General features: G+C 42.1%; 3 protein-coding genes across 3 annotated transcripts; 1 reads left to right on the top strand and 2 right to left on the bottom strand.

The window, feature by feature from the left end:
• Nucleotides 1–23489: 23489 nt before the first annotated feature.
• KCNRG (potassium channel regulator) lies at nt 23490–26142 on the bottom strand (the record flags this gene model as incomplete). Its single annotated transcript, XM_084226984.1, has 2 exons — nt 25547–26142; nt 23490–23742 (listed from the first exon to the last, which is right to left on the bottom strand). Exons 1-2 carry the CDS (start codon nt 26122–26124, stop codon nt 23490–23492), a joined length of 831 nt encoding a protein of 276 aa, XP_084083110.1. The 5' UTR covers nt 26125–26142.
• A 1582-nt stretch (nt 26143–27724) lies between these two features.
• On the bottom strand, nt 27725–34024 carry TRIM13 (tripartite motif containing 13; the record flags this gene model as incomplete). Its single annotated transcript, XM_084226983.1, has 2 exons — nt 33886–34024; nt 27725–28957 (listed from the first exon to the last, which is right to left on the bottom strand). The coding sequence occupies exons 1-2, from the start codon at nt 33886–33888 to the stop codon at nt 27725–27727; spliced, it is 1236 nt and encodes a 411-aa protein (XP_084083109.1). The 5' UTR covers nt 33889–34024.
• Nucleotides 34025–41442: 7418 nt separating this feature from the next.
• SPRYD7 (SPRY domain containing 7) lies at nt 41443–51446 on the top strand. The gene is made up of 5 exons (XM_084226316.1): nt 41443–41565; nt 42800–42916; nt 45837–46003; nt 47632–47734; nt 50210–51446. The coding sequence occupies exons 1-5, from the start codon at nt 41460–41462 to the stop codon at nt 50305–50307; spliced, it is 591 nt and encodes a 196-aa protein (XP_084082442.1). The 5' UTR covers nt 41443–41459; the 3' UTR covers nt 50308–51446.
• Nucleotides 51447–71621: the final 20175 nt, after the last annotated feature.

The raw sequence follows: 71621 nt of genomic DNA, 5'->3' as shown, positions 1-71621 counted from the left end.
GGCCTTGCTTTCATATTAGATCTGTGTTTTGTATTAATGAGTAAGGAACTAAAGCAATGGAATATGGTTGTGAGCAATGGTGTATAACACTATTGATGAGGAAGAGCTTCTGGCCAAGAAGTCTCAAGGGAGCGTTTTTTTTGTATGACCAAAAGGCACAACGTAAATGTTTAATTTTATATCATGTTCTTGGGTATTAGAGACAACATACAGTTTTTAATACAAAGTCCTTGGTGTCTCTTACTCCAAGTTACTGGCCTGTCAGTCAGATTGCAGGCCTAGTGGTACCTTCTGGATATAATATATTACAGAGATGTTTAAGGAGCTTATTAGTAGTTATAGTAGCATTTAAGGAGCTTATTAGTATGTATAGTAGCCAGAATTGACTTGTAGCTGGTTTTCATGGGGTCAGAAAAGATTGAGTTTGGCTTGTTGTTGTCATAAACTCTGAACTATAAACAATAAAACTGAAAACGATATTTTCTATTGGGCTTGGTCTTTGATAAATCAACCAAGAAATACTGAAATCAAGGAAAGGCTCCTTCATTGCTTGAGAACACTCTAATTGCTAAAACTGGGGTAAATACATATACACATACATTTCTCTCTTTTTTCCTTTTTTTTTTTATTAACAGTTCCAGTACATTTTTTTCAAAGAACATTCCTGACTTGTGTATGTGAGCTGCTTCTGTGGAATTTCAGTTTTGCATCTTCAGAATCCTTCTTCCTCAGCAGAGCTCTTGCTTTTAGGGACTTGGGAAATGTAATGGAGCTTCTTGCATACATGATTCCCAGCTTTTATTGAGATCTTCTTTATCAATCTGTCTCTCATCCACAGACTTAAAACACAAGGATGGAGGTAGGAGAAGCACTCATGGTAACGACTATATTGACTTTATGACCAAAGCATAATGGTACACAGTTTTGTGCAGACATTCCTGGATTTCAGTAGATTCCTGGCTCAGCTATCAGTACACTTCTTATCTGAGACTTCCTCCTTTCATTCTTTTCCTGTTCCACAAGCCCTTCTCTCACATAGACTGCCTTCAATTTTATGTGATAATTTGCTTATTCTCCTTGCAGATTAGATCTATTTTAATAGCAGTGTAAAAAAACATACAGTCACATTGTGTTGAATTTGGGTTGGTTGGTTTCTTTTGGGACGGGTGGCTTCTTTTGGGACATTTGTAGAAAAGTTAAAAAAAAGAAAAAAACCCCAACAACAAAACTCCTTCCAAAATCATTTTAAAAAAATTGGAAAACTCAAACAGTCTGGAATCCTGTGATTCATGCAAGGTTTTGTGTTCATGTTTTGTATGGGTGGGTGGAATTACCTGCAAGTTTTCTTACTAATGTCCTTTCTGTAGAAAATAGCATAGTAGTTCTGCCAAGTCTTCATTTCACAGTGTGAATAGTTTAATTTAAGGGGATTTAGTTATACAACACGAAAAAACCTCTCCATGCTTAAGCTAGAACCTGAAATCAACCAGGCAATTGAAAGAATAGTATCTGTTAAACACATGGAGTTTCAAATGAAGAATTTGGCCTGAATGTAAATATGAGAAATGCACTTCCAAAGGTATTAAATGTTGCAGCTGTCTTATTTAAGTAATTTTCTTTCAATCTTTTAAAGTAAATCTACAAGCACAAAACAATTTTTTTTTTTCTTGCTGGAGAATATTTTTCATACTCTTTTTCCAGAAAAGTTGAAGTAAATCTTTTACTGCTGGCTAGCATTTTTGCTCACATCTATCTTTATCTATGCCTTCCACATTGCACACATATATATGGTGGAGATTTTGTCTTTACTTTTTCTTCTCTTGGTTTATGCCTAGCACAATTTCTTCAGGGGGGAGACCAACTGTCAGAGCATATGTTTACAGTATAGGTTTATTTTGACTTTGCACTCCTGCTTTAATTCGCCATGGTAAGTTGGGTAAGTTGCGCCTATTTAATTTAGTTTGCCTATTTTAGCTGTCTGATTTAAAAAACAAACATAGGTAGTAAGAGGTGGGGTGGGGATAGTGTAAATAGAGCTGTGCATGTATAAAATATACTGGAAATGGCTCTTTAATGCAGTTCTTAAAGTTAGCGTTCCTATCTGGATAAACTAATAAAGAAGTGTTGCTGCTGTTACCTGTAAATTTACACTAGCAATCTCACTTTAATTGGCAAATTTGTGGCAAAGGACTCTTCCAGCAGATCCTGCCCTGCTGTATTACTGTAGGAACAAAAATAGGAAGGAAGAAAATTCCCAAACCTTTCCCCCACATGGCCTTCCAAATCTCTTTTTGTGCTTCCAGATAGCCCTGTTAATTTCCAGAAGTTATTTGTCATGACCTGACTAGAAGGCTTATTGCAATGGAGTGTCATGCTTGGGTCCATGCTGTGTAAGTAGTTTTTGTCTTAACAGTTTAATATAAAAACATTAAAGCATAATTCATGTTATTTAGGGAACCAGTAAAAGGACTGCACAGACTTAAATCTCTGGCATTCTTTAGTCTAAGAAAATTATACCTAGCAGTGCCATGAACTCCACATCTCTTGCCTACATCAAGTAAAATAGCATGGTCAGTTCTAGGCTGGAGGCAGATGAACTCCTGCCCATAATAACAGATAAGTTACTATTCTTGCTAACAATTGTTTTGGGTTTTAATTTTTTTTCCTCTGAAGTTAATTAAGGCTCTTTTGAGTCTGTCTGCCCAAAAGTTGCAGTAAGGGTAAGCTACAGAGCTAACAGATGGCTTGAAGACTGATAGAATAGTTCACAAAAGCTTATTTTGAAATTAGCTCTTATTCTCTTACATTTGAAAGTTTTTGGGTTTTCTTTTCACATCCAAGTTTCCAGATGACAAAAAGTCAGATTAGAAAATAATCCAGAATTTTTTGCTTTCTTTTGAAATAAACATCTGCATAATCTGTAGTTCCTCTAACTAGAAACACAGTTGTCCAGTTTGTGGTTCATGTCTCATTAAGGTATTATGTACTCATGACAATAAAGTCTAGAGCTTCACCATAAATAGTCAGCTTGGCAATGGACAGATGTTTTCTAAACATTTTGTAGCTCATTAGCACAACTGATGTTACTACATGAAAACTAAAGTTCAATAAGAAAATTCTGCATTCAGCTCAGAGTATGTTTCTGTTTCCTTGAAGCATGGTAGACACCTTGGCATAACGTAGCAGCACATAATGGTTTGTGGGTTTTGAAAAGGTGCAGGCCATATTGTGCTGCCTCAAAAATACAAGGATTTCATCACCCTGAAGAGACATACCACTTATGAATTAGTCAATCTTGTGATGCTGATGTCTGTCATACTTTAGCAGCACGTAAATATTGGTGTTAAGACTGTAAATATCTCCAGTATTAACTGTGCTGCTGAAGTAAGGCTAGCCACTTCTGCACGTGAGTCGTGGAACAGGACATTGCATGTATTCCCTATGCCTTTTTGTTGCTCTAAGTTTATATATTGTTTGTATATGAACACTTTCTTAGCTCTTTTTGTATTTTCATTTATTCAGAAACTATATTTAGAGCTTCATAGTGTCTGATGGTAAATAAAATAGACATATATATATATATATAATTTTGCTTTGGTTTATATGAAAACGGAACTTTTTTAAGGAGTCATCTCAAGCTACACCTGTCTAACAATGCTTTGGTAAGTGTGTTTGTTTATATATCTAAAAACTATAAAAATTAAGTTACTCTAATTCTCAACATATTTCTTTATTAAAACTTGTAAAACTGGGTTCATTTTTACAATCTTTTCTAAATTAGTGCAATTGGGAAGTATTTGGTCATGCTTTTAACAAAGAGACTTCATGAAGAAAAAATGTCTTTCAATTTTTTTAACAAAACTTATTAACCACTTCATTTCTTAAACCACTGGGCTATAGACAGGTAACAGTTTTATGGTTAGAAGTTTAAACTGTGTATCTGACTGTGAATTTACTAATTTTTTTTTCTCATCTTCCACTAAGATTTTTCTCTTGCAGGAGAATTTTTCATTGAGATGATTGAAATTGCTGCAGTGAGAATGGAAATTACTTGGGCTCCTTTCCTTTTAAAAGCTGCATGCAAGAACTGTGTGGTGAGTCAAATGTAGACTAATGGTTATGTAAATGTCACTAATTTTAGATACAGATCTGAAAGTGTGTTTCCTTTTAAGATTTTATTTTCTTCACTATCATGACTCAGTATCACTTGCTAATCTAATTTTATTAGCCCTGTTGTATTTTACCATTTAAAATACACATACCTTCACAGATTCAAGTTAATATATCATATAGATGTTTTAAAAGGAGGAAAAAAGGCTTATCTTCACTCAGGATTTGTTTTGATTTTAGCCTTCACAGAACTGCTACTGGTGCAGTTGCACAGGTACAAACATGATGTAGATAAATATGAATCCAACTAATTCATTAGTTTGCATTGTTTGACCATATTTCAGAATTTCAGACTGGTAAAAATCACACTCTCGTTTTCTACTACTGCTATGAATTTGAACTGACAAAATTACTAATAGCTAAAATTTCCAATTTAGTTCAGACCTGAGCAGTTTTCAATAGCACAGCTATGTAGAATTAGATAGCCTACGGCTTTTCATAAAGAACATTTGTGTGCACATTTACCTACTACATTTCTCTTAAGATACATGACCAAAATGAGGTTGACTACTTAGAAAAAATATCCTATCTGGCTCAAAGTTGGATCGTTTTCTCAATGAGTTTCTTTAGGTTAATTTCTTTAGGGAATTTCTTTTCTTTCAACCTATGTGACTGCTAAATATTAAAGACCTACACATTCACTTCAGCCATTTGAGGACTTAGAAATGCTTGGAAGACCTTAAAGGTCTCCTTTTTTTCATCATGCTGCAGACTGGTGCTTGCAGCAGGCCCATCCATCCAGTTGCTCTTGTAGATCTAGTATTTTAATGTACCCAGGATTTTTCCCAGAGACTTCCATGAGTAGATGTGAATCTAAAGAGCTGATCAGAGACTTGAGAGCATACAACAAATAAGTTTATTTACATGGCTTTGTCAAAGTCCAGTGGCCAAACTGTTTGTTCCTGACTACTTCATTGTGCTCGTGTTGGCCTTTGTGCAAAGAGTGAAACAGACTGTGCTTCCTTCTGGTTCACCATGCAAACTCCTATCACTGGCACAAGGGCAGGAAATAGCAGGGAGCAGGAAGAAGCAGAAGGGCAAAGGTTGGAGCGCCTTGTTCGGTGGCCCTAGCAGCATAGAATAGTTCAGTGACATGGTGAAAACACAGTTTGAGCATTTGCAGAACCAGAGTTCAACTGAGGAACCAAAGTTCCTGTCTGGATAAGAAAACTACTTTGAGTGCTTATGAAGGCCTACTCAAAAGATTCAGTTCCTAAACCTTTGAAAAGGATGTTACATTTCTCACATGGTTCTCAGGTGGCTTAATATCAGCAGTTATATTTTCCAGAGGTTTGCCTGTGTGAGTGGTGTCAGAGACTGTGGCTGGATCAAACTCTCTTCCTGTTGCAGCTCTGAGGTCCTAGGGACTGTGCCTGATATAAGATAGAAAGGCTTGCTGTTTTCAGTTCAGGTGCTTGTTTTCCGCTAGGCTGAGGAACTGTATGGGAAAAATTTGCTTAATTCACATAAAAGACAAGAAAATATAGGCCTGATTGAAAATGAACGAGACTAATAGCTATATATGAGAGAAGACAGCTAGTTTTAGGAGCGTGTCTAAAAGTGTGATGTTAAAAGGTTGGAGCTGAGAACAGATACAGGAAGATCTGATGAACTGGAAAATCAGAAGGATTGAAATATGTTGGGCAAATATTTGGGGGTTTGTTTGTTTATTGAAATTGGAAGAAGCAGCAGCCTGACAGAGGGGATCTGGCTTGAGGCAAAGAGAACAAGTCAGGTTTAGGGAAAGAGGCTTGCACTCCTGAGATGATTCCTAACATTCACGGGTGTGCTCTGCACTTCACATCCAGAAGGGAATACAGACTGTTAAGTAGTAGCTTTTGCTGTCATATGGGAAATCACTGTCAATTTCACCCCCCTCGTTGTATTCCACAGAGAAAGGGCAAGCCTATTAGTACCCTCAGCTACTTCATGGATTTTGGTCCTGAAAAGAAATCTCAAAGTAAGACTAGTTGAGGTTGTAAAGGAGATCTCTAGTTCAAACAGGGTGGTTTCTTTAAGGCTATGTCCAGTCAATTTTGAATCTATTCAAGGATGGAGACTCTGCAACCTATCCTGTTCAGCTGGAATTTTATGTGCTTCATTTCCTACCTGTGGCCTCTTGTCCTATTTCTGGACAGAGAAGAGCCTGGCTATGTCTTCTTTACTCTGCTGTACCCCCACCAGCAGGCATTTAGAAACATTGCTGAAATCATACAAACACAAGCCCTTTCTTCTCCAGGCTGGAGTCTCAGCTCACTCAGCCTTTCTTCATGTGAAAGATTCTTCAGTTCTCTCATAGTCTTTGTGGAAGTAAATAAAATGCTTCGTCTAATAAGGGGAATTAGAATTCAAAGGAGGAAATGTTTTTTTAAGGGGGGGGGGGGAAACAAAGCACAAGCTAATAACTGTGAAAAGAACAAGAAGATCACAAAATGAAACATTAAGAAGTTAGATAACTCCTGCTTTAAATTCTGCAATCTTCATTTGCCCCCTTGTGTCAGTATACTATGAAGCAGTCTTCGTGATCACACAATGTTTAATCTATTGATAGGGTCAGCCTGTGGTGCTGGGCTGGGGACGGTGCTTGTGGGCTGCAAGCAAGAAGCCTGATGTTGCTATAGGTGCTGCAGAAATTAGTAAAAAATTCTCTAGGCAATGGAACAAACGGCTGCAAGTAGAGGAAACCATGTCTTCATGGTTATGTCAAGTGAGAATTCCCAAGATTTTGATGTGATGTTTATTTTTCTGCCTTTATTGTCATGTGATGCTGGACAAATAACCAGGCTATTGTTTCTGTAGTGCGTATATTGTGCTTTACTTTAGAGGTGTCTGATTTAAGACTTGCATCTGAAAGAAACACTGGTGGTTCACATTGGTAGCTGAGCTTCTTAGGAGCTGTCATTTGAATTAAAATACTCTGTGAAGTTATGTCTGCTGACAGTCTCCTGTCTTCCTAAAGAGAACTTCAAACTGTTGCATACTATAATAGTTTCCACACCTCTGTGTCACATTTAAAGCAGGAGTAATGGACACATACCTTAAAGGGCTGGTAGCTACTTTTGTTTAGTAGCTGTACTACAGTAATGCATTGCCTTATAGAATTTTCTATGGCATGTATTAATTCTGATTTCAGAGGAAGAGGTGAGTACTGTGCATCTTTTAAAGATCAGATCTGCAATCAACTTTTTGTTACCAGTTCAGGCTGGGAAGCAGAGTTTCTGTGCTGTTCATTCATGGTCTATTTCTGCAGTCCTGCAAACTCCGAAATACTGTGATTTGTGTCCTGTCTTGTCACTGATTCATTTTGCAAATATAACTAGTTATTAAACACTTGTGTGTCCCATTTTTGCTTGTCATTTTTGTAACATTGTCAACATTGTGCAAAATCTTCTAAATAGTAAAGGTAATGTACATGTTTGAACTTCAGCATATTTGACAATAAATTTACCTGTCAAGATCTATTTTACAGAAAGAATCAGCTTTTTAAATTGTAGCAATTTCTTAATGTACAGCAGTAAGTGCTGCATCTCTAAAAGTATGAAGTTATACCTAAGTATTTGGGACTTCTACCGCCATTTTTTTCAAATTTCAAAGGCAGTTTTCTTGGTACTGCCTATAGCACACTTTGGTAAATGAGAGTAGTCTGTACTAGAAATTTGGATACAGTGATCTGAAAATGTTTCAGCTTTTCCCTTGGTCATGGTATCTTGAGTATTGGGGAAAATCTTTTCTAATCAGGTAGCCACATTAGCAGTAATGGTTGAATTTGAAGTGTTTAGACTCCCTTTATCTGCATTGCAACCTATTGTCAAAGAAATTATAGAAATGTGCCCAAAGTGGTCAGCTGCTATTGTACCAGTTTAACAGCAGCAGCAATTCTTCATATAAAAAACAAAACATTTAAAATGTATTCGAATGAAAACTTTTGTCTGAGGTATATGTGAATCTCCTTTCTAAGGTGGAAGTTGTAAGTGTATCAAAATAAAATATTTAACTATAAAGAGAAATAAGAAAAAATGATGGAAAAATGCAGTGGCATGAGTGACATTGTTTATCTTTCTGTGAGGGGAATAATAATCATCAGAGTGCTTATTTTTCATTCTAAATAGTTTATTTCTGTTAGAGGCTATCTAATGGTCATCAGGTGCAACTCTTTTCCCCATGTTTTATTCACTTATAATTAATAGCTCTATGTTTGTTAATAAATGAAATTAAATTTCTTATATTGCTTCTGCCTCTTAATGTAAAATTTGGACTTTTATGTTCAAAAGTTCTGAAATTACATATTAATTTTAGCAGCATTTATCTAGTTTGTATCTTCAGTCTGAAGTATACAGTGCATAGTAGGTGCTCTTGAGAGAGAGGAATAATATATCCATAGTGTTCTCTTTTGCTGTTTACAGCCATAGGAGTCAGACATGGATAGAAAGCTTCTCATTTCCCTATGTTTCTGCAGGGCAAGTATGTGGCTTTACTGCCCATAAAAGAACCTTCTGTTAGCAAGTTTTATACTTTTAAGTGGTTTTAAAAGTAAAACATTTTGGAATCTCTCTAGAAATACTCAAAAAAGCCTTAAGTATTATAAAATTTGAAGTATATAAGGCATAAATTATAGCATAGAAAGTCTCAAATGTATAAATTTTTAATTTTTTTTTAAATAAAGGCAAAGGAAGAGCTTCAGGGGTTATATTATTTGACTGGCTAGAATAGTTAACAATAATATAAGACTATGGTTCTACAGCCTCGTGATTCTTGAACCAGACAAGTTTGGGAATGAATTTTCTTGTTTCTTTCACTATTACCCTGGCTCTCATATGTCTTTGGTGGTTTCATTGAATGACTTTAAGTTAGTTTTTGGTAAGCTCAGCCAGCTGAATGTACTTGCTGTAAGCAACAGCGCCAGCACCGAGGAAAATACCCTTCGCTCCTGAGACTGGCACTCCAGTTTTAAAGTCCATTTACATTGCTTAAATCACTGTAAGGAATATTCAGGGCCTAATTCTTCCTTCTTGACGCTACTACAGACAGACTTTACCTATCTGCCCTTTAAATCAATATCAAAGGGTCTGAAAACGTTTTGGTCTATCTCTTTTCTTGTACAGAAGATTAGTATCAACATATGAAACCAGCACAAAAATGCTCATATAGATATAGCTTCTTAGCATCTGGAAGTAGGTGTGATATGCTTTTCCTATTATCAAAACAATGTAAGAGTCTCCCCCTTTTCCAACAAGCAATATCTTGTTGCAGACACATCAATAAATACATTAAAGCTATATTTTCCATCTGTAATGGAACTTCCAGATCAAAAAAATGAAATTAGCAGTAGTATGAGACGAAGATGCACAAGAACTGGAATGTTTTAGAGGTATGAGATATGTTAAATGAGTTGTTCTTCAACCAGTTTTAGGAAATGTGCATGAATGGTAGGATGTACAGTCAGGAAAAGGATTTCACTGCAGATTTGATAACGTCGTGTAGCCAGACAGCCCCCTGTTGGTTGTATTGCTGTGGAGGTTATAGAAAGGAATTGTGCTTGAATTCAGCTGTTCATTGCACTCAGCAAGCAATTTTTTCCAATCCCATATCATAGAGAAAGTGGAGGGAGAAGAAAAATGTGTGTGCTTGTAAAAACTGCCTTTGAACCAAGTTTTATCTCTTATGTATAAGAAATGTTAAAGCTCAGTTAAATAGAGTGCCTGTGCACAGTTTCTTAATGCCTTTATAGAAATTTATTTCTAAATTGCTGTAGTAAAAATATAGAACAGTACTTTGTCCCTGTGATAAAATTTAAGACTATCATGTTTTAATATCACATTCACAGCCTGACTAAGGCAAAGTATTTAGGTCAAGTTCTGTCAAGAGTGCAGGGGTTTAAAACACAGAAGTTTGTAAGCTGGAACTAACTAGGTACAGCCTTATTTAATGACTGAGACTCTCTTGCAGGCACCATCTATGAGAGCTTTTATTTAACAAGGTACAGTTTTACTAAGAGTCTTGGGTGTTTTTAATCACATTTGCTTTGCTTTAAGGTGTTTTTTGTATATGTTTTAAGTTGCTACCAATGCAACTAGCTGCATACTTCCAGATTGTGTTTTCTCATATATTGAGAAGAAATTTTTATTCAAAATGAAATTAATGTTTCATGCTGACAACTGCAGGACATTTATTAGGCACTTATGGCATTTTGGTGCTTTTTTCCCCCAAAGAGTTTGTGAAGAGAACCTAAAATCTCCCTCGTAATGATCACTGTATATATCCGTGTAGTGATGAAATGCTGTAGGTACTGTATGAAATATAGTACTGGGTGACACAAGGATTCTAGAAAGATCTCTGTCACAGAGGTACAGGATTTTCTGCTCTAAGATAAACAGTACAGAATTTCTCTCTGCATCAGGTATGACCAAGGTTGCAATAGCTCATCGTCATTTAAGGAATTGGATTTGCGCCTGAAAATCCATAGCTGCAACAGTGCTAGAGAAACTGATGTGACAATTAGTTTTCTACTACAGCACAGAAGACTAGCATGATGCCAAGAAAGCCAGGGTGCTTGAGGACTTTTTCTCACTCTTCGAACACATTTAAAAAAAAACAGTGATCAGATGTCTTGGAATAGCTGGCAGAAACAAGAGGGTAAGGCTACATGCTGTGATTGAAAAGGGGGAAGGCGAAAGATGGGGACAGAACAAAGAACTGGTTTAAAATTGTCATGACTTGCTAAAATTCCTCAGAAGACTTTTAAGAAATGAGCTGAAACAATCTCAAGGCAAGGGGGCTCTTCCACAAAGCAGAAAACCTGGGTTTCAGAAGCCTGAGGAGATTCAAGTTCACATCTCCTGCTTCTGAAAAAATACCCAGTGGAGGTTGCCCACAGATGTTCCCCATCTTTCCTGTTAAATCAAGGTTATGTGCAAAAAAGTCACAAAACTATTTTGTTCAAAGGTTGTTGGCAGTGGTAACTATTGCTGTTAGCAGATGAAAGCAAGCTGCAGGTAGGATTTCAAAGGGTAGTGGAATTTGCTTTTATTGGACTAACTGTGCAGTTCCTTGCATGTTCCATATTCTTTTCCTAAGATGTTTCCTGAAGTAATGGTAAAGTCAGCATACAATAAATATAAGTACCCATTAAAGCACGCTAAAGGAATACCTTATGTTTCCAGTAGATGAACACTGAGATAATGAAGTATTTGTGAATCGCATCATAGTTTTCTATTATGCCAAATTCTGGATTTCATTGCTGAAGGGAGCAGCAGTAAAGGTGGTTTTAAACTGCTTCATTCTCCTTAATTCTCTAAATCTGCTGAAGATGGAAAGCAGGGAGCAGCATTAAAGAACTTCATTGCTGTTCAGCAACCAGCAAGGGAACTCACCTCTTCCCTCCTGCAATCTACCCTCAGACTGCTTTCTTTCTGTGTTTGAAGCAGCTTTTTGAGTCTTTGGGTTTGTTTTCTTTTGGGTTTTCTTTACAGGAGAGTTTACATTCCCCCTGATAAATTAGCAGCATAGATAAGAGCCTGTTCTTGGTTGAAGAAGATTCAAATAACTTATCCTGTTCAGAAAAATTAAAATATTCTTCCTTGTCTGAGGAGTAGTTACTCCATTCCCAAATTAGGATTGAACTTCAGGACTTCCTCATGGCTCTTGGAGTATCTTTAATTTTTTTGTTTGTTTAAGTAATTCTAGTCACTTAGAACATACAGAATTTAGAGAGCTGTTGCATTGTGATCCCATTATTTTATGCTTATTCAGGCATAAAGTAAGTAGCCTGAGAAAAGCACTACCTTTTGCTATGTATCTCGGTTTCCTCTAAAATTGCAGGTTTTCTCTTTAGCTGTGAGCAATTGTCCAGAGCAGTGGACATTTTCTATCGTAATTGACAGAATCCTAATTTTATCTCTAGGTTTTTTCACGTGTACTGCAGGACTCTTAAAAACAGCACCTGGTCCTGGTGATTTATGATTTGAGTTTCTCAGGCTTTCAATAGGCTCTTCTTTTGAGGCATCTAGGCCTGGGGAAATCCCCATAAGGTGAATCCCCATAAGGCACATCCTTGAGATAGGAATTTCTCTGTCACCCTTTATGTTAAAAGCAAATAATTTATATTCAACTTCTTTACCTGTGACACCTTCTTTCATCTGCCTCTGGATATTGCTAAAAAAAATACAAAACTAAAAAATATCCTCCTGAATTCTAACACCTTTAAGAATACTTGTAATTCTTCTCTGTGTGTGTGTTGTGCATTGATACATGGCGCTGCATGCAGCCATTGGTACCCATGAGTACCAAGAGAGCAGAACATTTTTCAACAGCACCTGTGAAAGCAGTAACTGCATTTCTTTGTGCAAGAGTAGTGTTAAACCATTCCCTCATTCTTCAGACTGCCAGTGGCTACAGAGAGCTTTTCATTAGCCAGTGATAGTGGTAATTTTTTTTTTCACTAATCTTCATTAGTTTTTTTCTTACTTTACTTTCTTACTTGTTTATATTAACACTTCAATAACTGTTAAGATGTGGTTTAGTTAAGAAACTGTAGCATCTCTGGTTTGTTGGGTTTGGGGTTTTTTTCGCTTTGGTTGGAGAAATTGCTTCAGCCTAAGAAGAATTCCACGTCTGCACATACCCCATGCATGAGCATGACCTCCCTAGCATTCAGACATTTGCTGTGTAATGTTGTGGTGTCATTAAAGACTGTCTACATAAGATACACTTTACTTGAATTGATGAGCATCACATGTATCTTTTAAGAAGGCTGAGCAAGTGAAACATCTTGCCTCAAGATGTCACAAGTGATACAGGCACCTGGCCTCTGTTTCTAGTTTGCCTGAGCAGAAACACTTGAGAAAGACCAGAGCTCTTTTGCTTTTCTAACTTCTTGTCCTAGGCTGTCAGCAAGTCTTCTAACATGGCTAGATGTTGATTAGATGGAGACAAGGAACAGAACATTTGCAAAACAGATCCTGATTTTATCCTACATAAATTCTTCTGGAGCACAGTTCAGACCTGGGAATACCAGGTAGTCCAATGATACAGAGCTGGAATTTTCATGATACAGTGGTCTACAGTACTTGGATTCCTTGGCAGCCATAATTCTAAAGAAATTATCAGTGACAATGTGGCACCAAAATTATAGCAAGGTTGATTCACTTTTGAATCCTTGAACTTCATCAGAGAAATCAAGCTCCTCACCATCAAATCAGGCTCAGAATCACATCTCATAAACTTCAGTGGGTGTCTGGCCTTCAGTATTGATTCAAACAATCTCTACTCTGCTCATAGTCAGAGATCATTTTTTTATAAGCTTCCAGCATCCTGTAGGACTAGTTCCATATAAAATACTCCTGTGCTTAGTCAGAACCTGAAGACTGAAAGGTTCTGTAAAGTTCTGTTTAGCCTGACTTCCTACCCCAGTAGAAGTAGGTGTGGTTCGCACTAGGGCAGCTTATAGAGATGGGAACTTCCTGTATTTTTCAGCATCTCACAGATTCAGAAGTGTTAAGGTTGGAAAAGACCTCCAGGATCTCTAGTCCAACCATTAACCCAGCAGCACTGTGCTCGCCACTAAACCATATCCCCAAGTGCCACACCCACATGCCTTTTGAGCTTTCCAAGGGATGGTGATTTCACCGCCTCCCTGGGCAACCTGTTCCAATGCCTAACTGCCCTTTCAGTGAAGAAGGTTTTCCTACTATCCAATCTAAACCTACCCCAGCACAACTTGAGACCATTTCCTCTCATCTTGTCATTTGTTATCTGGGAAAAAAGAGTGACACCCTGGGTGACTGATGCCTTGCTACAGCATCCATTTAGGTAATTGCGGAGAACTTGTTTGTTGTTCCAGGTAACAAGCGACAGGAAGAGAGGAAATGGCCTCAAACTGTACCAGGGGAGATTTGGGTTAGACAGTAGGAGGAATTTCTTCTCAGAAAGGGTGATTAGATATTGGAAGGAGCTGCCCAAGGCAGCGGTGGAGTCACCATTCCTGGAAGTGTTTAAGAAAAGATTGGATGAGGCACTTGGTGCCGGGGTCCATTTGACAAGGTGGTGTTCAGTTGGTCATAGGTTGGATTTAATCTCAGAGGTCTTTCCCAAGCTAATTCATTCTGTGAAAGCTGCCTCCAATGACAGCAAATATTGACACCTAGAGCAAAAAGGTACTGAAGTTTTATCTCTGCTGCAGAAATAATTACCTTTTGAAAATGAGGGTCTCTAGACTATTATCAGTTAATATTGTAAATGCTAATTTGAAACGGTAAGCATTGCCACAGACATCTAGAAAGGAATTTAGATATGGTGTAGTAGTGACATTTCCAGAGACAGACATCTTGATGAAAAGTATTTATAGGTTTTCTGAAGCACAATGACCCATTCAATGCTTTTCATTCTCTTTGTATAGATAGGGTTGTACACACTCTTCTTGGATCCCCAAGACAAGTAAACACCAGTTGCCAACAACAAGCACCACAAGAACATAGGCTTTCCAACCCTACCGGCTTACATGCCCTCCAGCAAAGCAGCACAAGACTTAAAGAGAAAAAAAAAAGACAACTTCCTTGTGTGTTGCAGTTCACTTGCTTCTTTCATCCACGTGGCAGTGTCTGACTGATTGCACCAGAACATTTGGAATATTTTTAAAGTTGTACCTCTTCCCTTCCAGCATTGAAATGGTTTTATAATGTGTTAAAACCTACCAACTGTCACAGAGCTTTGTGTATTCTATTTTAGTCACTCATTGAATCCTTTTGGTCACAAGGTGTTTTACGAGAGCATGTTAGATCATTGGTAGCACTGCTTCTTTTCCTGTGGAAAAGATATTCCCTTTTTATCTCTTAAAAAGGGATGGGGAAAGGTGGTAGTGAGCCAATTCCAATTCCAGTACAGCATTCACTTAGGCTGTCCCAGATTTCAAGAAATGTAAATACCTACAGCTGAAAGATGGGATACAGAGAAATGTTTTCAGCCAGCAGTTTATCACTACCAAGTTAGAAAGCCCTGAGAGCTCTGAACTTTCCAAACAGTTATTTCCACACTGTTACCCACCCTGCCTGAAGGAACTGTGTCATCTTTCTAGCAGGTGTCATTGCCTCCAGTATAAGACCTGTGTGCTTGTCGCTGCCTGTTTCAGAAGAACAATACCCCACATATGCATGCATGTCCTGAACACTCCGTAAGTGATCTAAAAACTGTCATTACGTACTTCACTTGTGGCTTTTCTTGGTCCTGAGGATAGACAAGAAGTCAGCATAGATCCCTGCACAGAACAGAGATCATCCAAACCATAGCAGTCTAATGTTCCATTAGCCTTCTGTGACTTCACATAACGTTCAGCTTTCCTATTCAGTCTCAGAGCCTACCTGAGAAGCTCATTGAGAGCATGAATCATGGGTCAGGGGGTGGTGAGGCACTGGCACAGGTTGCCCAGAGAAGCTGTGGAATTGTTCAAGAGCAGGTTGAATGGGGCTTGAGGCAACCTGGTGTAGTGGAAGGTGTCCCTGCCCATGGCAGAGGGGATGGAACCAGATAGTCTTTAAGGTTCCTTCCAACCCAAACTATTCCATGATCCAGGGGTCAGACCTTCAATAGCCTAGAACAAGACGCTTTTATAGCACAGCTTATGAGGGCAAATTATAGCCAAAAGAGGAGTTGCTCAAGTATTCCTGTGCCTGCCTGGGCGTTTTCCAGCAGGGAGTCTCCAAAAAAAAGAATCTTGCAAAAAGATGATCGTTTTCCCATCATTTTTCCAACATGTATTTGTAGAGATTTGGGAACTGTATATGGACAGTGAAGTCTGGATTGCACTATCACACTTCAATTGTCAAATCTTATAAAATAGGAGCAGAAAGCAGTTTTAGCCTAACCAACAATGGAAGAAGCTTCTGTTACATCAGGGACCATGCAGATACAATGTTTCCCTTACATTCTTGACATAGCCATATTTAAGCTATTAATGTATTCTGGAGATCCATGGTTTACTAAGCCATCTTCAGAAGATAATGTTTTGAACAACTATAGGTAGCAAATGAATATCATATGGCTTAAGGATAGAATTGCAAATGGAGAAAACAAAAGGTAAACCAGTCCATTCCAGGAAATACCTTTCCAGTTTATGGAAAACTAGGAACTTACTGACAGGGTTAGTGCTCACCACAGTGCAACTGGCATTGAAACAAAGGCCACCAACAGGACATATCCAGGAAGTATTCAGTAGGCTTATCACCCTAGCACTACCAAAACAGTGATGTTATTCTGATCTTCAAAGTTTATCTATTTGATCTCCAAAAGCTTAGCTTCTGTTTCCAGGTGAGAAGTATCAACATGACTAATCCATCTGATATCTGCATCCTGCAATGTTTCACTTCACAGCACATATGGAGAAATTACCTCCTAAAGAGAAATTTTTTTCTTCAGGTATGTGAATTATTACTGGAAGATATTCTATAGATGCATTAACCTAATACATTGGAAAAAAATAAAACATCCCTATAGTTTCATGGACATTTAAGTCTCCTGTCTGTGTTATTCTGTGCCATTTCCAGGTTTGTATAGCAGGTATTACCCACCCATTTGTTCACCCCTGTGAGATCTGCTTTTCCTTGTCCTGTGGCATTGACATTTCTGGCAGCTCTGTCCTCTCTTCAATATAGTAAGTTGTGTCTCTTTGGTCCCACAAAGGCCATGACTCTTTCCAGCCTGATTTTATTCCTTTACTTCCTCTCTTTAATGGGAAAGAAGTGAGTTTGCTGCCTTCTGTGGATCTCTGCCTGCCCTTACCACGTAGCCCCTTCCCCTGTTCTGCCAGGACCCAGCTGAGGAGCATGCTGAAGACATAGTAAAAACACAAAGATTAAAGGATGGAAGGATCAGCATGCATTCTGTTTATTGTCGAATACAACATTGTAAATAAACTGGTATGTCAGCAATTATTTTATTACTCAGTTTAGATATCACTGGGGAACAAAAACAAAAACCATAAACCAGCCTTTTCAGAAGGCCCTCAATGAAAGCTACAAACTGCCTTTGAAATTCAAAGAAAACTCAGTTCCTGACTCCAAAGTACCAGTAAAACCCCAGACTTGATGTTTCCAATCTATTGCCTTTTTTTTTCCAATGGAGAATCAGGATGGAACAATGTTGCAATGTTTAATTCTTCACAGTTTCAGCAAGCACTCAGCTGGCTGCTGTAACAGTAACTTGCTTAGAAAGCAAAGCCCTAAATTAAATTCTACAGCAGACTTGTACACATTACAGTTTCCAACCTTTAGGGCTACATTCATCATCCTTCTGACCAGAAAGAAGACACCAATTATTGAACCATTCCATTAGAATGAAAACAGAGTAGAAATGGAGGAAGGATTCTTGGAAAAATTTACACATCAGATCACACTTCAGGAAGTTATTTCAGCAGAAACTACATGATGGTCTAAAAAACTGACTTTTTTTTTTTTATAGAAGTCAGATCTATTTGTATTTTATATGATGACTAGTGATTTACATCTCACCCACCCATTTGAGAATATTCAGGACTCCAGGCATATCTTCAGCCAGAACCAGACTATTCAAATCATTGTTGGTCCATCCATTAACTAGTTACAACAAGGCCTTCTGTGACTAATTATGGTCTGACTGCAGCAGGAGAGGCAGCTTCAAAGAATGGGAATCTTCAGACACACTAGCAGTTCCCTTGGTTCCCAAATTCATTATTTATGTGGATTACACTGAGTTGACAGATTTAACTGGGCTGTTGAAGATATGGTCAAAGAAGCAGAGTCACTCCCTTCCCTTTTATTGTCTTCTAAAGACATAACAGTCATATGCATCTGTCACTAGAAAGAGGAAGTTCTCCATCACTGGACTTCATTTGGGGTTTTATAGGCTGTTTCAGTAGCATTTGGGAATAGATCAATATAATATGTGGTAGGGAGTTGTATTTCTTCATGATGCACTGTAAATCTTTTATTGAAGATACTCCCACTGTTTATTGTTGAAAATCGATAAAAATAAACCTTGTAAAGTTAAAGCCTGGCAATGGTTCAGCACAAATCAGAGAGAAGGAGTAAGAGGCAATGAGCCTCCCTCCTTCTTCTTGGATAATTCCCAGCTTGTTTCTCAATGAATATTTAGTAACGCTTTCCAGCAATCTAGGAACAAATTTAAAATGAAAAAATAATTATTCAAAGTTATGAACTCTTTGTTGTGAACTCAAACAGGACTTTTGATCTACTCTGGTGGCTTTCTGGTACTGAATTCAGCTGCAGATCAAAACATCACCTGGTTTATGTTGGATGTACCTGAGACTTACCCACTCAAGAGACTGACAAAAGCACATCAGCCTTGCTTGGGTCAGATTAAGGGAGTTATTTTTTGAGCATTGAAAAGCTGGGAACCAACCAAAATAGGTAGAAACTGGGAAGAGTTCACTAGGCAGAAAAGTTTCTCCAACGTTAGCAGAAGTTACTATCATTGGGCATGATGCAGTTACTCCAGCATCATTGTTTTGCCCTGTTAATTAATTCCTCATATACAGCATTGTAGGGAGGATCTTCTACTACTTCCATGAAATTCATTTATGAAGGTAAGTGAAAAATGGTTTGGAATTATTTAGTAAAGGGGAAAATTTCCCAGTACTATGCCCAGCACAGAGAGGTCAGTCTTAGTATCCAAGATACTATCTAAATAGTATCTATCTAAATATTATCTTAGTCTATTGTATGAATTTATAGAGCTTTATTTAAACATCTATTCTTAATCATTTATACAATCACATTGGTACTGACTGCAGAACCTATAAGAATGCACTGGCTGCACTTCCCAAAGAAACAAAAACCCTCATGAGCTTATTGAAATCAATACCCAAAGAACAAGAAGGTATTTCACAACAGACTCTGTCCTTCCTTGTATCAGCAGGATGCTGAATAATTCAAGTGGTAAATAAATGACATGCCCCTGAAAGGGATAAGTACAACACAAGAGAGACTTCCCAGTGTGTGAAGAAGGAGACAAAAAGTTACTTAAAAGCACAAAAAATGTCACCCATCACTAGAAAAGGAAGTTAACACAGACGGTGCAAGAACAGGGGGATGGAAAAAGTGTGTGGTACCTCTATTGTGTTGGGACATCCAACCAGCATCACAAGATTATACTGGCAAAGCCCTTGACAGTCTTGAATACAGAAACACAGGATGACACCCAATTATAAAAGAGGGGAAAGTGATTAAGATGAGAAAGTGTAAAGCAAATGAGGTGTTGTTTTTCTGAATCATCTGCCTTATGCAAATCCTGCAAGCTATTCACCTCATTTTGGAGGATCTCCTTCTGCCATGCCATGCAGTCCCTGTGACTGGGGACAGGATAATGGTGCTGCCTCACCATTCAGTTTCTTTTTCCCCTATGGCTCTCTGTTTGCCTGTTACAAAGCCACAGAGAGCTCATTGTGAGTGAGCAAGGGGCCTGCCCCAGCACTGTGGCAGTTCTTTTCTAGCATCACAGGCAATGGAACAGTTTGCACATTTCTGCTGAATCCAGGGAAGAATAAAAAGGCAAATACAGCAGTGAAGTTTAGTGAAATCAGCAAATTTTGCATCTTCACAGGAAAAAAAGAAATTCTCTTGAGAAAGTTGGCAATGACTTGAAGAAGCAGATTATGTCAGGGAAAACAAATTACTTTTATTGGAAAATAAAAGTCTCAATGCCTCAAAAATCCCATTCCCATTTAATCAAAAAAGAGAGCTAGATGTCAGCAGAGCTGCTGGTTCTGTAACATGTAAAAGCACAACCAAGTCACCTACAACACACTGCTAGTCTAGCAAAGATTGTGTTGTGAGATACCAGAGTTGAATTGCCTGCCAAGGTTTGGGTGGAAGTACTCAGTTTAGCACATAACCTGGTTTTGAGGAAGCAGCTTTTAAAATCACTGAGACTCGTAGTCCCTACAAGCCAAATTCACTTGTACAGCTGCTCCCTTCTGCGTGAATAACTCTGCTGAGCACATACCACACAGTCTGCTCTCCACTGCATCCCTGCTTGTTTGGGGCTTCAGAAGGGAAGGAATAAAAACATTGGCCACTATTTCTAAATTCCTACCTTGGTGCCTGCAGGTTACACTGCATACCACTTCAAAGAGGGCACAGAAAATTTGCCATTCTGACTCAGCAACACTTTACAGCAGCGTAAATAACCTCACACAGTGGAGGCCAACTGAAGAGCCTCCTAGTAAATCTGTGCTATTTTTATATTAATTTGTCTGCAAATAAACATAATTTCACCTGTTCTTCCATAATTACTGCTATTTAGTTGTAGCTTGAAGCTACACAACACCTGTAGCTCTATCATCACTGCTTCCTTTTTCTGAATAAGGAAACCCAGTAAGGTGCTTTCCTTGAAGAACAAGCTTCAATTCAATTAATTTATTCCATCAATCTTTCATTGAAGTCATGGGTGTCCTACTGGTATCACTCAGAAGCTTTCAACAGATTTCTATCAAGTTGTTCACACACATGCTGTCAAACTTATTTAAGGATTATCAGTTAAAAAAACAAAAAAGCCCCAACAAAGTGAAAGTATTGTGTAAGAGCCTAATCATGTTCTCTGCAGGAACACAAAATGACAGAAGGTGACACTTCTCAGTTCAGAGCTAAGTAAGAATAAATGCTGGAAGAACTCTGGGAACACAAGTTTGTTGATGATCATGTGCTTTGCTTCCAAAAGAAGCACAGGGCCACAGCACACTGTTACCCAAGGGCAAGGTAAAGCACATATGGTTCTTTACATGACAGCAACTTGCACTGGTATATTTTCCAGAGCCAAATACTGCATTCATAGAATGATGCCGTGCTAAATAAAAATTAATCCATGTGTTCAGCCCATCAAATGGGCTACTAAAATGGTTGTATCAAACATTCAGTTTGCCAAAGACATGGAACAAGGATGATGGCATAGGTAAAAACTTTAGGGCTCTTTAAAAATGGAAGTATTTTGTCTTTTCTTTCACTTCGTTTAATAAAAAAATGGAATCCAAACTTCAATCTTCAAAGTGGCTGCTGCAGCAAGAAAAACAAAGTCCCTACTTTTGTGGTAGGTGAAACAGTGTAATTGATACCTGAAGGGTTCTGAACCTTGTCTCAGCTTACAAGCTTACATCACTGCTATTGGTTGATCACCTAGGGCATAATGTCTAAATACAGCCTCAAGTCTATTTTTTTAACTTTACCTGTAAGAATTTGCTTTTTTTTTTTCGTCTTGTGCTTCACATTGGCTAGTCCCTTCACCTACAATATCCACAGCCAGAAACTCACCCAGTCATCAACATTATTGTTTCCAAACAAGGAGCATTGTCTGCAGCACAGCAACTTGTGGGGACAGTCATCCCACACAGCTTGTCTGCTCTGTCACCCAACAGTGGTCTGACCTCAAAGCCCACCATGATAGGCTTTCTGGCACAGACCTTCACAGAAGGTCTCCACAGAATCATGGAACAGGCCAGGCTGGAAGGGAACTCAAAAGATCATCTGGTCCAGCCTTTAATGTGATACAGAGCCTCCATGAAATCATTTAGCATCCTCTTCAACAATTTCTAACAAAGGAGACTCCACCACATCTGTGGGGAGGTTGTTCAGTGAATGATGGTTCTCACTGTAAAAAATATCTTACTTCAAGACAAATATGAACACATTGACACTACTGACCAAAAAAATCCTGTTTGAAGTGGAATCATTCACTCTTACATTCATTACATAACCTGTAACCAGCTTAGGAGATGTAGTCCTGTAGTCACATTATTCTCAACTCAAACAGCTCTAGAACAAGCAAAGAGGACCTCACTCAGCTTCTGAACCCAGGTCAAGCTGAAATGCCCCAGAGCAGTAGCCAAAGAAAAGGGGTGTCCAATAGCGACACTTCTTTCCAGTCTGGAAAAATCCATTTCACTGAAATTCCTTAAGGGAAGAAACAGATGGCTGAGTCACACCCCCATTATCAAGTGCTGCAAATAAAGTAATGAATTCACATTTTAAAACTAATAAAAGCCAGATCTAACAGGTCAGCCAGGAAAGCCCAAAGTAGTTCTCCTGGGCTGTTCTAAGCCTTGGGAAGATGGTGCTGTCTGAAGCTGCATCAAAGGAAATATAGGTTGGATATTCGGAAAAAGTTTTTCATGGATACTCATAGCGTTCTGGAATGGTCTGCCTGGGGAGGTGGTAGAGTCACCATCCGTGGATGTGTTTAAAAACAGACTGGATGTGACACCCAATGCCATGGTTTAGTTGAGGTGTTGGGGTATGAGTTGGACTCGATGATCTTTAAGGTCTCTTCCAACCTAGTCATTCTGTGAATTCTGTGTTTTACCAGCAACAAAACTGAGACGCAACTAATGAATCCCTGAAGTATTTGCTATCTTCTTTTCCTGCCTTGACGGAAGGACAAAAGATTCTTAATTTATAAAGCTTCATTAACTTACCTCTCTCAGTACCTGAGCTAATTTTGGCATCTTTACAAAGCTTTGTACAGGACTAACATTCCCAAGGCTCTTGAAACCACTTCTGCTAAGCCTTCCAACTGCGATGTACCTAACAAGTGCTAAAAAATCCTTTGCACTATTTTGTTTGAGACTGTACAAACTCTTTCATCTGAAGGGCTGTTCATCACATTTTCATCCTTTTTGTGGTGAAAGCACTAAAAATTAACTGACCTTCTGTTCACAAAGATCTTTATCATTTAATTGTCAGAACCAAAGAGCATCTCAATGCCACCAGAGAAGGAGGAGAGGACATATTATTTCACAGACCTCAGCAATGGCTTTCACAAAGCCACACAGCAGCACAGCTTGGGATGTTCCCCTTACATCGCTCTCAGCCAAGAGAGCAAAAGAGTCAGTGAGTAGAAGCACTAATCAATCAGTGGGGTTTGTATTCCTCCCCCAGCTACTTCTCCTAACTGTTGGGATGACAGTTGCATCATCTTCATGTATTACCATGTTTTTAAAACCTACTTGAAGATTAGCACAGAACATAAAAACAATTTTCTGGAAGGGATGGCTGATGCTTTGAGTCCTCATGTAAATTTTAGCCACAGAGAAAAAACAATACCAACTCTTGTAATTGCTGAAATCTGGTCCACAAACCCAGTATTGAATCTGGGCTTCATTTACTTAAAGAAGGTAGAGCAGTAAAAGACAAGAAAGTAATTTTTCCCCCTAAATACTTGAAAGAAAATGTGTTTGTTACTGCCCTCAATAGATGCAGTTTCAAACAAGCCAAAACAACAAAAGAAAAAAGCCACTGGTGCTGACACATCCCTCTTCTACATTCAAAAGATGGAAGGAAAAGCCCTTATTTCCCTTCCTGTACATGGCTTCTCCTTGCCTGTGCTACCCCAGAGCTCCCTGGGGTTTGGTTCACCATGATGGCAAGGCTTGCTGCCCTCTTCATCCTTTCAAAAGTGTAGCATTCAACCTTCTCTTCACTGGTGACTGTCCTGGTGCTTATGAGGCGAAATCCATCTTTGAGCAAAGTGTCAAGCAGCAGGCCTAGCACGTTAGTACCATTAATCAGCTTTCTCTTATCAGGCTTTATGGAAACATACCTAAAATCAGAGGGAAAAAAAAAAAAAAAGAAAAAAGCAGTTACAACAAACTTTAACTACTTTACAGCACAGATCAGCACAGCTGCACTGTGTTTACAGCAACCAAGGCTCCAGATATTTTTTTCTTTCTTTAAGACGACTGGACTCTTTTCCTTCATGAAGAGTAATTCTCAGTTCATCCAGTTATGTGCTGGGGAAGAAACACTTCCCCTTTCACACCCTCCTCCACCACAAAACTTACTTTCTTAAGAAATATCTGTGACAACCCCCATCTTGTCTCAACAGAGGAGAAGTAAGCAGCAGGCTCTGCAATGCTGCAAGTTTTTCAGGTAAGAGTAAACAATGGACAGCAGAGTCACATTCACCCCAAGAGCATCACTCTCCAACACACAGGATCTCTCTCTACAAACAGTGACATTTATTGCAAAGTTACCTTGTACAGCAGGTTGTGTGGTAACAAATATGAAAATCATTTTCACATGGCCTCAAACGATTTTATTTGATATAAAGTACAGTGTAAGAATCTATCCAGACATTCTGAGGAGCAGAAGTCAGGTAAAAATTCTATTACAAAATGTATAAACTGATAGGTGAAACTGTTCCACAGTTCACAGGCAAGTACACCAAACATTCATGGAAAGCACAAGAAAGGCAAAGAAGTCCCTGTCACCACAAAGACTAAGGAGATAGAAATTCAGCAAGGCAACATAATCAAATTTTACTTACTTCATTACTCAAGATCAGCTTTTCTATTGATCTGCAAAGGGAAATTTTTACCAATTCCGAAGAAATAAATGAAAAAATCAGAAATATTTTCCCCACTACTTAAGTTGCCATAACCTATTCAACCAATTGCTAGTCCATTAAAATTAGTAATATGTTACAAAGTTAAGGTTTGGCACACAAACATATCTATTGCTTCACAAATGCAAAATCGTTTTTATTCTAATTGCTTAGCCAAAGAAAGCTGGAAGAAAGATAAACTTTATTTTCTTTAAAAAATAATCAAAAGACTGCTGTGTTGGTTCATATATTCAAATAGAATATTTTTGGAAATATTTCAATGAAATTTCCATAAAATTCCAGATGTTCTAACAGCCACAGAGGACAAATTAGGTTAACATTTTCTTATACAGTAAGAACATGTCTCCATACAATAAAAACATCCAGCAAAATATCGTTTAAAAAACCTAAGTAGTCATTAGAATACGATACTGCTATCACAAAAATTACTGATATACAGTTATCTTAATAAAAACAAAACCTGGCTCTGAATTCAAATAAAACCCACTGTGAAGCATATAGTTAATAATTTGTCATTTCTCCCTCCCCCTAATAAAAAGCCCTACAAAAGCTCTCCAGTCCCTGAAATGCTGTCTCAGTTCCAATGGAGTTTTTAACCCTTCTTGCCATACTCTGTTTCCTGTTTTCCATATGAAAGCCTTTTGCACCATAAGCTATTGGAGATTTTAGGCTTCCACCCAGTAATTTACTTTACTTTGTTTCCTTTGCTTCATTTTACTGTGCTTTTCATGTTCTGTGCAAGGCGATACTGTGAAATTCTAGTGAGTGAGGAAGAAATTGCAGAAAGAGAAAAACCCAAGAGCACTCATAAACAAACATTAAGAACAGTACTTTAGGAAGCTGAAGAACAGGCAAATCAGTGTAACAAATTAAACTGGGTGTTTCACAACTAGAAAAAGATAACATTGAACAGAAAGAAGGAAACATTTCTTTCAGTTTCTTCACGAACTGCAAGTCACAAAGACACGTCCATAATGAGAAGTCACTCTAGGGACAGTACCTGGCCACAAACTGGTCACCAGCAGAATACTCAGTACCACACAGAAAAACCATATCATGATGAGAGGGTCTTTCCAAAGGAAGAGGAACAAGTGGTTTCTGGGAAGGAAAAGGGCTGTTCCAGCCCTGTCCTGACTGCTGCCCTGTAAACACAGTGATCTGCTCAGCTAGTGCCTCAATGGTGGTACTGCAGGAACCAAAGATCCGGAAAAAGGCCTGCATTTCTTGGAGAGAAAAACGCACTTCCAAGACCTCCAGCCTCGGCTTCAGCAAATGTTCTTGGCTCAGGAGGTTGGCCAGGGGGTAGAGTCCATAGAATTCTGCTTCTCTCTGCAGCCTCTGATAGTCTGAGAAATCAGTTGGTAAGGACACCTGGAGAGTCCTCAAGAAGTCCATGATGTAACCAAACAAAGCTCCATCTCTGTCCACAAAAAACTCTCCATTCACCAGTTTAAATTCCCGGTCACCGTCATTCACCATCCGTGCCAGCCTGGACTCAGGGAACTGCTGCAAGGTGGAAGCCCGGGTTACAAACCTCACACCTCCCACACTCAGAACGACCACCTCTCGACTACTCATGGCTGCCTCAGCCACTCAGGAATCGCAACTCTCTGATCTACACGTCTGTGATTTGATCTTTCCTAAACTGCAAGGCAGCTGCAAAAACCATTGCATGCTTTTAGCAAGTGTTTGGAGTGAGGTGTGGAGCAGCAACAGGATTCCCAGGCAACAAAGATGTAAATATCATGTACAATAGTTTTGTTTGCTGGGTTTGGTTGCTTGGAGACTTTGAATTCTTGGAATTTAATGTTTTATTTTTGAAATGAACAGCTTGCAAGGACTACCAGAATACAGTGAATCGACTGTCACAATTTATGAAACCTTGAGAGAGGCTAACGAATATTCCTGAAGGATGGCACACATTATGTTGGTTTTCTAGAAATGTCAATTCAACGTTTTCATTCCACACACTGCTGTTCACGTGACCTCTGCAAAGAGGTTAAATGTGCTTCAGGCAAGGCATTTCAGTACCGTATGCTCTGGAAGAATAGCACTTCAGAGAGCTCAAGCTTAAGGTTCCCTTTAAATCACTGTATCTAAGGCCAAGTCAACACAACCAGAAAATTCAATTAGCTCCTGAAACAAGATACACAAAAATACAGCAACAGCAGAAGAACCTATACAAGGTTCTTCAAACACAATCAACATCCATACACCTGCTGCATCACACAACCTGTTCCAGGAATCATCCAGTCATTTTTCCTGGCTTTTGGAACTGCAGTCTGGAGAGGCAGAGAGGGACAGGAGAGCAGCTGTTTTACCTGCCACCTCTGCAGGGCTAGAGCCCAGGCTGCCTTCCTGTGGCATACCCCTGCATGCCTTTCACTGCACTAAGTTCTTTATGCTAAGGCCAGCTTTTAGGAAATTGTGGCTTCAGAGGAACACGGATCTAACAAAACAGCCCAGCTACCCCAACAGTTTGATGCTGGAAAAGTAAACTGCAAAGTATGAACTATCTGCAAAGCCCGTACCATCCTGCAGCTTGCTCTTATCATTACTTCTAGAATTTATGCTTGCCCTGAAGATACATTTTTGTATAGAACATGTAATCTGAATGCACAGGGTAATTACAACACAAAAAGATACCCCACCAAACCAAACCAAACCAAACCATACAGCTATTTCAGAGAGAAGTAACATTGTCAGATAGAGGCTGGTTCCAGAATGTGAATGATGCATGCTGCATTTAGCAGTGGAAGGGCAGTCCTCAGCAAACCTGTCAGCACAGTGCTCACCTCAGTCACAACTCTTTTCTCTTTCCAAACAATCTCCCAGTTAGATTTTTTTTTTTTAAACTACAATCTTTTACCTTATTCTACAATTACATTAACATCAAACTAAAGATACAGTTTGGCCCTGTATTTTGGTAAGAAAAATGATTTCCAGTGAGTAATATTCCCAAAATCACCACTGAAAGAAGAATCCACAAAGTGTTTTTCAAAGCTCCATTTCATTTTCTGGTTTAGCAGTGCTCAAATTATGTGAACATTATGAATGTTTTGGAATCCTTTTGAATCTTTGAATGCTTTCACTGGAAGTCTGAAAAGACCAATTAGTTTAAGAAGTTCCATGTTTTCTTCCCCAGATCTCTCTTAGTTCTTATATTCCAGCAGACACTTCACAACAGTTTATATTTGCACACAAACTGTGCGACATTATCCAGTACAACCAACGTATAGTTTTTACACTTTTCTCTTAACAGTGAAGCTCCATCTGTCATCTGTTCCCAGTAAAAGACTGCATGATCTGCTATCTCCACGGTATCTGCCAAATAGGACAAGCAAACTGTAAGGAACTGAGATTTCCAGCACTGGAGATTGTCAATGACTGACTCCACAAAGGACATTCTGGTGACAGCAAGAATGAGCAAGAAAATAAGAGAGTTCACTATAAATCTGCGTGAAAAGACCGAGGGAATCTTGAATTTGAAAGTGTTGCTTTCCTGAGGCAAGGAAAGTTTGTCCACATCAACAAGCTTTATTCCATTCCACTGGCTGGTATCAAAGCTCTTCATTGTGGGACTGATGTCCACAGTGGAACAAGGTAAAGGGGTTTCTTTGAGCACCTTGATTTTTTCCCTGAACTCCTGCATCTGTTGCAGAAATATAATGGGTTCGGACACATCTTTGAAGGCCTCTGCAATGTTAAAAGCCATCCGCTGCTCTTGCAGAATCGTGTTCAGTTTATTGATTTCCGGATCGTAGGCCTGCATCACCGCAAGCTTCATGGTCTCAAAGTCAGACAGAATCTCATTTCGCTTCTGTTCCAGTGTGTGCTGCAGCTTCTCAAAGAACTCCTTCACTTTGTCAGAATCTTTCGTCAGCATCTGCAGAGCTTTCCTCTTGCTGGTCTCTAAGGTATCCAGCCGTGAGAGGGCATCTCCACAACGCCAAGTTTCAAAGCCCTGAAACAAGGTTTCAAAAGCCCGCTTCTCCTGGGAATAAGCTTCTTCAATGGAACAGAAAACATGCTTTGTGTGGTCACCACGGGTGGCACAAACCCCACAGATCAGCTGCATGTCTGTCCTGCAAAAAATGTTAAGGGGTTGCCCGCTGTGCACTTTGCACACAGGCATTTTTGGAGTTACTTTGATTTTGTTGTACTTCTCCACGATACCTTTCAGGGAATAGTTGACCTGCAAGCTGTTGACTCCAGTGACAGGAGTCTCCTTTCTGCATGTGGGGCACTTGAAAGGGGATGGCCTCCAAAGCACATTCCGCACATTTCCCTCAAGAATTCCTTCCAGACACTTTCTGCAGAAATTGTGTGAACAGGGCAGGACACGAGGATCGTCAAACAGGCTACAGCAAATGGGACAGGTCAGATCTTCCTCTAGGAGCTCCATCATGTCCTAGAAAAGAGAAAAAAGATGGTAACAGAACTTACAAAACTTAGTTCTCCCTCAAGGAGACCATACAAAAACCAATCTGAGACATGTCTCAGTGAGAAAAGGATGCATTTTTTTCTCCAGAACCTTTAAGACAGAGCCTCAGCTGGGTTTTTGCAGCCAGTCCCACTTAGCTATGGTACCTGGCCAGCAAATGGCAGGCACAAGAATGGTGCAATGCTCAGGCAGAACCATTTTTTTGGACTCTCAACTAGAAATACTGGAAAAGAACACTTGCCAATCCCAGCAAGGATTCTTAAAGAAAATAACTCACGTACTCACAATAACAGTGCAAGACTTACATCTTTCCTTGCTGATGCAATACACAGAAATGGGATTTGCACAGAAGAATACACAGCCAATACAGTCTGCTAAGATCTGATTACTTTCTACTTGCTCCACTCATCCAAAGCTTCCAGCTTCAACCCCACGCACTGGTACTATAGACAATACTAAATTGTCTATAGTAATAGACTAAAATACTAAATACTAAAAGTGACTGAAAAAGCCCAGTTGCAGTGTTTCTGCTGCTACAGAATACGTAATGTGTCTTTTTGCTCTACTTGCAAGGCCAAAGGAGAGTCACCACTCACTTTAAGAATTAGCTTTTCTCTTGCTCCTGCAGTATTTTTAAATAAACAACTGAATGTGTTACTATTGAGCCATTCAGCACAAAGTTGAAATACTTCAAATAACTTCAAATAACAGCTGCCCATAACCCTTGATAATTCATCACGGAACAAAACTGTTAAACATTTTTACTCATCTGCAATCTCTATTTCCAATTCCATTCTCACAGCATTCACACCCCAGTAATTTCCTTCTGTGGAGAGAACCTACAGGAAGAATATTTATCATGTAATCCTTCCTACCGGAAAGTCTCAGCGAAGGGACCCAGCGCACTTCCCTCCCCCTGCCTCTAATTAAAGGCAAGTTGTCAGATGCAGATACCTTGTAACTTACAGCATGCTCCAAGAAAACAAATAACTAATTAAGACCAAAGTAGGTGACAGTCTGTATCCTCCAAAGCTCTCAAACACTTTGTTTTGAGCTATAATTAGAAAGATGCTTCCCTTGCATAAATTCTTTCCGTATTATACAACATATATTCATATATATGTAATAAAATTCCTTTTATAAATTGAAAGACATCACAGAAAAGTGCATCAAAGTACTGCTGTGACATCAAGGCATGTGAATGAGCTCTTAAGTAGTTTTGATGTAATTTCTAAGGTTTCTGTCCCCTCAAAGAAATATGAATTGGAAAACATGGGAGCCAAGAACAGAGCTGCAAGGGAAAATCCATGCTGCACAGGACAAGAAGAGCAATAAAAACAATACCACTGATCCAAGGAAAGTAAAGTTCACTTTCAGGAAGAAAAGTGAAGTCACTTGTGACTTTCCTTCACAAAAGGACCAATAGTCCCAGTAAGACTTCACAGTAAAAGCTATTCTTGGGAAGTGTAAGCAAACCTCCCATGCTTTCCAAGTGAGGAGGAGGGATTGTCACAAACTGAAAATTCAGTAGAACTTCTCAGTGGGCTGAACAAAGACAGCAGTTCAGTGTCAGGGAACTCTTATCCTTTATTATATAGCCACCTTAACTCTGACAGCCATCCCACTGTTGAGTTGTAGAAGTGTTGGCTAACAGGCTCTTGACTTTTACAATGAACTTTAGCAAGCTCCCGACTCTCCCAGCAAACCAGCACAGAGCAAGGGGTAAAATCCGATTGCCGCACTTGCTGGGATGAACAAGAGAGGAGAGAGTAGAGAGGAGAGGAGGAGACAGAAAATAGAGAAAGTGAAGGAAAAAGACCACCAGTCCTTAGATCCCACATTGGTCCTGCCACTCTGTATGGTCCAGATCCAGGATCAACAAAAGCCTGGGACCAATCCCCTCTGTTTTACAGTTTCCCGAGGGCACATCCCCTCATTTTTTGTGCCATTTGCTGCTGCTGGCACACGCACAGTGAGCCCTTAGAGCCCTCCAGGAAATGAGTGGGGGGCTGGGGATCTGTGGTGGTCTGGGAGCCTCCTTTAGTGAGGTGCCCAGGACTTGACCCTTCTCTTGCTGCAGACACACTAAACGTGAGCCTCCAGGCTGCCTAACAAGGCCAGCAATGAAAGGGAAGCTGGCTCACAACAGCGCTTCTCTGCCTCAGCAGGACCCTCCCTCCCAATCCCAACTTTCCTGTCACAGCACAACAGTCAGAATGCTTGAGACAACCATGCTTATGTGCTTATGCACCTCCACATATTTTCTCTGCTTGCTGGAAAAAAGAGACTTTGGAAAAGTTGCCAGCTTTTTTACTCAGAACTAAAGTCAGGAGGCAGAAGAAGCCACCACTACAACTGGGGAAAAAGTCCCAGAGAAAAGGTCTAATAACTCTAACTAATGGGTTTCCTGTAAGCCCACAGATCCCATTCAGAAACCTCATTTTCTGTGAGGAAAATGTAGTTTTGAAGCACCTCTCATGCTCTCAAAGCAATGTTTCTCTTCCATTTTTTTCTTAGTGCTAAAAGTAAAGGGATGACAGAAAGATGGTAATTTCATCCCTCCACTCTTGAATCTTCCTTTTTGTGAGCAGCTCTCTCTTTCCAACCTGTACACATAGCTTTTAGCCACAGTAGCAGCACAGAAATCAGTTCTGCTCTCGTGTTAAGAAGATAATAACCACAAAACTAAAATGACAGTTTTCCATCTCTTAGTAAATGGAAATGCACAGGGCAGAAAATATTTGGTCTGGTCCATCTCCTTTGCCAGGGAGGATTTTACTTCCCAGTTAGGGAGCTGGAAAAGCAGCTTTGCATGCCTGACAGCAAGAACTGTAAACCAATACAGAAAATGCTTACTGTAACACTTTCCATCAAAATTGCAGGACAAACACTGAAGATTTTCACACCCCTAAAAATACAAAAAAACATACACAAAAAGTCTTCATGATCCAACTAAAACTGTCCTGTTGCATTTCAACCCCACTTACTGAATTATATAATTACGCTTCATAAATATAACTGAATTTCAAAACCTTTATACAACAACACTAAAAACACTGGATTTTTAAAAAATAAATGGGCAGGTCTACAAACTTCCCCCCCCCCCCCCCCCCACAACACCAGAAATGCCAAACCAAAAATACTGAAGACCTGTATGACTGGTTGGACAGATTACCTTCTGTCTTCTTTAATTTCAGAAAGTGAACTGTCTGTGGATTGAAACATCCCTTAGCAACCTGGTATTTGTGTGATGATTTCAAATTTTCCACTGGGAATTTCTCTGTGTAACCATTGACCCAGGTTTGGGTGGCCCTGGAATTCCCCACTTGGAGCACACGAACCAAACGCATCTCTGGGTACAAACCCAACAGATGTCACCCATCAGAAATAGCAACTTGCACAGTTTTATCATTAGGAAGAAGAATGACAAGCAACATCAAACCATAAAAGCAAAAACAACCACAGTAGCTTTTTCCCACACTCCAGACAAAAATTCATTTAGCATGCTTCTCAGCACAGAAGTTGGGTTTATCAGCCAGCAGCATGCTGAAAGTGAAACCAGAATTTCACCAGGCTTCAAAAAAAGCAAAAAGATAACCCCTGAATTACAGGTTTCCTGCAATGGCGTGTAAATGTTCTAAATGAGACTCGACCAAGTGAAGCTACATTTCTACAAACAGTTGAGCTGGTCAGGAGAGGTCACATCTCCCTTCCTTGGCAAGGACCCTGGTCTGTGTCAGGACCTCCTATGAGCAATTTCACCAGCCTTCTGTCAGACTGGTGTGTTGAATCAGCTCTGAAAAGAGTCCCACATAGAGGGGAAGGGAGATGGAAGATCCTCCTTCCAGCAGCTATGATCTTAATCCTGTTCAGTCCACTGAGAGAAACTGCAATCTAATGGAGGGTCACTGTATACATTTTATTGGGGAAAATCTGACCTCCATGAGCAGTAGGTAACATAGGATCATAGAATCCTGTTAAGGGACTGAAAAGGACTTGGAAGATTATCTAGTCCCAACTCCTCCTACCATAGGCAGGGACACCAACCACTACACCAGGCTGCCAAAGGCCTTACTCAACCTGGCCTTGAACACTGCCAGGACTGGGGCATCCACAACCTCCCTGGACAACCTGTTCCAGTGCCACTGCCCCCACAGTAAAGAATTTCTTCCCAATATCTAAACAAAATTTCCCCTCTTTCAGTTTGTACTTTGTACACATCACTCCTTGCTCTGTCACTATAGTTCCTGATGAAGAGTCCCTCTCTGGCTTCCCAGTAAACCCCTTTCAGCTACTGGAAGGTTGCTGTCCAGACAGCCAAAAAGACCTGTGTAAATTGCCCATGCTTCAAACCTGGTGTTTCATGGTGAAAGGTTTTTCCAGGAGCACCAGGCAGATCCAACATGTCCAGACTCTCCAACGGCAGGAAGGCCGGAAGAAATAAGCGATCTGTGTGCTCAGCGCATTCACAGCCCCATGAACACCGTTTCACCCCCAGGGCTAGCGGGTCTGTAGAGCGCAGGGGCTGCCCCAACGCTGGCCCCGCGCTCACACCCATTGTCCCTTCACCTGGCAGACGTTCCCTTGCAGCTCCTGGTTACAACCCCCCTCCAATTCCAGCGGGGAATCGCCCCTAAACGACGGCACTGCAGCCAGCCGCCGGCCCTGGCCGCGGCGGGGGTCTCAGCGCTCCGCCGGGCTCCGCAGCCCGGGGCAGGGAGGCCCTGCTGGTCCGCCCGCGCCCCGCGGAGCGCAGCGGGGCTCAGGGAGGATGGCGGCTGCCGGCGGGGTTCCGGCCGCGGCCGCAGCGTGCCCCGCCGCCTCTCACAAAGCCGCGGCCTGCGCTCGACCGGCCGCGCCCGCCCGTCCTGCCGCCCCCGGGCCCCGCTACTCACCATGGCGGGCCGGGGCCGCGGGGCTCCGGGGCTAGGCGGGCCCGGTCGTCTCGCTCACTCGCACGGCTCGCCGCGCTCCCGCCCCGGCCGCCGCCCGCCTTCCGGGCCCGCCGCTCCCGCCCCGCCGCCCGGCCCCGGCCCGCCGGAGCGATCGGCCGGGAGCTGCTGCCCCGCCGTCCCACCCACCTTGGCCCGCGGCCGCCGATCCAGCGCCAGGGCAGGAGCTGCTGCGGCTCTTCCCTTCCTCCGCTTGCCTGCGAGCGGCCGGGAAGGCTTCCGGAGCTGTCGGGAGAGGGCCGGCGGTGGATGCTGATTGCCTGAGGCGGCTGCCGAGGCTGCAGCCTGTGCCTCCGCCGAGATATATACGGGTTTCTGTTGTTTGTTAACTCTGTTAAATTACACTTGAGCCTGCAGCTCACAGGCGCACGTTGCACAGCCTAAGGAGGGGCGCTGCTGGGTGACAATCCTGCTGGGGATCTGCCGCCTTACGAAAGCACTTATTAAAAGAAAACATAATTTGAGACAGATAGCCTTATGTGCTTCATAAAAGGAGAGCGACTCGTTCTTATTTGCTTGAACACACTGGGTATACCGTTTCCAGCTCTTGTAGATTTAACGTGGCCTGTAAAACCAACGCAGGTTTTCCACAAAACACTGACTAGTCCCAGGGAGATGGAGCAGAAGAGATCCCATGTCCACTTGAAAGAACATTCTAGTTACAGGACTATGATATTGAGTCTGGAAGTGCTGAGACGTCAGAGGACCGTTGTGTTGGGTATCTCTTTTGCAGTTCTGTCAGTTCTCAGTCAACAGAACAGGTCTCACATCAAAGTCAAACTGAACTTATTTTCAAGTTAGATTTTGTGAAATACTACATCAAAAGCTCTTCTCAAATGTACATACTCTGCCTCCTGCATCCCTTCACTCCCCTACTCTGCACCCACTGCAGTCCCATCACTCATCAGCACAGGGGAGACTCTTCACCTCCAGGACTACCCACACAAGGAACATCACAAATCGGACTGTATTTCTATCAAATGAAGCCCCCTTGCACATCTGACATATTTCTTCTCATTATTTAGGAATCTGGATCTTAAAAGCCATTCAATAATGTGCCAAGTTTACCCTTCCCCAGTTCACTGCAGTCAGTTGCTCCTCACCTTCTCTCCTTGCTGCCCCACCCAAGCTGGCCTGCCTGCTCAGCTGAACTCAATTGGAACAGCTTGACCAAGGACAAGCATTTTTGAAAATCCCTTTTAGAATGCCTACACACTGAGGCATTTCTTCCACTAGCCACTGGAGAACAGCCCCAGCAGGTAGAGTTGCTGCACAAAAGCAACCGAGACCTTCAGATGTATTTCAACATCCTGCTTGTTTCTTCTTAATTGTCCAGTATCTTGTTTGCTGTTTATTAAAAACAAGTAATTCCAGGTATTTTCCCTCAGCCACCTAAGCTGCTTTCAACTGATATCCCAATGCTTGTGCATTTAAATTTGCTGAGTAGCTCTTGTCTACACTTTCCCAACAGTCACTTTTATATCAAGAACTTCTGGGTCCTATTAATCTTCTCTATAATTTTATGGTTAAAGATTAACGGCAACATGGCATTTTAGATTTCTTGCTCATTATTTCCATCTATTTCTCATACAACGTTTTAATGTACTTTTAGAGTTCATTTTATTCTCTATTAATTCTTTGGGCTGGTCCAACTCTGTCCCCTTATAAATAAAGAAGGAGCTGAATGGGTGGAAGAGTGGTTGCCTGCCCACCTGGGATAATGCCTCTTCATTAGGTCCACTTGAAAATGTTCTTGTTCCTCCTTATCTTTGATTTCTTCTGTCAAAGAAGAAAGCCTAAACTTCTGGGCAAACACACAGCAGGATTTCTGTGCCTGGTGCATAGAAACACTGCCTAGCCAGCACCCTACTTAACTGTCCAACGGCTGTCCTGAGCATAATCAAATAGAATTTGGTCACTCTTCTACTTCTTATCTGACTGAGTCACACACAACCATTTTGCACACTTACAAGTCCATCTTTCTATACTTTTAAACTCTGCTTCAATAGCACCACTTTCAGTAGCAGTTTGTTTATGAGCTTGCATTCCTGCATCCAAGAGCACAGTGTCTTCCCAAGGCAGCATCAAAGGCTGGTTGTGGAAGCTTCAGAGAAAAGCTCTGGCTGATGGAAAAGAACATTTGTAGATCTGTGGAGATAAACAAAGCCAAGGGAAATCTAGGCTCAAAGGAGAGGCCCAGCTTGAAAGGAGGTGTTAGGATAAAGACCACTTAGTTATGGGAAGGTTGAAAATACAAGGGTAGAAATTTGGAAGGAATTATATGATAGTGGTAATTTCCAGATTTTCAAGACAAGCACCATATTTTTTGTAAGACAAAGGGCATTCATCTACTGTCATCTTTAAACTACAAAGAGAACTCAGATCAAGGCTCTTCTAATAAGCACTATGCCAGGAGATTTCTGAGACTGAATCTCTGAGTTGTGGTTCAGTCAGCGACCTCAGAGCTGACAGCTACTACTCCCCTTGCCTGTCCCAGCTCTGCCAGCCTCTGCAGATGCTCTATTGAGCTGATTCGACCTACGCAGTAAGCAGAATGCTATTGCCTTTTCTTTGTTGAGGTGAGTTTTGTGCTGATTCAACAAGTTAAATCAGTCCAATGCAAGATTAGACAATCACCCAGTCTAACGTCAGAAGAGCGAGGAAACGAGGAGTAAGACTTTCCTCATCCCATGGAAGCAAGCCATTAACGTGACTCAAGTTGTAACAGGTAACTCTACCCTGACAGGCAGATTCTCGGGGGGTTAAGCCAAGACAAAACTGTGCTACTGGCAAAAGTCATCATCCTATCCTTTCCCCTTTCCTTAGTCATGCTTTCCTGATGCCTTCTCTCTGCTGGCTATGACACTCATGCAGCCACATGTTAAGCCAGTTTGCCAACAGAGCTGAAAGCTAATCCAGTTTACCAAAAAAAAAAAAAAAAAAAAAAAAAAAAAAGTTTCCAGCAGGATCAATTTTGGCAGCCAGCTGATCCTGCAGCCGAACAAACACCAGCACCAGGATGAGCCAGTGAGAGGGCCGGTTTTGGTGGCAGCCTACACACACGTCAGCATAAACCAGAAGTGCCCCCACAGGCCATAATTTCACAAATGCTTCCAGCCAGCTATTGCCAGCACTGCTGCCAAAAGTAACACAGCCTTGCCCTCGGCCACACCAGCTGCTCATTCCAGGCTCCAGGCACCCGCTGTGCTTTGCTGGAGGAGAACTGATTGATAAATATAGCTGGAGTTAAAAGCAGCATTTTTTTTACTCCCAAATTTGTATTCCACATCAGTAAAGCACCTCTGAACCAAAGACCTGTTGGATTTTAATTGTCTTCTGGGGTGAAGCTCCAGAAAAAGAGGTGAGTTGAGGGCATTTTACAGTCTAATCCTTGGCTGCAAACCTGCCTTCCCACTAATGCTAAGGCTTCACGTCCCATTACAGAGGTGTCAGAGCACACACAGAATACACTCCAGCTTCAGGACAGAGACTTCTTGAAGGACTCTGCTTTATTCAGCTGGGCTGGGGTGAGCATACTCTCAATCTGTGGTGGCTAATGTAGTCACTGTGGGTACCAAACTATGGACATAAATCTGCAAGAGCTTAGAGCAGCTTGATAAGAAGAGACTGCAAGATTATGTAAATAAATAAATTATTCAAAACAGCTCCACCTTACTGATGTATAAATGTTTCACAACTATATTGTATCTGACTACATTTCTTTTCAACAGATACATCTGGACTATATTAAACATTCCAAACAAGGGATCAGAGAAAGCAGTTTCTTGTTATCGTTCCATAAAAGCTACTTTTAATATGGATTGTAGAAATACCAGGCATTAAAAATCCATGAAGGATCATCAGCAACTGAAATGATCAACTGCTGTTTTGAGGTCTGAATTTCAGAGATTGCCTTGATATCTGCAGGGTCTCTGCTGACTATTTTAGCAGTACTGAAAAGCTCTGTAGTTTTGCATGCAGAACTTTGACCTACACAGTTAACTAATATTCAGCACTTTGCCAGATTTTTCTGCAGAGGGACGTGGGGGGGGGAATCGATGATGAATTCAGTCAGCTCCTTAGCAAAATCCTATTTATTTACAAAGAATGTACAGCCACGTCCCATTTCCTTGCACGCAGAGGAAGCAAATGGGAGGGAGAACTGTGCAGCAGTCCAAGTTTGCTGCTCCAGCCAGGATGCTTGCCCAGAAGAAGCTGTCCCTTGGCTTTTTCTCAGGGCCATACACCACTGCTTCTCCCACTGTCTGCTGGCTCTTGCGTGGTGTTTCCGGTCCCAGACATGCACACAGGCAAACACAGCTGCAACCAATCTGTGCTCTTGCTGCTGTACTCACAAGCAGTCCCTAGAAAAGTCTCCCTGGCTTTCCCCAAATTAGTGCTTGCTCATTCAAGTTAGCTCATCTTAGCACTTGGCCACGCACCCCTGTGCCATGGGCAGCAGTTTCTCGTTTTTAGGTATCTTATGCCATAAAACAACCCAATTGCTCCTTCCTGGAGCCAAGCATGGCCAGCATCCCTGTCAGTTTTAATGAGGTTTGGGATTGCCTATAGATGAAAGCTCTGCTCCAGGGGGTTATGCTTGTATTGCATAAAGAGGAAAGGAGAAATGACCTCCAAAGCAAAGAGAACAACAAGGAATAAAATTAATTTCCATATGTAATTTCTTCTTGGATTTAGCAAACGTCAGATTAACTGTGTAAAACAGAGGAGTTCCTACAGAATGTTAATCCTCACAAGAACTACATTATGGTGAAGATTTCAAAAGTACAAAGCACAACCTGTTTTTCATCTGAGACCTTGTCTGTATCATCTTCCAAACCACAGGCCTGACCCTGGGAGTGGAAGGACTGCTTTCAATAAACAAACCTTGATTTTCCAGTCCTGCACCATCATTTACTTCTGTGCAAGTTGCATGGAGACATTACGAAATCCATTCCAACATACATAATAACTACTTTTTTACATTGGTTTTCACAGGTGTAAATGCCTCCACAAAGCATGCAGCAGCAGGGAAGCAAGTCCGATTGGTTTTTACTTGCAGGACAAAGAGGAATTATCTCTCTGAGAACAGATTAGTCATGTATTACACTGTTGTAATGTGTGTTGCCACAATGGGAGAGAGCTGCCCTCTCCTGCAAATTTGGCATATCAGGGAACCTTTTGGAAACATACTTGACTGAAGCCAGTAGCTGTACTTTTCAGGGCTAATGAGAGACAGTTGTATTTTGTGAATGAAGCTCTAAGCCAGAGAATGAAGCAAATCAATGACCATCATTTTCCTTCAGCAGGTCCTCCAGATAAGTCTGCATTTGTGAAATGGATGGGAGTGGTTGTGTTCTACTAGCATGGTTCCTAGAAAAAATGTTTCTGCTGCTACTGTTCAAGGAAATAAAGTTAAAACACTGCAAGCAGCAAACATGTCTAGGCATGCTGAGCATAATTTTGCATCCAGTGTGGGAGGGTCCAAAATACTTGGCCACCCCAAGTAAAAGAAATGAACATTCAAGTAAGGCAGAAGCTGAATTAACCCTTGATTACCAAGCACAATTATACTTCTAAATATTGAAGGCAAGATCTTTATTTCTTTGGGGCAGTTCTTTGTGCACTGTAAAGTTTTTGGTGCTTACACACTCTATAAACAGCCAGACAAGCACATTTTCAAAGACAGTGCTATCCTGCTGCAACTGTTCACCTCACCCTTCAAGAAAGTAATTTAGAGCTTAAATCTCTAGCTAAGTTTTCTTTTTCTTTTCTGTTTTCTTTTAAAAATTATATTAACATTTATCTTTTAGCATTTACTGTAACAAACCCACAGGCAATAAAAATCCCACAGTGACTTAAATGAGACTAAATTTGTGAACGACAAGCTACCAATAAGAATCCCGATGCCCTCCATATGAAATAAATAAACATCAGTTTCCACCTAATATTTACTTCTTGGAAGTTCAAGACTAATCCCATTTGGCATATTTTAAGGAAGTGAGCTCTTGACCCCAAATGTTTATGGGCTGTAACAGTAAGTCCAATAAAAAAAAAGGAAGAACATTTTAAAGCTGCTCTTAAAAACAGATTGGTTTTAGGCACGATTTTGAGAAAGACAGCACTTCACCTCATGTTTCAATAAAAGGGGGTAAGTGTGACTGATACAGCCCATCCAGACCAGTAAGAGATTTGTGGCTATGAAAGTTTATTTTAACAAGGATTTCTGAATATCTGTATTAACCTCCTGGCCCCCACAAGACAGATGGTACCCATAGTACCACATGGGTTATATTACTTACATCATACTTCATACTGTAATAAAATGTTAAGGGAGCCTTCTAGGTGAAATTCCACATAATAATATACTGAAATTATGAGAAGCAACAATTTAATCCCAAACTGGTTTGGAGATAAAAAAGCCTTCAGATGAAAGTAATCAAATTACTTGCTGTCTGCAAAACATTCTACATCAGCAGCTCGTGGCACATTTATTTGATATTTTTCTGTAGATAAATAAAATGTGAAGTGGGCACAGGTAGGCTTCTACAGTCATGTTATCAATATTTACTGTGTTTGTTGGAGCCCAGTTTGTGGGTCCTGCTCTGGATGCTGTGTGCGCTGTAGGAATGCAGAAATAGACATAGAAATGCATGTGTAACCCAGAGACCACAAGTCACGTTACAGCTCTTTTATTGGGCGGTATTCTACCTCTGTGAGAGGGACACAAGGCTGGCCTCAAACTGTGCTTTGCCAAACAAAATAATAACAGCAATGATAGCTCAGCGTAGCAGTCGTTGCAGTTGAATTTAAGTGAGTAAATTCGGAGAGGTTTTGAACACATGAAGTACTCTGGCAGCAAAGTGTACTTCTTCAAACACCGGGGTTACGACTCAGGGAGGGAAGGTCAGAGGTCTGGAAAAGAAGCAGAAAGAGCAACTCACAGGGGCACCTGCAGGCCCACTTGTGTGAGCCTTTCATTTCCGTGAGCCACGCCTGACTTTTCCAAAAATTAAAAAAGAGAAAGGTGGAGGAGGAAAAAAAATGAAAAAGGAAACGAAATAAACGGGGTTCTTCTTGGCGCCAGGAATAACTGAGCAGTAAATTTCCATGAAGGAGTCCCTTCCCACGGATGAGGTTCGTTGATGCCATACCTACCACCTGCCCATCATAATCAGTGTCCTCTTTTTTTATATATGTATATATGCATATATACGTGAATTATCCTTTATATGCATGTACGTACGTACAATACGTCCTTTAGGAGGCTGCGCCGGTCGCCTCACGCCACGGCGACAACAGCGGAAAAAGATCGGCAGGGGCTGCACTCGCTGCCCACTAGATTTTAATTTCCAGAGGAAGGGCAGGGCGTTAATGTTGTGTTGGCGGTTTTTGGGGGGTTGTTTTTTGGTTAATTTAATTTAATTTCACTTTAGCCCGCCATGTCGCGGCGGGGCGGGGCCGGGCCGTGCGGCGGCGGCCGTTGCGCCTGCGCGGTGCGGGGGGTGCGGCCGGCCATGGCCGCCTCCGTGTTCTGCTGCTTCTCCTGGTGCCGGGATGGCGGCGCCGGGCACATCCCGCTCAAGGAGATGCCGGCCGTGCACCTGGACACGCAGCGCATGGGTGAGCGAGGCGGGGTGGCGGCTCCCAGGCGGGCAGGGCCGCAGCCCCGGAGCGCGGCACGGGGGGTAACCGCTGGGAAAGTCGTCTTGGGGCTACTTCTTTAGCAGGAATTGGCAGGTTTTTAAACCAAGGAAGTTTGGTTTAGAAATGGTTTAAGGCAGTTTGTGTTTAACTGAAGTGGATGGGCGCAATGAGTGTGTGAGGTGCCCGAGGGCGGCAGGCTGCTCGACGGGGGCTGCCGTGGTCAGGGTGGGCACGGGTGGTTCAGAGCCGAGGGGCTGAGCTCGCAGAACCGCAGAATCTGTGAGGTTGGAAAAGACTTCTGAGGTCGTCGAGTCCAACCTGTGCCCCAGCGCCACGGCGCCAGCCAGACCAGGGCACTTGATGCTACTTCCAGCCTTTCCTTAAACATCTCCAGAGACGGAGACTCCACCTCCAGTTACGGCAGTGGAGATGAAGAAGGAGCGAGGCCCTGCAGAGTCTGTCCGTGCTGCTCTTTTGGGATTACCCTTGGCATGAGCTATCCACAGAACCGTGCCCGGGCTGTGTTGAGGACGGAGGGGATCTGGGCCAGCAGCAGCAGAGCGGGGAGAGAGCTGGGGAGGAATAGGTACGGTCCAGTGTTCGAGCACAATTGTTCGCCACAGCCTCCCATGTGCTTGGCCATGACGACAGTGCCTAAAGATGAAGTTGTCCGATGGAGAAGGAAAACTTAGCAGAGGTTTTTTTTTTGCTCTGTGTATTGGCAGGCACATTTCTGATAGAAGGACTGTTTCAGAGACTAACTGAACACCTTGCAATTCCATCAATCATTTCTACCCGATATGCTTTTCCTTCTTGTTGCAGAATGCTTTTTCTCGGATGTTAGAGAACAGAGTACAGGGCTTTGGTCTCACAGTGAACCCTTTCTGACTAAATTGTAAGTTATGCTTCTGATGTGGCTAAAGCAAAGGTTGTAATCAGCGTGGTGCCATAAAGCCCGAGAGGTGAAAATTAGATCAGCTTATAGATTTTAAATAAATAAAACCTAGTGGAAAGATGAACTAGACTGTAAACAACCTTCCTTCTCTTGCTTCAAAGCACAGCCCATCATCATATTTCTCGCAGACTAATGAAGCTTTTACTTGGGGCAGAAGTAACAAAACCTGGTCTCAATGTTTAGGGCTTTTGAGGGCTGCTTTCAGGTTTCTAAAAATGTTTTGAAGTTCTGTGGGGGTTTTTCTTCTACTTGCAGGAACAGATGTCGTCATTGTTAAAAATGGCAGAAGAATATGTGGCACGGGAGGATGCTTAGCCAATGCACCTTTGCATCAGAACAAGAGCTATTTCGAGTTTAAAATCCAGTCCACAGGTTAGTCAGCAAAAAATATATGACTTTACACTTGGGAGGTATGTTACATTGCCTGCTGGTGGCAGTATCTCAAAGGCTCAGCACATGCATCTTTCTAATTGCATCCTTGAACTTGTGAACGTTAGAGAGATTTAGAAGTTACTGTGTGAAAGGATTTTTTTTTTTTCTTTTTTAATTCTGACTCTAAAATGTTAAAAAATAATAGTCAGTGTTACTAGAGGAGTGCAAATACTAAACCCCCACATTGTTCTGTATGCTGTTTTAGGCATGTTTTTCAGGTGGCATTGTTTCAAAATTATTTTTCCTCAATTAATGCTTATGACCACATAAAGCACTGTAGCTATGAAGTATTTTTTAAGGAGTGCAGCTTATCCAGTGATATTTGTATCTATTTGTCTACCCTCACTTTCACTTAGCCAGCACTGTTTGCCTGAGTAAGGGTAACACTCCTTGTGCTACCCTTTGCTCTTGAGATCAAGTGTATAGCACTTACTCTGACACTGCCTTATCCAGAGGAGCCTTTCAGCACCTTGCTCCTTTATTTGCTCCTACAAATATGGTCAGCTTCACCACTACAGAGAGCGCTCCAGGCTTGCCTGTATTCTGGCATGAAAAGTCAGCCTGTATTTTTAAAAGCTGCTAGCAGACACTCTGAAAATGAAGCTGTGCTTTCCCTAAGTGTATCTGGGGAGGGAAGAAGAAGAGCAGTGTTAGTCCAGAGGCAGGCCTTATGTACTAGCTGGAGCTTGATGCTGAAACTTTTTGGGTAAGAGTTGTTTGCCTTCGGGTGGGTCAGAGTGCAGGCAACATGAACACAAATCTGCCCACAACACCTTGCAGTCCAGCTAGCTGGTTAGTTTTGAGCTACATGTAAGCCCATATCCATCTTAACTTTGCAATTTTATTACCCTTTATTTTGGGAAGAATCCATTGCAGGTGTTGTTCATCCATGGACATTATTCAGACAGTCTGTCCATGTTCTTAACACTTGAGAAACACAGGAGATAAACTCTCCTGGTTCCTGTGAACCTTTTTCCCCTCTATTCCTACCCCCAAGGCAGAAGAACTGTGGAAGACTTAAAGTAAATCTTAGATTTCCAGAAGTATCCCTGCACAGTCAATTAGAGGTTATCTATGGGTTATCTGATTATTGTAAAGTTTTCTGAAGTCAAATCACACTCTTACCTTTTCATTCTTGCTGTTAGAATAAATTTTTCTACAGTTTCATCTTCTGAAAATAAGTTTCTTACATATTTGCCTTATTTCAGTCTTCTCTAGACAAAAAGTCCCAGTTTGTTGGGGTTTTTTTTCATTATATCCTTATAGGTAAAATTTTTACACTTTTGATTGGTTTTGTTATTTCTTCTATGATAGTCAGCCTAATTTATCTTGAAGTACAGTGCTTTAAATGGATGTTCTGCTTCAGCTGCAGCAGCAGTAGATTACCTCATCTGTTTTATATATGCCACACATCCAGAAGTTTTCCACATCAGTAGAGCACACTCACATGCAGCAAGTGGTCTGTGAACTGGTTACCAAGCCACTACTGTATTTGTGCCACTTACTGTTCCTACTTACCTGCTCTTCTTCACAATTAAGTAAAAACAGATGCACTTTCTTTATTTCTAACCAGTTAGTCAGCATCACTTTAAACCTCTCAATGCTTGCAGTCCTGTCAGGCTGGGATTGGCAGCACATTTAATCAACACATTGTCATGTTGTACAAGTAATTGATGGTAGTACAGAACAGTATCTGACCTTGTGCATTCAATGCAAAACCTCAAACCCCACTTGAGTCATCTTTTTTGATTTGACAGGGTGCTACTGATGAGTAATCCTGGAATAGTTTTCTAACCACTCGTGCCTTCATATTGCTGTAACTGTCTAGACCATGTTTTCATCATTTGACTATTTCAGTGTTGTATGAGTTTCAAAAATATTACCAAATCTAGTTCTGTAATATTAGCACTTAATTTTTTTCTGTTAGACCAGTCTAACTAGCCGAAAAAGGAAAATTTGTTGTTTACAGACCCATGCTAGTTGGATTTATTTTTTGTATCCACCTACAGTCTGAGAGTTTGTTTTCAATATTTTTCTGGGGATAAAAGTTAATCTGAGTGGTTACAATTCTCTTTCTCAAGAGACCCTTCTTTTTCAAGATAGATGCTGTTTGCCTTTAGTCTCCTGTGGCTGCTTGTGTTGGGTCTGGTCAGGATGGAGTTCATTACCTTCCTAGCAACTCCTGTGGTTGTGTGTTTTAGATTTGGGACCAAAGCAATACTGATAACAAAACAATACTGATGACACCAATGCTTTAGCAATTGCTGAGCAGGGCTTGCACAGCGTCAAAACCTCCTCTGTTTCTCACTCTGCCCCTCAAGTGAATACGATTAGGGTTGCATAAGAGCTTGTGAGGGGACAGAACCAGGTGGATGACCCAAAATAGCCAACGAGATATTCCATACCACATACCACCTGTCTTGTTCAGGAATAAATGGGAGAGGGGGGGATTTAGGGAGATTAGCCATCTTTTACTTGGGAATTGGCTGGGCATCAGTCTACCCATGGGATGTTGGTGATTGATTGCCATTGCATCACTTTGTCTTGTCTCTTTCACTTCTGCTTTACTAACTAAACAATTTTTATCTTTAGTCACAAGTTTTCTTGGTTTTGCTCTTCCTTTCCTCTTCATCCATTCCACGAGGGCCTGCGTGGGCTGGGGGAAGAGAATGACTGGCTGGATGGTGCTTAGCTGCCAGGGCTACCAGAGCTAACCCACAATAGTTCTGGTATTTCCAGGAGATATTTACTCGTAGTACTATCATGGCATTAGTTAAAAAACAAATTCTTTATGCTGTCCTGCTTTAGTCAGTTTTCAAAATAACATCTTTTTTTTCACTGTGTTAATGTCACGTTTTAGGGATTTGGGGTATAGGAGTTGCAACCCAGAAAGCAAACTTGAATCAAATTCCGCTTGGTCGAGATGTCCATAGCCTGGTGATAAGAAATGATGGAGCTCTCTACTATAACAATGAGGAGAAAAATAGGCTACCAGCAAACAGCCTTCCTCAGGAGGGCGATGTGGTGGTGAGTTTCTTAAGGCTTTCTTACTTCCTCACCTATTCCCAAATGCCTCTTATTTACAGCTCTCTTCTAAGTCAATTTTAACTGTTTTAAGTCAAATTGTTCAGTTTGCATCTCCCAGTTTGGAAAGTGCTGGGATACAGACTCCTGTTATCTTTGAATGAATCAGCAGCCTGGATATGGGTGGACTTCAGTCTTGGTGTTGATAGGCTCCTAATGAGGGATGGACTTGACCAGAGTTTGAGAAATAGTTTCTGGTGCTCTATTGCAGTATATACCTGACTGATAATTCCCATCACAAGGATCTTACATTGTTTGAGATGGGACCTGCCTGAACAAATAATGTGCTGGAATGCATTACATGTCTATGCACCATGCCCAGCTGAACTCAAGAACCCTTAGCTAACTGGTTAATCATTAGAAGGACAGAGCGGGGCAGAGATGGGCCCTGGGTGATAAATTAATTGTATTTTTAGCCAGACTTTTGTAGTTTTTGGAGGCTATTGAGTGGGGAGGGGGGTAATGCTCACTGGAAAAATGATAGAGAGAAAATTGTAATTTTTTGTACCTCACTGTTTCAGGTTTCTCAAAACATCCTTAAGTGACTTTGTTCAAAGTGTTGGTTTTTTAGTATTGTCATTTTCTCCATGTTCTCTTGGGTGTTTTCAAAAATACATAAGAGCAATGCAATGAAATTGAGACCATTTATCACCCCTATTTTTTCACGCTGGGTAACTTGCCTCTCTATAGCCATGAAATGCCATCTTTAGAAGCTGCAAACAGCTAAGGGTGACATCTCCACCCTTAACCCTCAGATACAATACTGTTCTTTTAATCCCCTTCTGAAATTGTTTTTTGAAGGGTTGCGGATTGTTTCAGGCTTTGGTGAACTAGTGTGATCTGAACAGCTTCATCTAATCACAAAAAACATAACTGATGGGTTACTGCTAACTTCCCCATTTCCATAAGTATCAAGTTATTTTATTCTGTCATGAAAACAAATTTTTGGAGTCCTGCATGAGCACACAAATTGTCACACTCAGACATACCAAAGCAGTGAGGAAAGTCCTTTAGCTAACAGATAAGTAAGTTACTATCTTGCTAGTGTTTGCTTTCTGCCCTGTGGTCAGCATATTTATAGCATTGTGTGTGAAACCACGGTCTGTTGCTGCCAGCAGAGTAAATGAACTGAGAGAGGTTTCCATATGGAGGTAGGGAAGGATGAACTTGGTTCCTAGCGTCATTATTTATTAAAGTTATTTCAGTGAGAAGATACAAACAAGAAGATTGCAAACCTTCTCATACTCAAAATCATTGAACATCTTGTGTTTCTTTAACGTGGTGAAGTTTGGAAATTTGTTCTCTTAACTCAGTAAGATGTGAAGTGTATTGTGCAGTACTGTGCTGCATCCCAGTTAGAACAGGCATTAAGGAATCCTGAGTATTTGAAAATACAGATGTTACTGGTCATTTATTAACTTCTAGTCCTTGGCAGGAATGTGTCAAGTGAGATTTTCTAGGATGCTGTGGTTTGCATAATGGTGTTAAAATTTGCCTGAGAAAGCTAAGTAGCAGTCTTATGTGTATAAACTTGTTGATGCATTTTTTTGTTAATTTTCTGTACTTTATAGGGCATTACATATGACCATGTAGAATTAAATGTATATTTAAATGGCAAGAACATGCATTGCCCAGCTTCAGGAATCAGGGGGACTGTCTATCCAGTGGTCTATGGTAAGTCAGAGATTTTCAAACTGTTTCACATTATGGAAAATATTTTCATTCCAGTTCTGTTTTGTGAGCTGTGTATTCTTCTCACTTAAATGTAACACACATCAATCATCTATTCTTGGCAACTACAACAATTAATTATGTGAAAATGTAAACCTAGGAAATTACAAAAGAATATTTTTGCCTCATTTTTAATGCTGCTTAATAGGAAAAAAAGCACTGCTTACTGACTGCTTATAGTGTCCACATCCAGCAAGCTGGGGAGTTACTGCACTCAGTCTAAAAGTTGACAGGTAAAAAAAAATGAAGCAGATGGCAGACTTGTGGGTTAATCTGATTTATCTGTGAAGCTTGATATTTGTGCCTTTTAATTTCCCATACTTCATAAATGCCTTCAGTGTTCCATAGCAATAGAACTGTTGTTTGTGTTTTCTTGAACTTCCTGTGCAGTTTCTGCCCTTTTCTGCTTGTCCTATTGCTCTGCACCACCGAGCAGTGCCTGGATCCACCTTCTTGGCACCCTTCCTTCAGATACTCATAGATATTGGTGAGGTCCCTTCTCAGTCATCTCTTACTGAGACTGAACAGACCCAGCTCCCTCAGCCTTTTCTCCTAGGAGAGGTGCTCCAGTCCCTTCATCATCTTTGTCACCACCCTCTGGAACTGCTCCAGGAGCTCCATCTTCAATTTATCTTAGCCTCATCTAAGTAGCCAAAATCATTTTGGTTGTAAGGATAACCCTTAGCTACATGATGGGGATAATTTTTAATTCAGGGTGCAATTCCTAATGAACTGTTGGCATGTTCCCATTTATGTCTTGATACATTTTGATTGATACAGAATTTTGTGGACAGGAAGAAAACACACCAGATGTGTGGTAGAGTCTTTGAAGGCTATGAACGTAGCTGGTGAATCCCTTGTTTCCAAGCCCGAGGGGTGGAATCGTTTTACGTGGTCAGGTTGTGATGTGTCCTTCAGCCACGTGATGGCGCCGCTGAGATGCTGTGGCGGCACCTCCTCGTGCAAAGCCTGCAGCAGCGGCAGCCGCGGAGTTACTGCGTGCTGCAGCCTCCTGTCTTTTGGAACGGGTCTTACACGGCGCGAAGAATGAAGGTTGCTTTCAGAAAATACTCGGTGGCATGTTAGCCTGCTGCTAATCTTTTTTCTCTGACTAAAGAAGTTCCATGCCTGGAGAATGCAGTGACCTTTCATTGCCAGGCTCTTTGGTCTTCTTCCACAAGTGGGCATTATTTCGTTATAATTATCACGTCTCCTACATACAGCTATAACTTGAAGCCTTCAGGTTGTTTTTGTACGCTACTTGCTTGGTATAAATTTCAAGTGTCCTTAATTTAATGTGAACTTCTAGTCCTGTGGAAGGATTTGGCTATACAGAAGAGAGTTTCTCAAACATTTACTCTATTGATACTAGAACTACAGATACCTTTTTAACAGGAACGTGATAGATCAGGCAAAGTGTCAAGTTTGAGAAGATAAAACAAAAAAATGGACTTAAAGCTTATTCCCTACTGCAGCTGTACCTCAGGTACTTTAATGGAAGCAAGACATAAATGCTGCGTAAGTACCAGAGAGCTGTACAAACACACTGAGACACACTGATAGGAGTTTTCGCAAAGCCTAGGAGGGAAGAATTCCAACCTTGTCTCTGAGATAGAGCTAAGTTCCAAAATATGGAGACGAACCTTTTCTTGTTTGAACTAATGTTGATATTCTGCCAGGTTCATCTCAGAAGTTGTGTTTGAAAGAGACCTTGCTTTTCTGACTAGGTGGGTGTTTCAGTTTGCTAGTGAAGTACACAAAAGCGTTGCTCTGAAAATACTCATCAGTTTCTTTTTTATATTCTACATTGAAAGTGCTGTTGTAGGTGGGTAGATTATGTAGGGGGTCAAAACCAGGGAGAAGTTCTGTAAAAAAACTACATTAACTTCCAATTTCAAGAAGCAGTCAAAACTCTCTTTGGATCATATACTAAAACTGATGGTTTGATCCCACTGTTGCAGACATGTGAAACCTTGTAAACTTCAGAATGCCACTGCAGACAGCTGAAACTCCAGCAGAATTAGGAACAGAAAAATATGCACATGGAGAGGTGACATCCCGGCAAGGTTTATCTGGTAGCATCCTTAATCTGTAAATTTCTGGAGAAATGGAGTAGAAAATTTGGAATCAATAGCCTGAAGCTCTGCTCACACTCCTAGTGAAATTAGACATTCTCATTGACTTCACCAAGGAACCATTACCGAGTAAACAGCAGAAAAGAGAGATGGTTTGCTCTCCTGGCTTAAGGTCATACCAAATTCTTTGAAGAGATTTATTTTAATTATGTATTTGCAATGGATGTATTGAAGAAATTCTTTGTGGTTTGAGCACAGCCTACAGTTTACTAAGATGGTATAAAAGAGGATCAAACTGTAAGTGTTCCTTCTCTAATTCCTTCTTTTTGGTTCTCCTCTACAGTTGATGACAGTGCCATTCTGGATTGTCAGTTCAGTGAATTTTATCATACACCTCCACCTGGGTTTGAAAAGATCCTCTTTGAGCAGCAAATCTTCTGAATGTCTTCATACTGAGAATTTGCACCCTGCACTGTTACAAAAGCTTTGTCATCTTGATGCCTCACTTTACTTTTAGGAAACATATCTGTATTTTTAGTAAGTATTTGTGACTGCTGTCTGCAGAATAAATACGTTAACCGCAAGACCAGGTAAATGTGTTGCTGTCCAAATAAGAGTTTTCTGGCATTGTTTCGTGGTTGAAAATGAGTGTTTTGAGGCAGAGTTTTTCTCTGGTTTGTACTTGATGCATAAGAAGACTAGGGATATTGCTGTTTTCAGTATTACATTCAGTATTTTGAATAAACTGGAGTTCTGAAAGGCAAATAGTTCTTACACTTATGATAGCTATGGAGATGGATAGTTCTCATTATTTTTTTCCCCAGCCTTTTTCTCACAGAAATTATGTAATTTCTTTAAAGGATGCACTGTGTTTGTAGTCTGTGATTTGGAGTTGTGGTGTCCTCCCAGTTGTACACAATGACTAATAATACAATGGCATAACTAGCAGCTAGATGCTTTCTTTTTGGCAAAGTGTAGGTCAATCCATTCCCTCAATCTTAGACCAGCAAATACAACTTATCTGTTTCTTCTAGCTTTTAATTTGCTTTTATTGTGACTAAAAAAAAAATAGAATATTTTCTAGTGATACTTTTTTGTTGAACCTTAAAAAGTAAACCTGAACAATGCCTGTGTGTTTGAGGACCACCATGCTCTGTTACTCTGGTAAGAGAGTAAGTACAGGTCACTCAACTTGGGTAAGCAAAGATCCAGGTGAAGGGTATGAGATGTTATGGTGAAGCCTTACGTCTAAACTGTAAATTAGATTATTCTCTTATGGAATAGCATATTTAATTTCTTCATGAATCACTTATAAATGGCTAAGACATTGTTCTAAAATGTGATGCCCTTGAATATACATTGTGAGATGCTATTTTTCCCCCCTTCTGTCATATTTAATATACTTCCTAGAAGAATTTTTATTGTAAAAAAAAAATCTTCATACTGAATGTTTGTGTTACGGTTTTGGCTTTTCTTGGGTTAATGTGTTTGCATAAGTGATTTTATTTAAATATTTTTAGAAATTACCTTATTCTGAAATTTTCAAATACAAACAGCTTTCTCAAAGTCTTTCACCTTAAGATTTACTGCATCTGTCTTAACTCTGTGGCCCATGTTTCCCTTCATTTTAGCCTTGCTGTCACATGACAGTATTGGATAGAACTTTTCAACTTTGTCAGCATTATGGTGTAAACCTCGGGAAATTAGAGTGCAGTTTTATCATTTCCCTTTGAAATCTCCTCAAATCACAGTAGGATAATGAGAAATAAAACCTAAATCCTACAACTTTTTCCCCCCACCCCTCCCTTCTTTCTGGGCTTAAATTTTTTCCCAATTTGCTCTGTCTTGTTCTCCCAGCAGCACAGGGGGACAAGGAATGGGGGCTGTGGTCAGTTCATCACATGTTGTCTCTGCTGCACCTTTTTCCTTAGGGGAAGGGCTCCCCGCATTCTTTCCCTGTTCCAGTGTGCTTCCTTCCCTTGGGAGGCAGTTCTCCAGAACTTCTCCACTGTGAGTCCTTTCCATAGGATGCAGTTCTTCATGGACTGCTCCAGCATGGATCCCTTACACTGGGTGCAGTCCTTCAGGGACAGACAGGTCCCCTGGGGCCTGTTCTGGGTCACAGCCTCCTTGGGGTATCCCATGTGCTCTGGGTGGGGTCCTTCACAGCCTGCAGGGAGATCTCTGCTCCCCCATGGATCCCCATGGGGGGCACAGCTGCCTCACCATGGGCAGTACTAGGGACTGCAGGGGAATCTGCTCCGATGCTAGGAGGACCTCCTGCCCCTCCACTGACCTTGGTGTCTGTGGGGCTGTTTCTCTCATGTTCTCACCCCTCTCTCTGGCTGAAATGGTGCAGTTTTCCCCCCCACCCCTTTTTAATCTGTTATTCCAGGGCTCTGCCACTGTCTCTGCTGGGCTTGATCTTGGGCAGCTGTAAGTCCATCTTGGACCCAGCTGGCATTGCATCTGTCAGAAATGGGGGAAGCTTCTGGCAGCTTCCCATGGAAGCCACTCCTGTAGCCCCCTGCTACCACAACCTTGCCATGCAAACCCAATACAGCTTCCACACAGCCTGGGCTTCAGATGTCTGATGCTGCTCTCCAAGTCCCAGGTTGCAGGGATTGCCTGTGACCTCTGTCTGAGGCCAAGAAAAATGGCCCTCTTTCCTTCCAGAGGTGTGCTGTCTCGGAGAAGCTGTGCTGCCAGCTGGATGAGCTCAGGAGGCAGTGAGCAGGTGGCACACCAGAGAGCTGAAAGGGAGATAGGATCTTCTCTGAGTCTTTGAAGAGCTCAGACCAGGGAAGACAGCAGTGTCTGCCTTGCACTATCAAGGTAAGCAAAACTTCTGGAGAAAAGGATGGATGGAAGCTGATGACTTCTGGCACCAAGAGGAATGTTCTTGCCACACCTATGAGTTTACAGCTGCAAAACGGGCTGATTGCCCTCCTAGTTGAAGAGAAGCTAGATAAGCATGGAGGCCCAGGTGGTGGACAACACCTTGCTGATGAGAGGAAATGGAGTGAGAAGGAGAAGGCACTAATAGGACAAGTCAGTAATTAACTAAAGATCTAGTGCTGGGAACATCATAAGATCCTAATAGGTTGTGGTAAGAGCAGACAGTGAGGTGGACTAAAAACTGAATGAATGGCCAGGCCCAGAGGGAGGTCAGTGGCACAAAGTTTACTTGGAGGCCAGTAACCAGCACTGTACTCCAGGGTCATTACTGGCTCCAGTCCTCTTTAACATCCTCATTAACGTTCTGGATGATACAGGACAGTGCAGAGTGCACCTTTAGGGAATTTGCAGCTGACACAAACTTGAAAGGATTGGCTGATATGCCAGAGGATTGTGCTGCTATCCAGAGGGAACACAAGAAGTTGGAGAAATGGGCTGATGGGAAACTTATGAAGTTCAACACGGAGAAGTGCAAAGTCCTGCAGCTGGGAAGAAACAACCCCATCTGTCTGAACAGGCTGAGGGCTATCCATCTAGGAAGCAGCTTGGCAGAAAGGAACCTGCAGGTCTTGGTGGACAACAAGGTGAACTGAGCCAAAAATGTGCCCTTGCAGCACAGAAAGTGAATGGTATCCATGGCTGTGTTAGCCAAAATATTGCCAGCAGGCTAATGGAGGTGGTTCTTTGCCTTTACACAGCCCTGGTGGGGTCACACTTGGACTGCTGTGTCCAGTCCTGGACTCCTGGTACAAAAGAGGCAGAGACACACTGGAGAGAGACTGAAGAAGGGCCACAAAGGTGATTAATGGTGAAGCATTTTCCCTATGGGGCTAGGCTGGGAAAGCTCAGACTGTTCAGCCTGGAGAAGAAAAGGCTCAGGAGGATTTGGTCAGTGCGTATAAGACACATGAAGGGAGGGTGGAAGGAATGCAGAGCCAGGCTCTTTGCAGTGGATCACAGTGACAGGACTAAAGGCAATGGGCAGAAACATATGCAGGAGGCTCCTTCTGAACATCAGGAAACATTTTTTATTGTCAGGATGACAGAGCACTGGCATAGTTTAGCCAGACTGGTTGTGAAGTCTGGAATATTCATCCTTGGAATATTCAAAAGCCAACTGGACATGGTTCTGGGTAACTGGGTCTAGGTAGCCCTGCATGAGCAGAAGGGTTGGACCAGGTGACATCTGGAGATCCCTTCCCAGCTCATCATGTGTTCATTCAAATGCTTCACCTGGAGTTACATTTCTTACATTCATGGGTAAAGGAAGAAGTATTTAAAGAAATTCTAATCACTGTATCTAACTGCATTCAGCAAACAACTCTCTCTAAAGACTGCTGTGGTTAAGAATATTTAACAGTAGAAGCTGCTACCTTGAGCTTAATGCAGACTTGCTTGAAAATAGAGAGGAGGCTGTCTTCATCAAAGCTGGTGTTTTAAATGGAAAACGTTTTGGTAAATATAAAATACTCAAAATAGCTGCTACATTCACCAAAAATATGGAAAGAGCCTGCTTTTGTGGCTCAAATTTTCTTATTTCTCATTGTAAACAGAATGAGATGCATTTGTAATACTGCAGAATGTAACAGTATCTCTTCTGTAAAAGTCAGAAAACTTCTTGTTTTATTATTGGTGACACAGGAGAATTCTATAGAAAAAAAAAAGGTGAATAAAATCTTATTATAATCTATTTATCAAAATGAAAAGCAAGTCAAATTTTCACCTGAAAATAAGTTTTGTGATGAGAGTTCTTAAAAGAGGTGAGGCTAGATTTAATTCCATTGGCCACAGAAATAGAATGTGAGTTAACCTGTGTCTCAGACCAGGTGTCATTTCAGCACCTGGCAATGAATCCAGATGTTTTCCCAGAATTCTTCCCAGTCCCAGCTTTGCCCAAAGAAATGGGGTGCAACACCCATTTCTAAAAGCTGCATTTCAGTAAAAAGTAAATTTCAGTGAAGATTTAGCAATATATATACTAGTAGCAAATTTATTTTAACAAGAATGAATCATACTTCCCAGTGAAATGGTTGAGGTATTTCCACGAATTGTTTACACCCAAAATGTTTTCTTAATCTTTGAATGTTACAATTTGACACCCTGTCTCTTTGAGTACAAAACTTTGTATTAACTAATGTTTCCTGAGTCCTTTTGACATTGTACTGTGGCAGGAAGATACGAAGTCTGAAAAAGACTTCATTTTTGCATCCACAAATCAATAGAAGTGACAGGACACATAATACATGTTCCATATAGATCAGAGGAGTTATTTTTTATAATACTGGGACTGCCTGTGGTGCTTTGGGGGTAGATGAAATCAGGTAGTACTATTCCAACAAAATTAAAATCATAATTAGATACTAGAAGGCTAGAAACACCTGTCAAGGATTTCCTGAAAAGGTGCTCTTCCACAAAAAATCAGGATCCAGTACCATGGATTCTCTGCAAAGAGAAACTTCTTGCTGTGCGTTGTGTCATTCAACACAGTTCTAATCCCATGCTAGAAAAAAGCATTCAGAGATGGCAGGACATGGTATTCAGGTGCAAATGTTCATGAGAATACAGACTTCCAATGAATATTCAGGATGTTTTTCCTTTCCTCAGGCTTTCTTGGGAGTGGACTGACATTCATACAGCTGTGTTCAAAAACAACAGAAGGAACCAGGTTCTATAGTGGGAATTTCTTTACTTCATCTGAGTTCTTAGATTATTTTTGTGTACTCACTCATCTTTCCTATCAGCTTGTGTTGATGTTGCCTTGCATACTGACAACCAATCGAGCTCATGGCTAAGATAAAGTTCCACAAAGGACCGCAAGTAAATCAGTAAAACATTGTTTCAAAAAAACTTTCTCTCTGAATCCAGGCTTTAAGGCCCTAGGATCCAGCCCCCCAAGGAACCTAAGGTGTTGAAAACCACTGTTGCTTCTGGAAATGGATTACTTCTTGCTTAGTGAAGAACTGTTTGTGTAAATGTGTCCAAAACAAAGCAGCTAAGGTAATTTCAGGAAGCCTGTTATGGAAGATTTGGAACAAATTTAAGTGCCTCTTCACTCCTCTTCGCTGTTCCTTCCCTTGCCCAGTTCTGCAATAAAATAGTTTTCAGTATAAATGTCTTGGACTTCATAGAAATATAGAAGCACTTAGGTTGGAAGAGACTTCTAAGATACTCAAGCCCAACCGTTAACCCAGGACTGCCAAATCCACCACTAAACCTTTTCCACATGTGCTGCATCTCTGTGTTCTATCTGCAGGAATGAGGACTCCACCACTTCCCTAGGCAGTCCAATGCAGGCAGTTCCAGTGCCTGACAACCTTTTCAGGGAACAAATTTTTCCTAGTATCCAATCTAAACCTCCCCTGGTACAGCTGGAGGATGTTTCCTCTTCTCCTGTCACTTGATACCTGGGAGAAGAGACTGACACCTATGTGGCTCCACCTTCCTCCCTGGCAGTTGTAGAGAGTGGCAAGGCCCCCCTGCCTCCTTTTCTCAGCTAAACATCCCCAGCTCCCTCAGACACTGCTCAAAAGACTTGTGCTCCAGACCCTTCAACAGCTATGTTGCCCTTCTCTGGATACACTCCAGTATTTCAACGATACAGATTTCCAGAAAAAAGTGCAAAGGAGTAGAGAGAGCTCTCAGGTATACTTTGCTTTGTACCTTTGTCTCTTGAGTCCATTTGTAAGCTCTCTGTTGAGGCAAATCTTGGTGGCTTGAATGTTTAATTTTAGTTTGTCAAATATTTGTAAGAACAAAGAGTTGGAAGTACCATTTCCCACCTCACCTGGCTTGTGCAAGAGCCCTTTAATATTTTCTTTTTATTAGTTTCCCCATCCAGACATTTCAGCTTTTCCTAACTCCTTTTCTAGCTCTGTGTTGGAGCTAAGAAAGCTGACCTGATCTGGCTGCCAAGATGAGTCAGCAGAAGAGCTCTTTGTCCCTCCGCATGGTTCTAATGTCTGACACTTCCTGGGAAGAGGAATGATTCCTTAGACACTGGAATTTCCTTTGCTGCAATCAAGAGAGATGGGCTGGGGATTAAATGAGATTGAAAGAACATTCTCATGGGGAGTCAGCTGCTAAAATGCTAGAAATTCAGTGTGAAGTGAGTAAATAAAACTAAGGTCACCATTCCTTCATTCCAGAGCATGCCAAGAAAAGAGTTGATATCTTTGTGTGTATGTCTTTAGGTTGCATTGTGTCTGCAATTTAATTGAAGATAATATAGGGAGAGCAAAAATTGAAGCCAAGTCACTCCATGGAAAACTCTGGCATGTTAGTAGACAAGACACTTCCTAGCTTCAAACGTGAAGACTTGGGTCATTTTTGTTGGATGTGCTCATTATATTGGCAAGCAGTGCATGTTAAAATCCCCATTGCTGAGAAATCTAAATTCCCTTTTCCCTTAAAATATCTGTTCTTAGTATAGGAGGGCTTATGACCTTTTCATAAGTGAACAAATGTTATGAACAATGAATTATGGCTGCAGTAGTTTGGTGAGGATTTTGTGTGGAAAAAGTGCTGCTCTTGGCCAAAGTAAACACTGGCAAAATCGAGATAAGCTGGTGGAAGAGACATTTTTCATGCAAGTTGGTAGCTTGCTCCAGACAAAGTCATCTTTTCCTGTGTGTAGGATGGAAACAGCGCTTCCCTCTTCAGAGGGATGTCAGAACACATCGAAGGAAGGTGAGGCAGCCAAGGCCATGTTCAGACTGCTTGTACCCTAATGCCTGTCACAATTCCATCTCTCCATTGTCTGAGGAATCAAGTCTGAGCAGTCTGAGTCACTCATGACTAATTTGAATGTAGTAGTTATAACTCCTAAATTAAGCTCCCTGAGTAGGGAGTGTGAACACACCTTCAGATGTAACAGTAAAGGGAGGGCCATCTAATTATTTTAAGAGTCTGTACTTTCCCAGAGATGTCTTTAGGAAAGGGTTGGGTTGCTTGTAGTCCATTTCTTCAGTTCTCTCTCAGTTCATAACTTTTTTTTCCATTTGCTCTAAAAGCCCATTTTCCCACTAATGTTAAAATAAGTGATACAACAGCCATTGATTTGTTGCAGGCTGATAGTTCCCAAATTCTGGGAAACTTTGTATCTATTTAAAAAGCGATGGTCAAATAATCCTGTAGCTAAAATCCCTGTAGGAGATGCATGTCACGCAGCAAAAGATCTCTGCTGAAGCTACTTGAATTATTTCCTCAGACAGAGTGAACAGTAGTGACAGATGGCCTTTTTTCCTATTCTCCGTGTATTGCTGGAGGTTTGCCTTGCAGAGCCGTGCTGGTTGGGATAAGAAAGCAAACAGAGCTGCCTTGAGGCTTCTCAACAGTATAAACACATTGAAAGTTGGGGCTCTGGGGAGAGGAGCCAGAGCTGGACCAAATGGTGAGGACAAAACCAAAATCCTTTGCATTTTCTGTTTGCTGGTGCTGCTGCTGTCACAGTGGGGTGGGAAAGAAGGAGGTGGTGACTGTAACTGGTACAAAAGCACACATTGCCATGTCAGCAAGGCTCTGGTAAAACTCTACCCTAAGTAGTTTGTCACACAGGTCACACAGAAAGTCTCAATCAGGTGAAGCAGGCCGGCTATGTCGGTGAGGAGAGGGAAGGACTGATATTCCCAGCTAACACAGCCGTGCAAGTGGGAGGGAGCTTCTGAGCTAGTGAGTGTTAAACTGTCAAAAACATTGCTTGTAGCTGCATCACTGCTCACTGCGTTCAGGAGGGTGTTACACTGCTAAAAAAAAAAAAAAAAACAACAAACCCCAGTTTTACTGAAATAGCTCTGTCCTCGCTAGACATGCTTTTCAGGATAGCACTCTGCTATTCCGGAGCTGATAAGGCTGCCCTGCCGTGCAGATAGCCTTGACAATGCTGCTATTCGTTCCCCTCTGTGGAATGGCAATCATAATATTTCACCCTTTGTCTTCATCCTAAGAGCCAGGGATGTCAGATCCATCCTGGGGAAACAGCCAGATCCCCCAGGTTTGGCTGTCAACTCAGCTCTGCATCCGTCGCTCCACAATGAGCCTGCCACTGCGGGCGGTGGTGGGGGAAGGTAAACTGTGACCTTGTGTAGCAATGAACTGCCTAGCTGCGCCTTATAGTCACAGCCTGATTGTTCCTCTCAGGATTGGTCTGTAAGAAAGTTCCCTTTTAGAGCTATCTCTGTTTCTGCCCTTTTTTTCTCTTCCTTTCTCATTTTCCTGTGTCTGAATCTGGAGACGCACATGATTTATACCAGTGCAAGCCCTGTTGCATTGATGTGGAAGGATCTGCAGCTGCTGGTGTTAGCTTGACTGGTGAATTGCTCAGTGGCTTGGACTCCTAGAGCCTGGAGTCATTCTGCAACTCGACTAAGTTAAGCTTCAGCGATCACTGCCCAGTTCTTCTCTTGGACTGCATGATCTTGTCCTCGTATGGAGTTGTGCTGGCCTGCAGCCAGACTGCACTTCTTTGTGTCCATGTGCTCCAGAAGACATATCTAACGCATTCCCTTAGTTAGCTGGATGCCCTACTGAGGCCCTGTAGGGCCTTGCTTTCACCTGGCTCTGTTTCCTTTATCCTCTGAGGAGAGGAATAAGCACATATCCTGATCTCTCACTGTAGATGGCCTTGGCCATCTACAAAGACATCCAGACCAGTCCCAGTAAAATCATGGAAAAGATTATTCTGGGAGGTATTGAAAACACCTGGATGACACAGACATTGGTCATAGGCAGCATGGCTTCATGAGGGGGAAGTCCTGCTTGTCAAACCTAACGTCCTTCTACAACAAGGTAACCCACCCAGTTGATCTCCAAAAGCCAGTAGGTGTAATCTTGGGCTTCAGCAAAGCTTTCAATACTGTCTCACAGTGTCCTTCTGGATAAAATATCCAGCACACAGCTGGATAAATGCACCATGGATTGGTGAGCAGCTGGCTTATGGGTTATAGTGAATGGGGTGACATCAGAGTGGGAACTTCTCACTAGTGGGGTTCCACAGGAGTCCATCCTTGACCGTGTGCTCTTCCTCACCTTCATTAATTACTCTGATGCAGGACTGGAAAGGAAGCTAAGTTTGCTTACATCATTAAATTGGGAGGAGCTGTTGACTCCCTTGAATATTGAGAGGATGTATGGACAGACTGGGGAATGAGGGGTTAGAGAGAAGCACTGAGGAAAGGGGACCTGGAGGTCCTGCTTGATGACAAGTTGAACAAGAGTCAGCAGTGCCGTGGCAGCCAGGAGGGCCAGCCCTGTCCCGGGGTGCATCAGGCACAGCATGGGCAGCTGGGGAAGGGAGAGGATTGTCCTGCTCTGTTCTGCACTGGAGCTGCCTCACCTCGAGTGCTGGAGCTGTTTTGGGTGCCACAGTGTAAGACAGCTGTTAGGAGTGCCCAAAAGAGGGCTATGAATGTAGCGAAGGTCCTTGAGAGGAAGCCATATGAGGAGTGGCTGAGGTCACTTGGTGTGTTCAGCCTGGAGAAGCGGAGACTGAGGGGAGACCACAATGCTGGCTACAGCTTCCTCATCAGGGGAAGGCACTGATATCTTCAGTCTCATGACCAGTGACAGGACCCAAGGCAATGGCCTGAAGCTGTGTCAGGGGAGGTTTAGGCTGGAGATTAGAGAAAGGTTCTTCACCCAGAGGGTGGTGGGACACTGGAACAGGCTCTCCAGGGAAGTGTCCAACAACAGCCTGACAGAGTTCAAGAAGCATTTGGACAATGCTCTCAGGCACATGGTGTGACTCTTGGGGTGTTCTCAAGGCTTGGTGATCCAACTCTATATTCTGTGGGTGCCTTCCAACTCTATATTCTGTGATTCTATGATTCTATTATTAGTTGTAGCTAAAAGCTTGTTAAAACTTGGAACCAAAACTGATTATACATTTTTTCAGTACAATCTGAACACCAGGGCTGTGCAGGATATGTGATGATTGGACCATCTTCAGTCCTGTAGCTAGAAAGGAGCTGATCTTGGTAATGATTTTCAGGACCAGTCACCTGTACAATGACACCAAGCCTTTTGCCTGCAGTGCAAGTTATCTGGAGTATGATTCATCATGCCAGCTTCACAAGGGGATGGTGAGTGACAGCAAAAAGCAGGGACTTGCTTCTTCACCAACACTTTGCTTCTACATGAAGTTGCAGCAGCCAAATAATAGCATAAGGCCCAAGGTTCATCTGTTCTCCAGGCAGCGCTCCTCCCAGGCACACCTTCCTCTGTGACATCTCCTTGTGGGGCCACAGCAACATGCAACATGCCCTACCCGCAATAAAGGCATTATTCTAAATAATATTTAACAGTCATAAGTGTTATTGCATATGGGTACTTTGTGCCATTTGGATATGTCACTGTTTAAATATTTTCTAATGCCCTTAATAATATTAATGAAGAAAAAGACCCTCTTTTTGATTTTTTTTTAATTGCAGGAAACAAATAGGAATCCTGCTGTTTTCAGGTAGGTTGTAAGATCTGCAAAATTAGCTACTAGAAACACTCTTTGCATTTGCCAAAGGCATTCCTGCTTTTCTTTCCCAGTATATCCTAGTGAACATTTTTAATAATTGTAACCCCTTTTTAAGTATCCCACAGCATGGTAGTGGCATTTTAGTCAGCCAGCTTTTGGGGGAGGTATTCTGGAGAATAGGATGTTTTGGAACAGGATGACCTTCACAGCCACATTTTTAGATGACCCTTGTGAAAACCGTTTTAAAACCTGTGTAAATTTAATGAGCTAATGTAGCAGTCTGCAGGAGAGGATGGACTCACAGTCACATGGGAACAAAGGGCACACGAGAGGATGCTAATTCACACCTATAAACTACTGTGCACAAAACCAGCTGGGATTGAATTCCCTGCTCCTCTTTGGATGTTAATGACAAAAAATGTGTAGCAATAATGGGTTAATCACCCTTCAAGAAAGGCTCTTGGGGGAAACTGAACGGGGGCAGAGAGAGGAGAGTCAGGTTTAAGTTCAGCAGCAGCAACAAGAAATCTGGCTATAGATGTCCAGAAAGTGCTACTGCCTCTGCTTCTGCTTCCACCAGTGTTATGGTGGTGTGGCAAAGTCTGCTTCTGCTCCAGCAGTGAAATAGAACTTAATCAGTGGGGAATCTTGCTAAAATTCCAGATTTTTGTTGTTATTATTATTGCTCTCTGATAAACCATAAGCATGCCAGGCTCTCCAGTGAGCAAGCCCAGTGAATGCAGTTGATGTTAATCTTAAGTGATACATTCCTGGGTGTTCTTCAGCCTCCACAACAGCATTTTGTTTGGAAAGGGGCAGGGTGCTTGAGAGAGGATCAAGCTGCAGCCTGTCCCAACCCCTCACAAAGCTCAGACACTTGTGGTGCAGGGGTGCTTACCAGTGACCTGTAGGTTGTCTCAACAGCTCCTCATCCCTCCTAAAATCTCACTCATCCCGTGCATTTTTCTTGAGAGATTCCCTGTAACTGCTTCAGAGCTTTGATGCAAACACCTTTGTTTGAAATACGAAATGACAGCAGCAGATGCCTTCATAGACAGCAAAAGGCTTGGAGAAGGGCAGAGTAAATAAACAGCGAAAATTAAATATATAATATTGCCACACAGAGAGGAGCTTTCTGTTCAAAATGAAGCAATTAACATGTAGGGACTCATTCTGCCGGGCTGGGAGGAAGCAGGAGGCACGTTATTTAAACAAATTGCCATGTAGCCCGTGATTATCATTAGGATTCATTCAAACCCAGGCATTCAGTAAAGCTTCTGCTCTGCGGCTGGCTCTGTGCTGCCTCTCTATCAGTACCTATTGTTTCATAATCTCGCCATACTCAACGCTTTTTTTATCCCAACCAAGTCTGCCTTGTTTATTACCCTCCGCACTGACTAAGCTGGAGCACATTAACAATGCAGGGTTTCATTCGGCTCTTTTTCTCGGGTTAGCTGAAAGAGGGATGTCTTCTCCCCTAATTGCAGAGGATCTCTTCAGCTTTGCAATTTCTGCACTGAAGCTTTTTTAGGGGAAGGCGTGAGGCTATACATAAACCCAAGAACTCACTGGCAGGGCAGATAATTGCTCTTTCCCTCCAAGCATGGCAGAGCCCTCCTAAACAGCTCTGTGCAGCCAAGCTTCTGCATGGCAGACGGGAACCTCACACGTGGCACAGCAGCCACAGGCTCTCTGCCTCCGTCCCAGCCAGATGGCTTCCCTCTGCTCACAGCAGCGCAGCTCAGGTAGGCTATCTAGGATCAGATCTGGCCTTTCCTGGCCATGCTCTGCCCAGGGGCAGACCCCATCTGGGGTGTGAAGCTGAGTGGGACAAGGATGTGCTGCCAAGTGTGCCTCTTGCACAGGCACCACCACATGCTTCCTGCTGGGAAGGGAATCACTTCCCTTGCAAGAACAGGGAGCTTGTCACAAATATTTCCAGGTTTTTAATTTTTTTCCTCCCTCTGTTCTGATGTAGAACAAAACCAACACCTTTTTGTTGCTTTAGGAGTATTGACCTGACTGAGGAGCAATCTTGCTTCCTAGATGCTGGGGGGAGCAGCCTGGTCATCTCTAAGGAACCCCAAACTTTGCATGGTCACTTTCCCCTTGGCACATCTGCCAAGTCCCCAGTGCCTACAGTGTCCTGTGGCAGATCAGAGCTGTAGCACCAGGAATCCATTCCTGCCCAAGCCTCGGCATGCTCAAACCTCCCCTGGCATCCTCCCTCACCCTTTCTCCTCTTCATGAGCATCTATGCCTCCCAGTGTAGGTCAAGCACATCCAGCATCCAGGACCCCACTGCACGGACACACAGACTCACCATGGCTCCCTTCTCTCCCTCTGCCAGGAGCACATTGCAAAAACACCCTTCCCTTCTGCAACAAAGTGGCCTCCTCTTTACAAGCCTCTGCCTCTCTCCTATCGAAACCTGCAAGTGATGTTTTTGGAGCATCTCTCAGGGTGGATTAATCCAATCAGAACTGGGCTGTGTTTCCCTTTCTGCATGCTCTGTTTCAAAGATGCACCCAGCACAGCGTCAAAGCCTCTCCACCCGCAAGTGAAGGGAAAGTGCAACACTAAGTACATAAAATGCAAAACTACTATAGTCAAATACGTATTTTGCATATAATGTGTCCATGTAAACAAAGTTTATAAAGGTAATATCTGTATATACACATGTAGAGCATTTATATATGAAACAGATATTAATACTACATAATGAACACAAATTCATATTTCTATGCTATATGCATTTATTTACATTTATAAAGATACATTTTGGCTATACAATGTACTTGAGCCACTGGTTTTAGCTTAAAGAAGACATTTTCAGACTAACATTTTCACATTTGTCCAAGAAGAGAAGGCTGTACCCAGAGGCAGATGCCTATGGTTCCGGTACCAGATAGGGATGGAGAGTGGGTCTGGGAGAAGCTTCAGTACAATGAGCCAGGAGACCTTTAGCAAACACAGGCTGAGGGCTTTGCTTTAAATTGCACCTCTTATGTGAGGGGAGAAGGTGCTTCCTCAGCTCACGCCCCTTGCTGCTGTCTGAATCTGTTCCTCTGCAGTTTAGGGTAGCCCTCTGGTAGCCCAGGCCTGGCCATGACAGGAGGACGACCACGTTCCGTGGGACAAGATGCTGTGCTCAGCACGATGAACCATCACCCAAAGCAGGTCTCCAGCAGCACCTCTGCAGGGTGGCCTTGGCTGGGCTACAGGTTGCTGGCTCCTGATCCCTCTGCTTTCTAGGTGTGACATGCATTGAGGCCATGGCCCCAAGTCTGAACCCTCTCCAAGCTTCAGCAGCAGCTTGCACAGGATTTTGAGGTTCACATTTCTGGATTTAGGCTCAGGAGCTGTGGGCTGAGCTAACCATAGCCACTAAATCCCATTCTGGATCAGGAGCTTGGTGTGGTGCAGCCTAGAAAGTACCTTTGCACTGCAAAACAACCACTGGCTGCTATGGGATCCTGAAGGGACATGGGACTGGCACCTGCATGGCATGGCACCTGGAGAAGAGGAGGCTCAGGGGCACCTTATCACTCTCTACAGCTGCCTGAAAGGAGGGTGTAGCCAGGTGGGGGTCAGTCTCTTGTCCCAAGCAAGTAGTGAAGGGCAAAGAGGAAATGGCCTCAAGCTGCAGCAGGGGAGGTTTAGACTGGATACTAGGAAAAATTTATGTCCCAAAAAGGTTGTCAGGTGTTGGAACAGGCTGCCTAGTCCCCATTCCTGGAGGTATTTAAAAGATGTGCAGATGTGGCAAGTGGGACGTGGTTTAGTGGTGTACATGGTAGTACTGGATTAACAGTTGATATTAGAGGCCTTTTCCAAGACAAACAATTCTGTGATTCTATGAGCTCACCTGTGCTAAATCAGCAAAAATGCTGAGCTGTAAGAAGCAAGACTAAATCCAGGTTTTTAAGAAGGGTTTTTGCCTTCAGTTTGAGCTTTGAGAGGGCAGGGAGCTGTGCCAACTTAACCTTCCTGTCCTAAGGCTGCTCGAGATAGTACAGGCAGATGAAGCCCCTAAATAGAGTGAGAGAGGAAAATGTAAGAATCAAACCAGAAATGTTTCACAATTTGTGCTTTCTGAAGTATGTAGGCATATTAACAAGGACATCTAGAGTCTGTACTCTGTCCAGAATGGAAAATCACTATAAAATAGTAACAAAAGTGTCTTATCCTCACCAAATGTTGATTTGCCCACTCCACATTTTCTTATCTTTATCCCTTGTTAATTTTGAAGTTATTTTCCATATTTTCTAAAATTTTTGTGCATCATCTGCAACTGAATTTTATAGCAATTAACTCCTCAGGACCTATCAATTGTATAAGGGAAGCCTGAGAAATAGGCTCAGAGAATTCTTGAAGATGAACACTGAGCTGCTAATGATTAATCATAATATGCACAATAATGAGGATGGTGATGGCCATTTGAAGACTAACATATGACAAATGATAGTGTAAATATTCTTCACTCTGCCTTTTTGTCTTGATGTTTGTTTTGCTTCTTGGAATGTTAATATTGAGAAATAATTAACAAACAGTTTAAATTCCATCAGTGCAAAAGAATTGTGTTCCTGCAATTTGGATATGAAAAAGATACAAATAACTTCCTAGCTAGTTATTTTTAAATATTTAAAGTAAAACAGTAAGCAGGTATTAAATCAAACACTCCAGTACTGATTGATGCTAGGTTATCCAGGCTCAAAGAGATTTTTCTTCCTCTGATGAAATGAGCACTGCAGCATGGTGTTGCTGCAATGAGGGCTGGCTACAGTTCCTTTGGCACTACTGATTCCATCTGAGTTTAGCTTTCAGCTTCCCAAATAACTTGTGCAATCTCAGCTCCCACAAGGGATTGACCTGCCACTCCACAGCTCAACATCTTGCTTGGAGCTGGCTCCTAGCATTAAACCCACAGCCCTACACGAGCAGTGATGCTCCTCATACCTGCACAAACCTGTCAGAGCTCACCCAACCCGACGTCTCGGGACCTGGCATGACCCATCACATCATTTCAGGAATCCATGTTTTTACATGAGACTTGAGCTCTGCCCATCATCTCCCTTTGCAGCAGGCCACAGCAGTGCCCGTTGGGGACAGCTGCATGGCACCTTGCAGCCAACATGACACATCCCAGGCTACCACGTTGGCCCAAAACTGGCTGCCCCAGAGGTTGGCCCGATTTCCTGGCACACTGGAGAGGACAAGACAGCATTGTAAATCCTTGGGTTAGCAGCTCTGGGGCAATGTTCTAGCAGATCCAAATAACTGCGATTGGGACAAGATGGGGGGATTGGCCATGGGAACAAGCAAGGCAGTGCAGGGCAGTAGCTGCCACCCCAGCGAGTACTGTAAACATCAGCCAGGCAGGAATTGCTCCAGGCTCCTGTGATGGCAGAGGCTTTGGAAACCCTCCTCCAGCTTAAACCAGATTTGCCTTCTTCAGCAGAAGCCTAATGGGATTGTAAGCAGTTAAATCTCTGTGACTTTCTCAGACAGTGTAATTTTACACAGCCTTGCCCTCTTCTCCTCCTTTCTATACCACAGCCTTTAGATCGGACAGTTTTCTTTCATTTCAACTTTCTCAAAAGAAAAACAATTACTCTCTAACCAGTTTAAACAAATGTAAAATAACCTGCTGTGACCAGGCAGAGAGAAAAAGTGTGAGGGAAAAATACCCTGCCAAAAATTTCCCTGCCAAGTCGCCTTCCAAAGCAGTATCTGCTCCTCCAGCCAATTACAGGTGTCAGGCTGCCTCAGGATCTCTTGGTGATTTTATAGTGATCCATCATGGAAACACATTACACAACTCTGAGCCGATAGGCTTATCCAGGCAGCTGAGAGATACATGCATGCAGAGAGACAGCCCAGGCCATGGCCCCCTTCTGACAGCAGGGTGACTTTGCTGGGGACCCGGGATGGGCTCCATGATCCATGTGCTGCCTGGTGACCTGGGCAGTTGGAGCCATTGCCTGGCAGAGGCATCAGTGCTCATGGGGAGAAAGCTTAAGAGGAGAAGGCAATGCTTTCTAGGGCAGCATCTGAAGAAGGATGCTAATCCATGGCAGTGTGGAAACCTGGAGGAGAGCCTTTTCTTCTGGATAAACCACAAGTTCTCAGCTTATTGAAGATAAGAAATAGCATATAATTACCAAATTAAGGTAAACCAGCGTGATTTCTGTATTACTTCGGTTTTTGTCACCCAAAGAAGAGGTGCAAACATACTGTAACTTCTCCTGCTTTCTGTCCCAGACATGCTGGTGTTTGCTGTGCAACAGAAACAAGACCTGCTTCCCAATGTCTTCCCTGAGATTAGCTCAGGTGGTTGAAGCATGGCACTAATAACTCCAGGGTTGTGGGTTTGACCTCTCTTAAGAGCTGGACTCGATGATCCTTGTGGGCCCTTTCCAGTTCAGAATCTTCTGTGATTCTGTAACTCTGTTGCTGTGTCTGTCACCAGGAGAGGCTTGGGCTCTGGGGCAGCCAGTGTGTGTGATCCAGCGAGCGTCGCCGCCTCTCTCATCCTTCCATTCTGTGTTGTGCCAAGAGCCACGGAGAATTTTAAGAGGATGACCTGCATCCCTCAGCAATTTCCAAGGACACTTGTCTTTCACATAATGGATTTGTGATTCATGGCCAATAATTTTGTGGTTTATGTGTGCTTTTCTGCTGGGTCAAGGATATTTAAAAAGTCTTTGACCCCAGAGTGTGTGCATCTGTGTTAAGAGGCTGAAGGTGATGGGTGCAGCTGATACCATCGATGGTCCTTGCTCAGGCAGGCTGGCAGTGGCTAAGAGAGACCATTTAATCTTAAATCTTCCTACTTTCTCCCCAGTTTAAATCAACACCAAAAGCAGAGAGGATACTCTTGTGATTTGGCTTAAATCTGCTTCTGATCTGGGTAAGCTGAGTTGAGATCAGGTATTTTTAAGCCAAAGCATGTGATTTCTTACATATAGCTCCCATCATTTCAGGGAGAACTTGGAGAAAGGAAAGCTACACAAGGGAAAAGCAACAATCCAGTGGTGACAAAGCCAGTCCCCTGTCCTGGGGAAAATTGCTATGGAGACTCATCAGAATGGTCCATAAAAAACCCCCACCAGCCAAACTCACCCTGAAGAGACCCAAGTGTAACTAAACTGGCTGCCCCTGCCCTTTACAAGGCCTGGTAAATCTAAAGACAAAAGAAGATGTTTGGAAAATTAATTACTTGTTCCCTAATTGGGTTCTTTGCACTTCCCTGTGTTGGCTCCCTGCTCCTTGAAAAGAAATTTGTAGGACCAGCACGTGAGTTTGCTGAATCCTACAAAAAAACCCACTGTAGATGAGAATGGTGAATGTGTGGGGTCTGTCAAGGTGACAAAAAAAGGGTCCCTGGTGTCACTAAGTTCATGGCAGTTCAAGGAGCAGAGCAGACACTGTGCCTTCAGAGACAAACTGGAATTAAACCCATGGGGCAGCGTTCAGAAAGGGTCTGACACAGCATTACGCATTATTTTGAAGGGTATGTAGGAAAGAAAAGGTGGCAGCCAATTTAGGTCTGAAGCAGTCCAACTTGTGGCCCCTGCTTTGTTTGCAGCAGGCATCTATTGTGGGTCTCCTCCCCATATTTTAGCTTCTCACAGGTGAGTTAAAAATCTGTTCCTTGGGCTATGGGCACGGCTGGCACTTTGAAAAATCACTGCTGCAATAGACTGGTTTGGACCTGTGCTTGTGACAGCTACCCAGGTTGCTGCTGGTGTTTCACGTGCCCATCACTGTGGCATCTTTCATCACCATGACTGCCCTTTGCAGAGGTCTCCATCTGCCAGAAATGCAACCTGGGTAGCAATTAAGGACACTTGATAAAAGGCATTGGCCCTCTAATTCATTGTTTTATTTCTTGGCATCCTTTTGTGGAGTGAACTGAAATAGAGATGCTAAATAATACTCACTATGAGGGATTTATTACTTTTTTAATGCTATAAGTAACATCCAAAAATTATAGCTCCAATAATAACATGTATATTGTCAAATACATTTAAGAGGTGGAGTTTTATTAGCCGCATTTGTTGTCCTGCATTGCATTTCTACTGGATTTTAAAAATGTAGTCATGTTTTACTCTGCTCCCTACCAATACAGGTTCCTAATGATCTGCACAGAAATCTTGAAGTTTCTGCCTTAACTGTTAAATGTAAAAGTTAAATGTAAAAGGAAGATGAAGAGTGAATCGTCTTCTTTGCTCCTCATAATCTGCAGGGATTTACACTCCAGCTTTAGGACACAAATGTATCTCCCAATGTTTTACACCACTCAAAAATGTAACTGTAATTATTAGCAAGCCACCACCAGCACCTAGTGAGAGTCTGAACAGAACCCCAAATGTATGATCTACCAAACCAGGTATTTACATCTGACTGCATCTCAGTCTTCTGAGGTTCTGTAGTAAGAAAAAGATGCTTTTTCTGGCACTTTCCCCTAAGCAACCCACCAGGTTTCAGATATTACAGCCATCAGTCAATGCAGGTTGAGCATATTTGCAGCAGAGACCCCCTGCGCTGCTGTCATGGCTGTAAGATTAAATTAAAAAGCACAGTTATCTTTTGTAGCCTGGAGCACTGTTATCTCTTCAAACACAAGGAAGCCCTATTCCTTTTACACTGACAGAGCAATGGCAGGACTCACCAAGTATTTTCTATGCAACACTTTAAAAAAATTAAAATCTGTGGCACTGAAAATATTATCTGAACTCTCATTTATTATGTGGAAGAAATCTGGCAGGAATTTTGGTAGATCTGGCAATGATTTTCTGCCAGGGAAGGAATTCCCCGTAGCCAGCAGGGAGGCTTTCAGTTTCTTATCCACTTGGCCTCCCTCTTGTTTTAATATGAGCTTGCTGAGTGCTGACAAGGGACACGGTGATGTGCAGCTCAGCATTTCCTAAAGCAAGCAGCGCTCCCGCCGAGGGGCAGGAGGGAGCACATGGGTCTGCCAAGGGGGTTTCTGAGGGGACCCACCCAGCATTCCCCCCAAACAGAGGCCCCTGTCACTACCATTTGTCAAAGTGGATGAAGGAGGCTTGCAGGGTTTTGGGGTTTACCGCTGTTGTTTTCCCTCACTGCTTGTATTTACCTTGGCAGCCGGGGGAATACTGATCCGTGTTGCTGAAGGTTTGCTGGAGGGTTTCTGGGAGGCCCTAGTGGTTTCTTACTTAGTAGCTGAGGGTAGGAAAAACAGCCTGGGAAAAGAAAAAAGACCACCACAATCCCCTCTCTCCCTTTTTCTCTTTTCCCATGGATCAGTTCTCTGACCTGATTCTCAACAAGCCTGCCAACCACCCATACTGGCACATGGCAGGGGCCTGGGGGAGCAGAACCAGCCCTTGTGCCTGGGGCTAGCAGAAGGGATGCCAGCCCAAGAGGCACCACCTCTCTCCTCACCTAAAACAATTGGTGTAAAATACCAATTTGAGCTAAATTTTAGTAGCCACACCAGGCTGGCCGACACCCAGTTCAACTGAGCCAGATTTTACATCAACTGCATTGAATCATCGTAAAACTATCTGCAAACAATTGCTTACAAAAGGCTCCCTCCCCTCTCAAATAGTCCACACTCACATTTTTTGCTCCTGCTATGTTGTCATTGTCATGTTTTAGCTTAGATAGAGCATTGCCAACACTCATACCATTTGAGGTTGCACTTTAAATCCACTGTTTGAGACAAGCACTCTCCTCTCCTCTCCTCTCCTCTCCTCTCCTCTCCTCTCCTCTCCTCTCCTCTCCTCTCCTCTCCTCTCCTCTCCTCTCCTCTCCTCTCCTCTCCTCTCCTCTCCTCTCCTCTCCTCTCCTCTCCTCTCCTCTCCTCTCCTCTCCTCTCCTCTCCTCTCCTCTCCTCTCCTCTCCTCTCCTCTCCTCTCCTCTCCTCTCCTCTCCTCTCCTCTCCTCTCCTCTCCTCTCCTCTCCTCTCCTCTCCTCTCCTCTCCTCTCCTCTCCTCTCCTCTCCTCTCCTCTCCTCTCCTCTCCTCTCCTCTCCTCTCCTCTCCTCTCCTCTCCTCTCCTCTCCTCTCCTCTCCTCTCCTCTCCTCTCCTCTCCTCTCCTCTCCTCTCCTCTCCTCTCCTCTCCTCTCCTCTCCTCTCCTCATTATTTTCCTGCTTTCTATTGCCTCTGCCTCTTTTTTCTTTTGCCTTGACTTTCATTCCTTGCTTGCTCCTTACTTCTCCCTCTTCCTTGCACTGCTGAAGAAAGCTTAAATATCCCTCCTGGGCTTACCCTGAAGACAAAGCCAAACTCAGGACTGGCTTAGCTCAATCCCCACTGCTGGTAAACAGCAGCTGGTGAATCTGT

This window comes from Fringilla coelebs, assembly GCF_963513975.1.
Source record: "Fringilla coelebs genome assembly, chromosome: 2".
In the NCBI taxonomy this organism is placed as follows: Eukaryota; Metazoa; Chordata; class Aves; order Passeriformes; family Fringillidae; genus Fringilla; species Fringilla coelebs.
Note: the sequence above shows the minus strand (reverse complement) of the source record. Positions and strands in the feature narration are given on the sequence as shown.

Bases quoted from the DNA above. Each gene is read 5' to 3' on its own strand.
- SPRYD7 (XM_084226316.1), top strand. From the start codon at position 41,460: ATGGCCGCCTCCGTGTTCTGCTGCTTCTCCTGGTGCCGGGATGGCGGC. The intron at 41,566-42,799 runs GTGAGCGAGGCG...TTCTACTTGCAG, and splicing joins CCTGGACACGCAGCGCATGG to GAACAGATGTCGTCATTGTT. The intron at 47,735-50,209 runs GTAAGTCAGAGA...TCTCCTCTACAG, and splicing joins TGTCTATCCAGTGGTCTATG to TTGATGACAGTGCCATTCTG.